Genomic DNA, 72,089 nt, shown 5'->3' with positions numbered 1-72,089 from the left:
ATGCATTGTCAATTCAAACGAAAATGCATTAGTGTGGACATTCCTGGAGGGCCAAAGTCCAACTGAGTTTAGCTCTAGCCCTAATTAAACACACCTGAAGCTGCTAATTAAAGTCTTCAAGAGTGCTTGAAGATTACAAGAAGGCATGTTAGTACAAGGCTGGGCTGTGGCCCTCCAGGAACTGAGTTTGACACCCCTGGGCTAGATGATCAGAGCATTTTCACTTTTGGTAGAATTAATCTCGGAGGATGTTAAGTTGATGTTTGACTAATGGTGTAATTGATGTTACACAATAACAGCGTATTAGCATGAGTAATATGAACACAGCGAATCATTTTTACTTTAAGATCTTTGACGTTTGGCCAGCGCTAGTGGAGCCAAATTACAATTTTGTTTTGGCAAGTCTCAACAGTTTGCGCCCTGAAAAATTACCATAAAAAAAAAAGTTGACCTCCTTGAAATTCATTGTTAATTTCACTCACTGATTGAACGCTACACCAGAGACTACTTAGCCTGAGACAGACCACTGTTATTAAAATAAATGGGATAATAAATTGGCACTCCCAAAGGATGTAGAAAAGGAAGTCTCGCCTAACGGGTTAAAGAGCCAATCGGTGTGCGGATTAGCTGAACCGGCCTGCATCTATTTATTTATTTAGTTATATATTTTTAGCATAATCTGAGCCAAAGAAGCACAATTTACTATACATTTGTTGTCAGATTTTACGGCTGATTTTAAGCATTTCCTTTGAATGTAACATTGACCTACCATTATGGAGATTTCGGTCTTTCCCCATTCAAGTGGAGGGGAGCTGTGCTTTTATGCCACTAGTTTACATTGAAAATAGCTGCCCAGTTTGCCCGGGATCGTTCCAAAGATGGCAGAGGGATAGAGTGAAGATAGAGTGAACTGACTTGCCTTGAGGGGTACTTTGGCTACACCCAATAGCCACCACATTCTCCAGCTTTAATTCTGCAATATATATTCAGTTCACTTCATTCAATTAAATGAATTGCTCTGAAGTTTTCTGCATGCTGTAATGATGACCTGTTAATGATGGGGTGTGTCTGTCTGGATGGAAAAGATGCCAGACATTAGTTTTCATAACCCTTGTGTAATTCTCCACCTTTCTGTGTGACACCCGGTTTTGTGACTCTACTCCTATGGGCATCCTTGGGTCTTCCATTGGAAACTCAAGATGTATTTGACTCCCATTGTGGCAGATACCAAATGTCAGTCTTCTAGTCAAACAGTCAATATCATATGACATTGATGGCACCTACATTTCCTGTTTTATCACACACAGCCACTGTTTTAGCATAACGAAGGGGGTGAATCAATGTTTCCACTTCAGATATCCTCGATCCTTATCATAGCGCCATGTTTCAGTAGACCTACTTTTACACTTATCACAATATTGTGGTGGAGGAAATTTTTAGAAAAATAATTTCCCGCTCTCTCTCTCATTTTCTCTTTTCCATTCAGAACATGAATGCGGTTGGCAAAAGCCAAAATGTTTGTAGAACTGAGTCTTAAGTGTCAAATCAGGACATCCACTAGCTATGTCACTGCACTACAAAATGTTTCAATACTTCTTTGCCTACCTTGATATAGAGTAAACAATCGGCAGGATCAAATCTGTGCAAAAACAACATTTGTGAGTTTTTTTGGCTTCTAGATTTGATCTTTTGTTTGATCGTCATCTCCAGGCAAAAACTGTCATATAGCGTGAAGAGACTGGTTATTGCACATGCACAAGTTAACAATGAGACATTCAGGTAATCACAAGCGATTCTGTCAGGTTAAGATATTTGATCCTTATCTGTTGCCTTTATCTAAACATTAGCAGCTATTGGGAATTAACCTGAATAAACAAATGTCCTGTGTTCACATTCATGTGTCAAGGAAATATTCAAAGCATGGAAACCTCGGACTAACCAACTATTGGGAGTGAAAATGAATAACAAACTGAAACTATACGCCCATGCATACAGGCTGGGACAAAACTGTTGTTTATGTACCAAGAACTTATTTTAGAAAGATTCTTGTACAACATTTCAAGAGAGTTATTCACCCTAGTTTGGATGCAGCCCTTTTCTTTACCAGACTGACCTTAGCCTGTGTGTCCTCATTGATTTTAAATGCATTGTAAAACAGTTCAATGGAAAGGAGGAGGCGAGAACCAGCTTGACAATATAAATAATAGTTTAATGAAGAAATAAACCAAAAGACACAAACACACAAAGGTGTCGGACAGCTGCCCGTAAACGCTCTCTCTCTGACGCACCACCGTCCGCAGTCGGCCTTTATTCCTCTCGGAGGCTTGATTAGCCTGATTAGGGGCCGGGTGTGTAGGATCACAACCCGAACCCGCCCTCCGCCCTCCACCCTGCCACATTCCTCCCTCGTTCTCTCAGGAAATCCCCCCCCCTTTCCCTGGGGGAGGGCGTGCCTTATGCCCCGTCTGCCGATAGGTCATCCCCACTTTCCTGTATCTGGGAGGGGACAGGGGGAGGGAAACAATAATGAAAAATAGGGGGAGAGAGAGAGGAGAGAGAAAAAAAAAAAAAAACACTTACTCGCCGGTTCTCTGATATGCCGTAGCTTGGTCCTCGGCCACTCCTCTGCTCTCTAACGGACGACAGCCACGCCTCCCCGGGCGGATCGGAGGCAGTCCTCCAGCCCCTGGCGGACGGAATGCTCCGCCGCGTTCTCAGGGAACAGAAGGGGTCTCCCCACCCCTGGCAGTGGTTCTCCCGCTCCAGGCGGTCGGTTAGGAGCCCCTTCTCCCCTCGCAGTTCACGGCCGTTCCTCCGCTTCCAGGCGGCCGGTCTCTTCCGTCCCCCGCGGATGGCCGCGGCTGATCCTTTGGGGTGGATGGTAGCGACGAGAACTCCACTACGGCGTATCCCTCCTCCTTCCTGGGTTTCGACACCAGTGTAAAGCAGTTCAATGGAAAGGAGGAAAAGGAGATCCTGCTTGACAATATAAATAATAGTTTAATGATGAAATAAACCAAAAGACACAAACACACAAAGGTGTCGGACAGCTGCCCGTAAACGCTCTCTCTCTGACACACCACCGTCCGCAGTCGGCCTTTATTCCTCTCGGAGGCTTGATTAGCCTGATTAGGGGCCGGGTGTGTAGGATCATGACCCGGCCACGCCCTCTGCCCTGCCACATTCCTCCCTCGTTCTCTCAGGCCAGGGAGCCCCCGGCATGACATAACCCCCCCCCCCTTTCCCTGGGGGAGGGCATGCCTTATGCCCCGTCTGCCGACAGGTCATCCCCACCTTCCTGTATCTGGGAGGGGACAGGGGGAGGGAAACAATAATGAAAAATAGGGGGAGAGAGAGAGGATAACTGCATTATGAATGTTATTCAATATGTTAGATATCTAATCATTCATTTATTGATTTAATTATAATTTACTCAGTTTAATAATCAAAGTGCAAATCAATGGATAAATGCAGCTTGAGGGAGAATTAAAACCTTTTTGTGTTAAACTCTGTATGACTCTAAAGGAGATGTGTGTGGGGATACTAAAAGGATGATGTAATGTTTTAATAACAGCAGAGCTGGTGTACTAAAAAGGCAGATGATATATGTGCACTAACTCTCCATTAAGAATGTGTGTAACCAATGACTGTAATAAGAGAAATCATTTAATATACTAATCAAATGAATGCAGGAAGTAATGATAGTTAGTCAATATAAAATATGTAACCATATGAAATGATTACAGTGTGTTTTATACATAGAAAATAAAATAGTCATGCTGTTGACATCATTGTAGCAAGTTGGGGTCAAGGGTGACAAACTAGAAGGAAGAGGCATAAGACGATTTCATTGGATGAAGAGGCTGTCACTCAAAGAGATAAGGGGGAACTGAAACTGTATTAAACAGGCATGATTCTGAAGTGTAGTTTTAGATGCTCTATGCAACACCTCGGCTTTGTTACTCTGTAATAAAAGTCTATTTTTGGAGTATTTGTGCCAATAATAATAATAGTAGGCCTAATAAGTCTAAATCCATATGGGCTGCACTAAGGGTACGGATAACAATAACCACTTAAAAGAAAACACCACAACAACTAAAACTCCTCCACTGCTGGTGTGTCCCATATCTACAGGCGTTTCACAGGTGACAGTTTCACTCATTTTGAGTAAATGGCCTCCTCTGCTGGACACTTCTGAAAATTGCATAAAATCTTCATACTGTACTGTAACTAGGACAAAAATATTGTGATCATGCAAGAGTGATTAGCATATTAAAATGTTTGAACCGTACAGTTTGTTTCTTTAGGCTTTATTTTGGTTTCAAGTTATTGCTTGTTACAGCTAATGAGCCAAGAGAAGTGTGTGATTCATCATTAAATCAGGAAAAAGTTGATTTAGGACTTTATTAGTAATAATAATATATATATATATATATATATATATATATATATATATGAATGCTTATTCAAAATAACCACTTATTAAAAGTTATTACAATGATTGATGCCTAGATGTTTTTACCCTGGTTAAATAAAGGTTACTTGGTTACTTCCTAAATTATCCCTAAAGTATGTGTGTGTGTGTGTGTGTGTGTGTGTGTGCACGAGAGAGAGAGAGAGAGAGAGAGAGAGAGAGAGAGAGAGAGATAGAGATGTATTGCGTTTAGATGGCCAGCTTTCTATATGTTACATTTTGTAATTATTTAGTATACTTTAGTATTTTATACTGATCAATCAAATTAAGCTCATAATTTACCCTTCGCTAAGCTCCGCCCCCTTGGTTATGGTCGCTCGCTCTCCCCATTGGAATGAACGTGAGACTGCCATGAGTGACGCGGTATTTGGCGAAACTTTCTCATAGACGGAATGGATAATATTTTTTTACGTGGGATGGTATGAATGTGACGTAATGTTTATTTTTTATTTATTTATTTATTTATTTTTTGATAAATTGTTAAATTACACAATTTGTTTTTTACAATTTTTTTTTTGGTTGAGGTGGTGAACCTCCGTGAAGTTGGCAACCCATATAATTAAATAATTACCAGATCTAGAGCATTCATTTGTGCTGATTTGTACCGGGAAAAAGTGATGTTTGTGCTGGTTCAGTATTTAAGATAGGCCTATTATATTATTATTATTATTATTATTATTATTATTATTGGCTGTGTGATGTCACCTTCCACCACATGTGGTCCAGATCTCTCCAAATCGGTGCCATTCGTTTGTGCTCCATTTGTGCCAGTGTTTCTTTTAACGGCACAAACGAACATCACCGGTTCGGGCGATTTGGAACACATGGGTGGAATGTGACGTCACACCGCCAACAAAACAATGTCTAATAGCCGAACCAGCACACACAGTAATTGTTTGCGGCACAAATCAGCACTAACGAACGCTATAGATCCGGTAATGATGTAATTATATGGGTGCCAAGCCAACTTCACGGAGGTTTTTGATGTGGCAAGGCGCTTATTTTAGGTTGTTCTGATTGTGTCCCATCCCATGTAGTCCAGCTCGCTTGTTCCTCATATGAAATCTGCCAACGTGTTCAGTGAAACCGAAACTTAAGTGAAACTGTGTTCCTTTTGCACGCCTAAAGTTGGATTTGTTGACACTGTTAGCTTTTCTCCATTGTCTTGTGTAGTTTCTATTTCAACCCGTCACCACCAGCAGCCACAAGCGGACTTCAGCGCTCAGCATTCGCATTGGAAGCACCCCGGAGATGGCTAGCCCAAATCAGGTCCTGCTTTTAGAGCCTCGGTACGAACTGAGATTCCGAGGTCCATTTACAGAAGTGGTGACCAGCACACTAAAGCTTACTAATCCTACAGACCGAAATGTGTGCTTTAAAGTAATGACCACTGCACCGCGCAGATACTGTGTGCGGCCAAACAATGGAGTGATTGATGCCGGAGCTTCGATCAACGTCTCCATAATGCTGCAACCGTTTGATTATGACCCGAATTGTAAAGGCAAACACAAGTTCATGATAAGGTCTCTGCTGGCACCGCCTCATATGACCGACATCGAGGAAGCATGGAAAGATGCCAAGCCTGTGGATCTGATGGACTCCAAGCTGATCTGTGTCATTGAGATGCCCACTGAAGTCGAAAGCAATAAGATGTCCTCCAGTCTTGATGATAGAGAGGTGAAGAAGATCACAGAGGAGTGTAAAAGGCTGCAGATGGAGGTGCAACGACTTCGAGAGGAGAACAAGCAGATCAGGCAGGAAGATGATAGTCTGCAGATGAGGAGCACCGTAAAGGAAAACGTAAATAAATAAATAAAGTGAAACCAATACCAATTGATATCTGAATTGCATAATTGCATGTCATTTGATTGAATGTGAGGTTAAAGTTTGGGATGCATTGTCATTAGGTCACATGACTTGAAACGGATAGTGTTTGATAGACTGAATGCTGCCTCAAGCACTTATTGAGTCTAACTTAATTTCAGTAGTACACCCAAATGACAATAGTTATATCCAGGGACGGATTACCGACCGGGCCAATGGGGCCAGTGCCCAGGGGCCCTTGACTGCCCGGGGGTGCCCTGGGCTTTAAGGCTGCGTGTTCCAGTTTGGTGACACCACCCCGTTTGAAAACCCTTTTGGGCATGAACAATTAACCCCCACCCCACTCAACAACTTTGGGTGGAGGGGGGCCCTTGAAGATAACTGGCCAAGTCATAATCCGTCCTTGGTCATATCATACATTTCACGTGTTACACTCGCTATAGTTTACTTCCACGTTGCTTCTTCATCAAACAGCAATATAAAATGTAAATCAAGTCAATCACTGAAACATCAGCACCACCTTTATTAAGAAATAGCATGTATAATACTGGATGTATGTGTCATTTATCCATTGTTGCATAGAAAATCAACATGATCTAATATTTATTTGTATGAGTACTAGCACTTATTTCTCTTGTAATAAGCAAAGAAATGTATATCATGTGACAGTAAACTTAAATAGATATGAAATTATAATAAAAATAGAGACTCTTACATACCTATAGTCTCTAATGACCCTATTCATTTTGGTACTTAAACCATTATATACTGTATATATATATATATATATATATATATATATATATATATATATATACATACATACAATTACATTTATGCATTTGGCAGATGCTTTTATCCAAAGCGACTTACAGTGCACTTATTACAGGGACAATCCCCCAGAGCAACCTGGAGTTAAGTGTCTTGCTCAAGGACACAATTGTGGTGGCTGTGGGGAGCAAACCAGCAACCTTCTGATTACCAGTTATGTGCTTTAGCCCACTATGCCACCGCCACTCCATATATATATATATATATATATATATATATATATATATATATATATATATATATATATATATGTGTGTGTGTGTGTGTGTGTGTGTGTGTGTGTGTTACATTACTTATAAAAGAGACAATAAGGAATACTAAAGAGGTGTGTGCACAGCTCCAAAAAATGTACCTACAGGGGTGGAATGAGGTCCCAGGTCAATAAAGATATGATGTATGCGATTAGGGTTAAATGTGCTCTTTTAAATGAGTGGATGTTAAATAATGGCGTGAAGAATAAGGAAACACATGCACAGTGGAAACATTTATTATTCTTTCTTTTTTTATTTTTTCAATGGGCTTTAAGACTGAAAGTGCAATTGCAGCATCATCACCAATATCACCGAAGGGAGGAGAGACCAGGAGTAAAGATAAACTCCCATGTAAGTCACTCACCCAGAAAAAAAACAATTTGAAAGTGCATAACAGACTAATTCAATCTCCTCATATGATACGTCTAATTATAAAACTGCGGTTTAGGAATGTTAGGGTATATACTCATCATGTCTCTTTCAGTAATGTCATCCTCTGGTGGTCCCTTGACTGAGGAGCTTCAGTGTGCAATCTGTCTGGACGTGTTCACTGATCCAGTCAGCACTCCATGTGGACACAACTTCTGCAAGACCTGCCTGGATAAGTGCTGGGACAACAGTCAGGACTGCATCTGCCCATACTGTAAAGAACAATTCAACCAAAGACCTAATCTGAAGATTAACACAACACTCAGAGAGCTGGTTGATCACTACGAAAAGAAAAATCACCCAGGTAAACCTGCTGTTCTGTGTGACATCTGCGTAGAAAGAAAGCTGAAAGCTGTGAGGTCGTGTCTGATGTGTCAGAGCTCTTACTGTGAAACTCACCTGGAGCCTCATTTGAGAGTGGCAGGATTAAAAAAAGCACAAACTGACCGATCCTCTATATAATCTGGAAGAGTGTATGTGTCTGAAACATGAGAGACCTCTGGAGCTGTTCTGTAGAGATGATCAGACGTGTGTGTGTTTGATCTGCTCTGTGACAGACCACAAGACTCACAACACTGTTCCTTTGGAGGAGGAGATTGCAGAGAAGAAGGTAGGAGAATAATTAGCTGAATAATAACATTTTCTCACTCATGTTGGTCCAATCCTGTATAACGTTCATCATTGGAACACAAAAGGAGATAAGTCTTTTTACAAGGGTCTGTCAGCCTCCTAAAAGGACAATAGACACCATGAAACAATGCATGGTATCATATGGCTTCAGAAGACTTAGCCAGGGCTGGACTGGGAAGAGAAATCGGCAATGTCAACTGGCACAAAACTTGTTGAGTGGAGGCGTGGAGGGGGCGGGTGTTCGCTGTCCTTTTCTGCATATCGCGGCAACGTTTTGTGGTCCGTTCTGCATAACGCAACGGCTCATTTTAGCTTATGACGGCCCATTCAGCACATTTCGCAGCCGACCCACCAGCCCACTCGGTACTCCCAATGGCCATTCCGCCCCTGATCGGCCACAAAGTGCTTCGGCCCACCGGGAAAATGCCGTTATGACAGATTACCCGTCCAGCCCTGAATATAGCACACAGACTACTTTACACAGACTTTCTCATGGTGCTGTTTTCCCTTTTTGAGTTTGGCACCCCCTGGTTTCAGTGTATGTAAAAAAGGCAGTGTGTGTGAACATCCTTCATAACATTGTATTTTGTTTAAACGGAGAAAGAAAGTCAACATGGGGTTTGGAAAGACATGAGTGTGAATAAATGGTGACAGTATTGTAATGTTTGTGTGAACTATTAATTAAAAATATTCTTTATACGGCTTTAAAATACTCAAACAAGACATTTTTCTTGGAATATTATAAATCAATGTACTGTTAAAATGTGTCTGTGCTGTTTTCTTTCTATAGACTCGTCGGCCTTTATCCCTCTCGGAGGCTTGATTAGCCTGATAAGGGAGCGGGTGTGTATGATCACAACCCGACCCCGCCCTCCGCCCTGCCACATGCATTTACAAAAATATCCTTGTAAATAACCTTGTCATTTTCCACTACATCAAACAAAGCAAATCTTTGTTAAATGGATGGCCTACATGGAATATGGAATATTTCAATTTAATAATTCAGTTCATTCATTTTTGATAATTGAATTAACATGTATGCAGTATGCAATGATCTAAAATGTATAATGTGTAATCGGTGTACTACGAATAACTGCATTATGAATGTTATTCAATATGATAGATATATAATCATTCATTTATTGATTTAATTATAATTTACTCAGTTTAATAATCAAAGTGCAAATCAATGGATAAATGCAGCTTGAGGGAGAATTACAGCCTTTTTGTGTTAAACGCTGTATGACTCTAAAGGGATACTAAAATGATGATCTAATGTTTTAATAACAGCATGTTGTTAAATTATGTTTTACATATATGAAAGTGTAATATTTTGAAATATGTAAATGAATGAATTGTACACTTACATAGTGCTTTTCTGGCAATATACTCAAAGTACTGCAGACATGTTGCATATACTGTATGTACAGTACAGATAGCTTTTTATATGGGTGAAAACCATTAACATGCATGTTGTGTTATACATACACTCACCTAAAGGATTATTAGGAACACCTGTTCAATTTCTCATTAATGCAATTATCTAATCAACCAATCACATGGCAGTTGCTTCAATGCATTTAGGGGTGTGGTCCTGGTCAAGACAATCTCCTGAACTCCAAACTGAATGTCAGAATGGGAAAGAAAGGTGATTTAAGCAATTTTGAGCGTGGCATGGTTGTTGGTGCCAGACGGGCCGGTCTGAGTATTTCACAATCTGCTCAGTTACTGGGATTTTCACGCACAACCATTTCTAGGGTTTACAAAGAATGGTGTGAAAAGGGAAAAACATCCAGTATGCGGCAGTCCTGTGGGCTGAAAATGCCTTGTTGATGCTAGAGGTCAGAGGAGAATGGGCCGACTGATTCAAGCTGATAGAAGAGCAACTTTGCCTGAAATAACCACTCGTTACAACCGAGGTATGCAGCAAAGCATTTGTGAAGCCACAACATGCACAACCTTGAGGCGGATGGGCTACAACAGCAGAAGACCCCACCGGGTACCACTCATCTCCACTACAAATAGGAAAAAGAGGCTACAATTTGCAAGAGCTCACCAAAATTGGACAGTTGAAGACTGGAAAAATGTTGCCTGGTCTGATGAGTCTCGATTTCTGTTGAGACATTCAGATGGTAGAGTCAGAATTTGGCGTAAACAGAATGAGAACATGGATCCATCATGCCTTGTTACCACTGTGCAGGCTGGTGGTGGTGGTGTAATGGTGTGGGGGATGTTTTCTTGGCACACTTTAGGCCCCTTAGTGCCAATTGGGCATCGTTTAAATGCCACGGCCTACCTGAGCATTGTTTCTGACCATGTCCATCCCTTTATGGCCACCATGTACCCATCCTCTGATGGCTACTTCCAGCAGGATAATGCACCATGTCACAAAGCTCGAATCATTTCAAATTGGTTTCTTGAACATGACAGTGAGTTCACTGTACTAAAATGGCCCCCACAGTCACCAGATCTCAACCCAATAGAGCATCTTTGGGATGTGGTGGAACGGGAGCTTCGTGCCCTGGCTGTGCATCCCACAAATCTCCATCAACTGCAAGATGCTATCCTATCAATATGGGCCAACATTTCTAAAGAATGCTTTCAGCACCTTGTTGAATCAATGCCACGTAGAATTAAGGCAGTTCTTAAGGCGAAAGGGGGTCAAACACAGTATTAGTATGGTGTTCCTAATAATCCTTTAGGTGAGTGTATATAGCATACGTGAAATTGCTCTTTGGAAAATTCTGTAACCAGGATATTCGCTTGTAAATAAAAAATAACTCACCCTTTCTGCATGAAAACGAAGCCAATCCTACATTCCAAATGGCATAAATAATGACTTCGAAGGGAGAACAATTGTGACAGTCATGCTGGAAGATCGTTTCAAACTGCAGCACCACAACTTCAAGTCTTTCAAAGCTCTCAGAGTTGATTGTGAGGTCTTTGAAAGCAATAGGGCATAGAGGTGAATACTCTGAATAGATCACACCCCAGCTGCTGCGAAATCAATGACGTCGACACCACAAACTAACAAAGAACTATGCTTGTAACCACAGGTGGAGAACGGTTTCGGGAAATGGCAAATAGTTTCAATATACTGGTAATGATGAAACTTGTGACCATAGTTGGCTAGCGTAGCTTTTGGAAAACGCACTTCAGAACAGCACGGAAATTGGAAGTGGTGGAAAATGACCAGCATATTTTCACTGCACACATCTCATCAACCGCCCTGAGTCTTGCAGATTCACGCTTTACAACATCAGGAATATCAGACCTTTCCTATCTGAATATGCTACACAGCTCCTGGTCCAAGCCTGGTCATTTCAAGACTGCACTATTGCAATGCTCCATTGGCTGGCCTTCCAGCTAACACAATGGAGCCACTACAGATGATCCAGAATGCAGCAGCACGTCTGGTCTTCAATCAGCAAAAATGGGCTCATGTACCCTACTCTTAATTTCACTCCACTGACTACCAGTAGCTGCCCACATCAAATTTAAGGCTTTGACTCTGGCTTTCAGGACAGCCAATGGAACTTCCTCAGGTCTATGCTCCAACTCGCTCTCTTTCGGTCTGTGAATGAGTGATGCCTGGTGGTCCCATCACAAAGAGGCTCAAAGTCTATTTCATGATCATTCACTTTCTCTGCTCCTCTGCTCTGTGGTGGAATGAACTTACAACCTCCACACGATCTGCTGTTACCTTCTCAACATTCAAGAACCAGCTGAAAACACATCTGTTTGGCGAGCACTTAACCAACCCACCCTAATTGCATGTATCACTGCACAATCCTTGACTGCCTCTTTCTTCTGTGCTAGCATCTTTACTACTCCAGCCACTGTGAGATCTTGGCAGTCTTATACTGCAGATGTTGTTAAACTTTGTATGACAGATTGCTTGCTATGTGTCTCACTTGTAAGTCGCTTAGTGTCTGCTAAATGACTACATGCAAATGTAAAATGTAGTTGAGTTATTAATGCCTTATACGTCAAGTTTATCATTCTCGTGCAGCTTTGTAACGATGGGAAATGTAGTTTTATTGCACAAGACTGTCACCTCAGAAACCAGCTAAATGAGTCTTATTTGATGGCATACTTTATCTTTATTTTCGAATAACAGTAGAAAAAATGCTTTCAGACTGAACTGCACCGTCAAAATACACAAGCAAAACGAAATTATTACCAGTAACAAATTCTTAAATTGTCACGCCCCAACTCGGAATGTCTGGGGTAATACGAAATTCCAGAGTCTCCCACTCGTAATAACAACTTTGTGGTGGTGATCATGTGCACAGAACTCGTAAATACGATCATTACGATATGACTTGAAAGCATCAAAGTCTAAAGTAATACAAGCAGGGTTGATAATTAACAGTTTGGCTCACCAGCCACTGTGGATAATAGTTTTCCACGGTCAATCAGCATTTTCACTAGCCAAAATCCCCCACCTTGCAAAAAGCGGTAAAGGTAACTGGAGACTGTAACTGCATGAGTTTGTTTGGACATTGTATTTAAGCAAGGATGATGTGAGTTCAGCAGGACATGCCTATTGTTTTAAGTAACCTGTCAAATATCCAAAGGCAAACTCCAGTTAGAACAGGAGGAAACGTTGTCAATAACTTGTCCATAAGTCATGGAAGTTTCAAGCGCTTCAAACTGTAAATGCCTATGAAAGTTTACCTTTGTTCTAGCTTTGTTTAACAGTGGCATTTGCGATGACAAGGCCATTATGTAAGACTATGGGTGGCTTCACATTACTGTGGTTAGATTGATGTTGATAGTCTTTTCTAAAATAAAAAAGAAAAAACTGGTATTTGTTATGAAAAAGCTAATATCCTAAACATGCAAACGTTTGGAATAATGCACCGATTTTGATCTTTCGGAAGGAAATTGGTACTTTCGTTCACCAACGTGGCATTCAGCTGATCACAATGTGTAGTCAGGACATTAATTATAACTATTACAATTAGATTATTATATTGTTCATAGATGTGACTGTCTTGTCGGGCACGTCTCACGCACCTTAGAGTCTAGCTCAGGGGTGCCCACACTTTTTTGTGTGATGATCTACTTTTAAATGACCAACTCAATAAGTTCTATCAACTAAATAAACACAGTTTCATTTAAAATAAGAAAATGCTTGTTGGGACTACGGCATATATCCCTACATGGAATTCATCTTCTAATTAATAAAAAAAATATATAATAATGTTCAATGTTGATATCATTCAGTTTTAACACTAAACCCAAAACACCTACAGCACAATAGATTACAATAGCCAGGGCATTTACCTTATTCTGATGACGAGTAAATATTGACCAGGCAAGGTTTTGTTTATTCAGTTGCCATGACAACTAGGTTTGCGTATACGCGCCTTCCAAGGACTTCTAAAAACAGAGCGCGAAATTGCGACGCTACTGGCCGGATTAGGCAAAACCAGGGGCGAAAATTTCATCAACATGTTGGGGGGGACAATAAACATAACAATTCTCAAGAGCAATTTTTGAAGGGGACACCAAGGGGTTTTTTGTTGTTGCCCCATTTGGATTTGTATCATTTTATTTCTTAAACAATTATTTTAAGAATATATCATTATATTATTTACATTACACATATTTTAATGATATTTTAGGGGGGGACAACCCTCAGATGGGGGTCAAAACTGTATAGAATCAGACAGTTTTGCCTAATCCGGGCAGTAGCATCGCAATTTCACGCTCTGTTCTTAGAAGTCCTTGGAAGGCGCGTATGTGCAAACCTAGTTGTCATGGCAACTGAATAAACAAAACCTCGCCTGGTCGATATTTACTCCTCAAGTGCAAGTCAGACAGAAACTAAAAGAAGGAAAGACATTATATTTATTTTTATTAAAATTTAACGAAAGTAGCCTACATTTAAATTTTGTGCGATCTACCAGCATTGCCTTTGCGATCGACGTATTGGGCACCCCTGTTCTAGCTGATCCCACTAAAGCTCAATGGGGTTCAGATCCGTAACACTCTTTTCCAATTATCTGTTGTCCAATGTCTGTGTTTCTTTGCCCACTCAAACCTTTTCTTTTTGTTTTTCTGTTTCAAAAGTGTCTTTTTCTTTGTAATTCTTCCCATAAGTCCTCCTGAGTCTTCTCTTTACTGTTGTACATGAAACTGGTGTTGAGCGGGTAGAATTCAATGAAGCTGTCAGCGGAGGACATGTGAGGCGTCTATTTCTCAAACTAGAGACTCTGATGTACTTATCCTCTTGTTTAGTTGCACATCTGGTCTTCCACATCTCTTTCTGTCCTTGTTAGAGACAGTTGTGCTTTGTCTTTGAAGACTGTAGTTACACCTTTGTATGAAATCGTCTGTTTTTTGGCAATTTCAAGCATTTTATGGCCTTCATTCCTCAAAACAATGATTGTCTGATGAGTTTCTAAAGCGGTTTCTTTTTTTGCCATTTTCTTTTAACCTAATATTGACCTTAAGACATGTCAGTCTTTTGCATACTGTGACAACTCAAAAACAAACACAAAGACAATGTTCAGCTTCATTTACCGATGCAAATATCTTTCAGCTGTGTTAGATATAATGACAAGTGATTTTCTAGTATCAAATGATCAATTTAGCACGATTACTCAAGGATAAAATGTTGGAGTGATGGCCGATGGTCTAGATTTGATCAAAACTGATTTTTTAAAATAGTCATGGTGCTGTTTTTTACATCAGTAATGTCCTGACTATACCATGTGATCAGTTTAATGGCACTTTGTTGAATTAAAGTACCAATTTCCTTCAGAAACAGCTAAACCTGAACATTATTCCAAACTTTTGGCTGCTAGTGTGTGTATCTCTCTCTCTCTCTCTCTCTCTCTCTCTCTCTCTCTCTCTCTCTCTCTCTCTCTCTCTCTCTCATATATATATATATATATATTGGGATATATTGAAAATAATAAAAAAGTCTCATTACCATCCGAAATATAATACATAAGTAAATAAATAAAATGAAAAAAGTCGACGTCTTTGAGTAGTCAAGACATATAAAGTAAACTACAATCCCCACAATTCCAAGCTCCGCGTTACACGAAGAAGCACATCCGGGTCAGAGTCAGATTGAGCGTGTTGTTGACAGGAGCTCGCTGATTTCTCTTTAATTTTCTTTCTCCTTAAGTGTCGCAATGATGTAGATAAGGAGGATATTTGTGATCCCTCCATGACACGCGTGACCGGCCTCCGTCCCCGCGGGATTCGGCGTGAAGACGTGATCAACTGTGAGTGTCCGTGTGACAAGAACGACATAATAATAATAATAAACGGTTTCATAATGTGTGTTAGATATCAACATCAAACCACTGTGTTTGTGTTAGTGCTATCCTGATATCTGACATGAAAAATAAAATGAATGGTTTGATATTATATGATTAATACCATTTAAATGAAATGCTTACCCCTTTTTTTTTAAAAAGTACTTTACCGTGGTACAGTGATGGTAATACCATGCTTACATGGTACTCCAGAGTAATTAAATATATATATTACTTAGTTTTTTTTTTATTATTTTATAGTTATAACATTTGTTTGGATTTAGATATAAAATAATTATTTGATTCCAACAATGACATTTTTTTTTTCATATGTTATTTTTATGGATTATGGATTAAAACCATATTATGACTTAATCCTGAAATCAAACATGCAATAAAATGCAAGTGATATTATCTAATGCAATTCACACAATCTTATCTAATACAGGTATATGTGTACCCTTACCAAAAAATACAGTATTCTACCTGCATGGGACAGTCATGTTATGAAATGGTAATACTGTAGTACTTTTGTTTTTTTGATATTGTGATGATATATGCAATATTTACATGTCATTTCTTTATTAATACCATGTAATAACATGTAACATTAATTTGAAAAAATAACATTTATTTAATATTAATTGATATTTATTACTTATATGGTATATCACCATATATTGTGGCTTGATTCTGAAATCACATATGCTAAAAGAAATATGGCCTATATGATATCAGACAAAATCATACCTATCCCTTGTGTATTAGACATGCCAAACTGAGTGTAGGGCATCCACATGTGTAATTGAGATCATGCCCAGCCTATAGAGCACACATGTGTAAAGGGGCTTTGGTTTGATTCTCAGGAAAGAAGGGGGAAGGATGTGGCAGAGTGTTGGATTGACCGTGTTGGTGATTGTGGCCACGCTGATATGTGTCCTCCTCTTCATGCTCTTCGGTAAGTGACCCCCCAAACCCTGCAACATGTGCTCCAATGCCTTTGAAATGTATTTGAACACTAAAAAAATGTGTGAATGTCACTGCAATAGATACAAGATCTCAAAGCAAGTGACATTTATTTTGAGGAGAAAGAGAGCACAAACACCCTTTTTTAACCCTTGTGCATCAATAAAAAATAAGTTACTCAGAGGTCCTTCGAGGACAAAAATGTCCACATCAAAAACGGCCATAATAATAATAATATATATTATTTTCCACTTTTAATTAGTTAATTTTTTTAACCAACATCAGTCCTGATCATAACGACCAAATATTAATTCATTTTCAGGATTTTAACCCTTTTATTTCCCGTTTGTTTACATAATGCCACTGTTGTTTTTTTATACACACACACACATTTCTCAATGCACACATACAAATCACACACTGACATCCATACCAACACACCCACATAAGTGTAGCTCCATCATTTATTCAATTGCCCTGCAGTGCTCTATAATACAGCAAACAGAAAATAGGGGAAAAGCTTGTACTTGCTCCATAGGCTAAACATGAGGAAAATGGCGCCATCTGGTGGAAAATATAAATGTTTTAATTTTAAAGCGAGGGCTCCAGAATGAAAGCATAATAGCATATAATTAATGATTTTGTGCTTTAATGGCACTGGGATCAAATATTGTGGTTTTAATGGGTTTCAATGGGGAAATTTTTTGTCCTGAAGGTCCTGAGTGTAACTCTTTTGTGTAGTATAGGAACTGAGGTTGAAATATCAAAAATCCCCCCCAAAATACCAACACCTTTGGCAAAATGTATGCCATTGGCATTAACAGCCAAAATGATAGAAAAAACAAAAACTGAAGGTTTATGTCCAGAAGGTCGCACAAGGGGTTAAGGAAAAATATTTCAATACTTGCAATATACTGTATATATACTATTCAAAACGAAGGCCTTGAGGAGAACCGACTTCAAACAGCCACTAAAAATCACCTCAAGTTGCTTAAAACTCATTGCAAAAATCAATCAGAAAAGTGAAGGACAGAAAAGGTCTAGCATAATGTGTTTGCAGATGCCACTTGGTTTAATGTTTAGTTTAATACTATGACATTTATGCATTTTTAAGTGTGACTTAAGTGTTCAAAAGTACATCTTGGGGCCTCTGTATATAGTAGCAGCCTTAAACGGTCTTAATATGTAAACATGTAAGGAATTGCACGATTTTTTGCAGTGCTGGCTTGCAACACGAGACGATCCAATGGTCATGAACTTTATCACATTTCTGAGAAACAGTCACACCTATTGCTGCAGGTCTTTCTCTGTCTACGGCGAGTTCACAGCCTTGAATTTTGGCCCCATGTAAGAACACTATCAGTACAGTCAATCACTGCAAAAATAGAGCAGGTTTGTTCACTGTCAGCAGGCTTGATTACAACACGGACGTCTCATTTTTGCAGCTGTCTGAGAGCTGAGTGTTACCTTCAGGTGTTCAGAGCGCAGTAGCAGTAAAGACTGCGTTTGTACTGTGGGAACCTGCTACATTAGTGAGGAATGTCCAGTCTGTCATTTGAGAAGTTGTGCTGCACTGTCACCATCTCAAAGGCCCAGATCAGATCTACGCAGGTTCTCAACACACTTCTCAATCTGTAATATTTTGCACTGTGAGATCTTTGACGATTTTATCCAGAATTCTCATTACTGTAATGCAAAAATGGGATATATTATTTAAATTAAATTGAATGAAATAATTTATTGTATTACATTTGTTGTATTTATTTGTAGCACTATATTATTATTATTATTATTAAAATATGAATAAATTAGTAACATGTTTTTTGTGGACCGGATGATTTTCAGTAATGAGAATCGTCATTGGCAATCGTGAAAATGTGCTCAGTTGTCAAGAAAGTAATGTTTCAATGGCAAAAAATCTTACTGTCCTAAAAATAGGCTTTGTTTTCTTTATGCAAAATATAGTTCTTATTTTTCCTCAAAATTTTTGGGGTGAAATATTACCCGGACATGTCCTTCGTTAGCTTCATGTTAACTTTGACTCAAAGCATTTGCGTGTCCCTGTACGGTTTTACATTTTAATCGTAAATATTAGTCACTTTCACACAAACAGACTTTTCTAGAATATTAACACATTTATTCCAACTTGGCAAATACTGTTAAATCAGCTCTGGCAATTTCCCAGAATGTGAAGTTGTAACAGGTGCAATTTTCACACAGTTATTTATTTATTTATTTATTTTCAAACAGTATGAAAATGTCCTTTAAATGTTGTCAATATTTCAACATGCCATGTTCATTAAAGTGAGTAAATGTTACTCTGACGAAAATGGCTAAAACTAACATATTTTAGTCGATGATGATGTGCAAAATAACAAAAAACATGTATTAAACTGTAATGGACCGAATATTCAAATATTTCGAAAAATGTAAAAACTCCTTTATCAAACAGATAAGTAAGATTGTAAATAAAGATGAATACAGTATGTTTAACACGTACGATTAAACTGTCCTAAAAACCCTGAGCACCTGAAATAATAGCATATAATTAATTTACTCCAGTATTAGCTACTTTTTAGTAGTGACTGTTGTGAATTTCTCATGTTCCGACAGTTTATTGTTATTTATTGCGCTGCATGTGGCATGTTTTTAGGGAAAAGGCGTATTCACAACACAAGTTATGCATTCTGTCTAGCGTGTAAATGAGTCCTCCGGTTAATTGTTGTAATAAAGTAAGTTGTAATCGTACTTTTCTATTGTGGATTTAGGTGATTAATATCATATATCGGTTGTGTTTGACTGGGGTAAATAACCCATCAGTAATGCTCATTATACAGATGTTCGCCTCTGTCAAGTGGAGAAATCCCCAAACACACTATAACTGAATTATTAAAAAAATTAATAAAATATGATTTTATTAAAAACATTTGATTATCATAATGATGCGTCTTTTCGTCTCGTCTTTGACAAAAAAAATTTTTTTTTTTTTTAAAATGTGAGTTTAACACTGGTAACATTACCAGGAAAGTTCAGTTTTCATGCTATGTGTGAACAAAGCCATTAGATAACCGGTGCATGTACGAGGTCAGGACTCGCTGACGTAAGAAGTCTGCTTTGGGCCAATCACAAAGTTCTGACAACTGTAATTACTCCCTGATCCTTCTCTAATCTTTTACTCACCCTCATGGTGTCCCAGATGTGTTTGACTTTCTTTATTCAACAGAAAACCTTTGAAGAAAATTTGAAAAATATCTCAGCTCAGTAGGTCCTTAAAAAGCAAGTGGATGGAGATTTCTCTTTTGAAGCTCCAAAATCACAGACAATCGTCATAAACGTCACCTGTACGACTCCAGCGGTTCAATTAGTGTCTTCTAAAGCGTCATGATCCTTTTTAACTATAATCCAGCACTTCCTGCAAGCTTCATGAGAGCTCTGAGTTCACGTGGTCCTCGTGGACGTATTTGCGTTGGCATGTTACGGACTTAATCTTACATTCTTCTCTCGGTTGAAACATCCAGGATGAGCACACAAACGCACCCTTGTGAGTAAACAAACTGATACAAATACAGATATTAACCAAAATCAATGAGGCTTCTGTACAGTGTTCCTGCTACTCACTTGTAAACAGAGCTCCTCTTCCGGCTGTGTCGCACATGACCGGAACTGATGGTTTGTAGTTAAAAAGTACTTAAAAATTTATATTTTTTCGCACCAAATGCGAACGTGTCGCTTTAAAAAACATTGATTTAACCACTGGAGTCATATGGAGGACGTTTATGCCGACTGTCTGTGATTTTTGGAGCTTCAAATGTCTGATCACCATCCACTTGCATTTTAAGGACCTACTGAGCTGAGATATTTGTCTATTTTTCTTCAAATATATTCTGGTGAAGATAGAAAGTCAAACACACCTGGGATACCATGAGGGTGAGTCAATAATGAGAGGATTTTCTTTTTGGGTGAACAACCCCTTAAACGCCTGTGTGTTTTTATCAAATTGGACAGTTAGTGAAATTAAAGCGGTTCTCTTTATATTAGCAAATTAAGAACTTTGTAAAACATTTCCAGGAACAGGAATTGATTCATTTACTTGTGATAAAATAACTATTCTTCTTCGGAAACAAGATGTACACCGGACCGAAACCCTTTCTGGCAAATAATGTCACAGTGTTCAATGGCATTTGATGCTGATGTATGCGTAATAGCAAAACAGATTAAAGATGGAAAGCTGTTGCACATTTACCAGAAAACTCGATCTGGCAATTTTACTGCAATTTGACAGGTTTTATGTGTGAAAGTAGCTATTCGTTGCTTGCAAATTTCTTGACAAAATCTAAATGTAATTCATCAGGTACCCACATGTTTATTTTTATTTATTTATTTTTGTGATTTTGTCCCCTTTTTCTCCCCAATCTGGAATGGCCAATTCCCAATGCGCTCTAAGACCTTGTGGTGGTGAAGTGACTCGCCTCAATCAGGGTGGCAGAGGACGAATCTCAGTTGCCTCCGCGTCTGAGACCGTCAATCCGTGCATCTTATCACGTGGCTTTTTGAGCACGTTACCACGGCTTGTGTGGAGGCTTCACGCTATTCTCCGCGGCATCCGCGCACAACTCACCACGCGCCCTACTAAGAGCGAGAACCACATTATAGCGACCACAAGGAGGTTACCCCATGTGACTCTACCCTCCCTAGCAACCGGGCCAATTTGGTTGCTAAGGAGACCTGTCTGGAGTCACTCAGCACACCCTGGATTCAAACTCGCGACTCCAGGAGTGGTAGTCAGCGTCAACTCGCTGAGCTACCCAGGCCCCCCCCCCATTAATCCACAATTTATTTGAGCAAATGCCAGTTGAATCTGTACAATATCATCATGTGCATGCAAATGTTTTACTATTAGCCAGAATCAAATTCATTCAATGGTTATAAAGATAAACATGCATATTTGAGATTACCTCTCTTGAAGTTCAACTGTAAAACTGAAAGGCAAACATGGTGTATTAAATGTAACTTATCTTTTCGTCCTGTTTATAGGGTGGTATGTGGTGTGGCAGCTCTTCCTATCGAAGTTCAAGTTCCTACGGGAGTTGGTGGGTGACCCCGGTTCCCCTCAGGCTGAAACCGTTCCTTCCGAATCTGAGAGCGAACGCAGCACGCCTCTGACTCCCCGCCACCGACCCAAGACCGCTCGCCAAAGGACCGTCCCTCCAGACAGCACTACATAGAGCCCCGAAACAAGATTGTCTCATTTCTATGTCTCTCAATAACCGTTTTCCTTATTTAGACTATGGATATGAGGACGTTTCCTGTGACCTGTGCCCCACCCATCTGTAACAGACCTGCATTAATAGCTGTGCTCCACATCCACTCAGTTGTCATGGTTACACTGGTTCTCCTCGCCCCCTCTCGCCCCTTTTTATCGGGAAACCCGATAAAAAGTCTCTTCAAGATAAAGTCAAGTTTTGGGGTGTGAACTGAACAAAACATGTAAATTCCAGCGCAGCAACACGTTTACGTCCCAAATAACACGCTGCTACCCTTAGCCTGTGCAACAGCGTGGATGTGTAAATATATTTGCGTGAGAGCGTATCGTTTTTGTATGTGTTAATGTTAACTTTTAAGCGATCTATTAATATCTAATGAATCAAGTTAACAAAAATCTGATTTACAGCTGACAACCAAACATCCAGCATTTCCGTGGGCTATTTACACTGACCTTTGTCCTATAAGTGCAATAAAAACTTCTTTATTTTTCTTCCGAGTGGAAATGTCAGAGAGCAAACAAACATTTTAACAGGCCGCACACCCTAAAGACATTAAAAATCGCCCCACAAGGAGGAGGAGAGTGTTGTTATACATTTCTGTGTGCTTTGATGGCCGTCATTAGTTGCCTCCCTCCCTTGTGCCTCTGGCTGGGGTCGCTTTATAAAAGCGATAGTGCTAGAAACGCCACTGCCCGACCCTGCCTGTGTTGTAAAAGTGTATTCACAGTTATATATTAGTTTGTCAAATGCAGTTGTCACATCTGTAGACGGTCAGATTTACATGTTACGTTAAATGTATTCTTTCGTCCTTTATGACAGTAGATGTTTTTCCTTCATAATAAATACATTTCATCAACGACATTTATGTGATGAATTTTGCTTTTAAAGGAATATTCCAGGTTCAATACAAGTTAAGCTCAATCAACAGCTTTTGTGGCATAATAATAAAGCACAAATTAACGTTACAGTGAGGCACTGACAATGGATGTATGTGGCATTTTTTGGAAGGTTTAAAGGCAGAAATTGAAAGCTTATAATTGTATAAAAGCACTTTAATTCTTTATTAAAACTCGTGTGTTATTTGCAGTGTTGAGTGTAATGCATTACTAATGCATACATGTAATGAAATTACTTTTTCCTTGAAAAAAGTAAGGGATTACTCTTAGTTTTTCAGTAATTTAATTACAGTTACTTCTGATGTAATTGTGTTAAATACTGTAAAGTCTATAGAGCAATTCTATATAAATCAATAGTGAATTTAAAATCGAAATTTAACGTGTTATGTTAAAATCTATGTTTTCTAATTTAACGCTGGCCCTTTAAATTCTTTGGCCAGTTCATGAATAATTTATTTGAAAGAATTAAAAGAACAGTTTCATGTTTATCCTTGTATTTTTCAATCTGGTCGAGGTTGATCAAGGTTTTAGAAAGTAATTAGTAATAAGTAATGCAATTACTTTTCAGACTGAGTAATTAGTACAGTAATCTAATTACATTGTAGAAGATGTCATTAGTAGTTAGCAATAATAACATTTTTTTATAGAGTAACTTGCCCAACACTGGTTATTTGAGCGGTTGTTTAAATTGTCCTTTTTACAGTAATATTTAGCATTTTTTTACATCGTCATGGCAACAAAGTTGAACAAGTGGCTATAACTTTCCAAATAAAAGGCTCATAAGTGGTTTTATCACGCTAAAATTATTTTTACATGCATATAGTTTATGTCTTGTGGCTCTGCTTTTGAAAAAGTGAGTTTTTTTTAATGTGAACAAATCTGGCCACATTCGCTTCCAATGTAAGTGCCTCACTGCAACCTCGATTTTTGCTTTTTTTTTATGAAAAGGGGCAAGTCAAAATAATTTTTTTGTGGTGGTCAGTATTATGCCACAAATGCTGTTGATTGAGCTTAACGTCAAAACACCCGGAATATTCCTTTAAGTTGCATTCCCGCCACAACTGTGTTTGCTGCATTCTCACTTCTGTTAGCAGGTTAAACAGGTAAGTTGACTTTTAACACGTGACATAAAATGCAGTCATATGTTTTAATGCTGTTTTAATTGTTCCTATAAAACTGATGGGTCCAACTCCGCTGTAAAAACGCAAACGTGACGGCACATTCAGTATTAATGATATCAATGATCAGCGTTCAGTTGGGCTAATATTACTTTGTCGGAAGAACAGTTTATTCAGATTATTATTATTAGGCCTGCAAATAAATGTAACTGTTTATTGAACATATGTCTTATCATTGATGTTTGCAGCGTTTTGTAAAAGCAAAACTTGAGGCGATCTGACTGCGGCTGGCGGGACATCTTGTCTCTCGCTGTTTACCAAGACGAGGCTGTTACAGAGACAGGTGCATTATTTCATGGCACCTATTTCGGTGATCTCTGAACAGTAACAGGGATGTTTTTTGCATGTAGTAATAATAATAATAATAATAATAATAAAAATAGTCACTGCGCCTTTAATTTGGAAGTCAGTTCCTTTCCCGGGTATTATTTTGCACATGAATAATTAACGCACGAGTTTACTCATCAACTTGACATGATTTTGATTCATAATCAGTTTAGTGGCTAAATAAACATTAAAGTTTCACTATAAAGATAAGGAGATTTTACTGCACTACTAAAAACTTTCCCAGGGTGGCAGCATTATACTTAAAATAGCAGCCTATGTATGAAGTTGCATTTGCTTCTACATTTAAATTTAAAATTGACTGGCTTTACTAAATGTATATGTATATATTATAAAAACATTTGCTGAAAGTTAGGTTTATGGTATTTAATCAACTAGGGCCAACACATTTCAAAAGATAAGGCAAGATGTTACAGTTTGGGACCCAAAAACATGCTAGCTCAGGAGACACATCATCACATGGTACGTGTTACTTTTCTCATCGCTGGTTACGATGGACCAATCACATTCGTTTATGTTCACTGGCTAAGGCGTTTCATTTAATCATCATATAATGTAAATATTAAGTATAAATTAATTTTAAATATACTTCTCAGTGCTCAAATGTCTCCAATAAGACACGAAACGTTCAGAAATGTTAATGTGGCTGATTGGAGCATTTACCCTCTGGGCCATCAAGCGCCCCCTTGAGGAAAAATGGAAAACTCTCATAGGAAACGGTTGTTAATCAACAACATTTGCCGCCTTTAGTGCGTGCAGCTGCATTGATCAGTAGCAGAAGCTCTTTTCTCCATATATTTTATGCACACAGGCTACAATATAAAGTATATGCTGGTTAAAGCCAATAAAGGAAACTTAAACATTAGCATGCATTACAAAGATTTATGCACCTTTGCATAAATTGTCAGTAAATATTTTTAAAGAGAGGGTTGCCTGGCAAAACTTGAAGACATGCAGCTTCTATAAAATGAAAGAGGAAGGCGAGTCAGTGGCATGCACAGAAGCTGTAATTTTGAGGCCTTAGAATACTTAGCAGGAAATGGTTGTGGTAAACCACGGAAATAACATTGCCAGAACTGCTCTTCTCACCCCTGTGTTCACAGGTCAGATCCTCCATTTATCATTTTTCTATTTCTCCACCTGACTGTCACTTTTCTGTAGCAGGGTTGCAACATAAGTGCTACAAACTTCAGCTGTTATTGTTTGTGACACTGCCGAGGATGCTTACCGCAATATTGGCCTTCTCACAACATTTGGCAATGCATTCTGCTGTTCCATGTCAACTTCAGAGTTCAGTACAAGTGTTTGAAAGTATTTGGGAATGTTTTAAGCATTGACGATGTACTCGGTAATTTATTCTTCAGTAAAGAAAAGAGAAAAAAAGGTTTTCTCCTGAAGAATCGAATGGTAATTTTGAAACGTATGTTTTATCTCTCTCGAACTGGCGTCTCCTTTATCTCGCTCTCCCGCTGATCAGTGCCAGCTGTGCACCCTCATGGCCTGGCCACGCCCTCCTCCTCGTCACACTCGTCCCCCGCCAGATTCAAACTGGGGCACCACTAGACTGTACACCCCCCCCCCATTTGCCCTTCCAGCCATTCTGTCAGACAGTGGTCCTCCTGTGAACCTGGGGGAGAGACGAGGGGAGGTGTGGGGGAGAGGGAAAGGGCGAGCAAGAGACAAAGAGAGAGAGAGTGAGGAGAGAGAGAGAAAACTTGGCTTCTCCCCTTCTCGGCGGACAGCAGCGGTTCCTCCGGCTCTCAGCGGCCGGCAGCGACTTCTCCGTCCCCTGGCAGGTGGCTGCGGCTGCTCCTTTGGGCGGACGGCAGCGACGAGGACTCTGCAACAGCCCATCCCTCCTACCTCCTGGGTTTCGGCGCCACTGTAAAAGGTAAATGATGGGCAAGGAGGACACGGGAACCGGCTGAACAATAAACGGAATGTTTAATGATATAAAGGAACTTAAAACAACATAAATCATAAAGGAACACAGACACACATGCAGCGCGGCCGCGTGCGTCTCTCTCTCGAACTGTCATCTCCGGCTCCCCTTTATCTCACTCTTATCTGTAACTCTCCCACTGATCAGTTGATTTAGCGCCGGCCGTGCACCCTAATGACCCAGCCACGCCCTCCTTATCACAGTATGATACTGTAAGTTTCAGAACTAAACAGAACCAAACTGCCAAAACGACTCATTCTCTACTTCCTCCACATTGTGATGTCACACTGTGGTAGACATTTGCATCTGACCGCCTCCACAACAACACATCAATGACTACTTAACCTTATTACTTCTGTAGCCCCGCCCAGTTGCGGTGAGAGCTGGGGCCTTGTATATAAAACTTGGTGTAGATTTCATCCTAAAAATGCACGTACAGACATTATACATATTTTGTGTGCACACAAAAGTTTTCAGATTTATAAAATTGTACGTTCGCTAGAACCAGCACAACATTCACATGATAAATCCCAGTTAGTGGAAGATTGTGCGTACATGCACATAATTTATTCCCCATATATATAACCATATATGAAGTGTGTAATGGGTGTTCACTGTCCTTTTCTGCATATCGCGGTGCCATTTTGTGGTCCGTTATGCATAACGCGGTGGCTCGTTTTTGCTTATCGCGGCCCATTCGGCGCATTTCGCAGCCGACCCACCGGCCCGCTCTGTTCTACCGATGGCCATTCCGCCCCTGATAGGTCCTAAAAAATGCCCGGTAAGCCAGATTACCAGTCCAGCCCTGGTCAAGAGCAGTGAGCCAATCATAACAGCGTGCATTAACTGTCAAGTCTTAAAGGAGAAGCAGCTCTAAATCCGAGCTATTCTGACAGAGGGTCAGAATGAGGTTGCAAAATGATCATATTTTACAAATATTTGACTATTATTTTGTGCAAAAAAACATTACTATCATTACAAGTACATCTCAAGGAACATATTCAAATGATAAAAAAAATGCATGTCATGACCCCTTTAAGCAGAGAGCACAAGCTTTGGGTGCATCTCAGTTCGCATGCTTTTATACTAAGAATACTCAATTATTTTTTAAACGTGCACACTGTTGAGTATGTAGTAAACAGGACAGTACCCTAGAATTGGATCAAACGTCATAAAATTTTATCTTGATACTGCAGACGTTTTTGCAACGTCATGTAATTATTAACACCAAAAGTAAATTAATTGCTTATTACTTTATTACTTAAAATGTTCATAAAATCAAAATGAACCCTATTTACTAAATTCACCTTCTACGCATTCTAAGGTGTGTGTTTACTTCAGTTTACTTTGTTTTAAACTTTATTCAGAAATGTGGAGTGGTGGTGTAGTGGTCTAAGCACATTACTGGTAATCTGGTAATCTGAAGGACAGTGGTTCGAGCCCCACAGCCACCAACATTGTGTCCTTGAGCAAGGCACTTAACTCCAGGTTGCTCCGGGGGGATTGTCCCTGTAATAAGTGCACTGTAAGTCACTTTGGATAAAAGCGTCTGCCAAATGCATAAATGTAAATGTAAATGCATCAAATTACGGATATAGGAAGTGGGTTGCGAATGGTGTTTTATGTTGACTTTTAACTTTTAGGCACATGCAACAGCTTTGGCTTGCATTTTTCGCTATTTTTCGACAACTAAAAGTCAAAAGAGAACCATCACAAACTTCTACTTTGGCGCTTGTGGGCAGTATTAACTCAAAAATGATGAATGGATTCTCACTCTTTCGGGATTTCAGATCTATTGTGTATTAACTGGGATGCGGCAATCATGTCCTAATTTCAAGGTGCTATATTTGCACCTATATACAGTACATATATATATTTACTTATAGAAGGATTTATGAGCCTTTAGTATTCTGAATACTGCACAATTAATGTGAAATGTGTTGTTTGAGTTCACTTGCACTCCTGTCTGTGGTAGCGACTATCTGGTTGTTCAGAAATAGTACTTTGACTTATTTAGTGTTAGCTGTGAAGCATCAATTGTTTAACTCACCCCTCCCACCACAGTCTTTTTAATTCAGCACAGACCCAACTCAAGACAAGTCCAACACCACAGAACTCGCCCGAATGCCATTATAGGAGGAAGATAAATCACTAGGAAATGGTTTAGAGAGAGTTATGGAAAGAAGAATTTACCGCTCTCTCTCTCTCCATGTTTACTGAAACGTTTTCAAAAGGATTTCTCCTCTTTTTCCCCCTGAGGAGCAACTAAGTCGTAAATGCGGAATAAGTATAAATAGTTAATTACGTGTAAGTTCCAGTCAGTGGATACTGAGGCGTTTTTCAATTTGATGGTTGAAAGCGGTTGGCATTCTTTTCATTCCCCATGAGATTGTGAACATCCATTACCCATCCTGACAGGCCAGACTTTCTTTAGAGGAAAAAAGTTACAAAAGTGCAAAGGAATGACAAACAAAACTTGACAATTCATTATTACGCAATAAAGTACAAGAGGTTGGACTATGTTGTGAATATAGTCATGATGGCTAAATGTTGTTGTTAGCAGGGTCGGATAATGAGTGAAAGGTGGGAATGTTTCTGAGGGCCCACAGCAATGCCAGTAGTGTTGATTTAAGGGGCCCATAATGCCTAGCTATGGCCCTGGTTGTTTGGTACAACGTGCAATGCCTTCACTTTCAAAAAAGTACCATAATATTCTTGGATGCAGGGCCGCAGCTGTCCAAATTGACGCCCTATCGATTCACGTGAAGCGAGCGTCTATGTTCCACAACTGCTTTCAGGTCCTAAGGGCAAGTAAGGGCAGCCGGTGTACTTTCCGGTGCCCTCCTAGGGTAAGATGGTGCCCCCCTAGGGAGTTGGTGCCCTACGCAGACTGCGTAGTATGCGTATAGGGAGCGGCGGTAGTGCTTGGCTGAACCTTGGCGTAACATGTAAATACCATGGTGTATATCAAAGTACCATGGTATTACCATGTGAGAGTATATCATAGTACTGCCAAAGCACTTTTTTGTATGAATCATTGCTTTTACAAACAAGAAATGGCATAATAAAATTAAGAAAACATTTTCAGTGAGTGTGTTTACATGCACGATCATACACCGATTATGCTTAAAGGGACAGTTCACTCAAAAATGTAAAATTCTCTCATCATTTACTTGCCCTCATGACACCCCAGATGTGTATGAATTGCTTTCTTCTACAGAACACAAACAAAGATTTAGAAGAATATCTCCGCTCTGTAGGTCCATACAATGTAAGTGAATGGTGGTCAGACCTTTTGTAGCATACAGGAAACATAGGAGTAATCCATATGCCTCCAGTGTTTAAATCCATATCTTCAATAGCAATTTAATAGGTGTGGGTGAGAAACAGAACAATATTGATGTCCTTTTTACTCTAAATCTCAACTTTAGCGTTCACTTTCAGATGTGAAAGTGAAACTAAACTGACACTACATGTGACTTTCAGATGTAAAAGTGGATATTTAGAGTAAAAAGGGACTTAAAGGGGACCTATTATGCAAAATTCACTTTTACATGGTGTTTGTACATAAATGTGAGTCGGCAGTGTGTGTAAACATCCACCCTACAGTGTTAAAAGTCCACTCACTCCTATTTCTTACATTTCTATTAATCAAAAACAGTGTTTCAAAATGAACGGTTTTCATTTCTGCTCTAAAGTGACATCATGTTAGAGCAGGCCCCGCCCACAACTGGTGACGGACTCCACCCTATTATCATAGATCCTCCCCTGAGTGATGGACACACAGTCTGACATTTTTTCCACGCTGGAGCAGATACAGTGAGAAGAATAATGTCTCAGCTTCGTAAGTTTCATAAGTGTTCTGTTGTTGGCTGTTAAAGTGAACATAAGAGCCTTCATCAGAGCCGCTGAAGACGCAGTGGACAAGTTTTGTTTTTGAAGGAAATGTGCCCCAAAACATACAAAAATGTGCGTATGTTTGTGCAAATCATTTTACAACGGACTGCTTTGTGAATGAGTGTCAATATAAAGCAGGATTTTCAAAACACGTGATCCTCAAGCATGGATCAGTACCAACAGTTCGTGATCCAGCTTTATATCCTGAAGATGTATCACACTTTATATTTTGTGAATGTTTGCAAATCGCCTTAACGAATGTGCACACAGACACATTCTGGGGACACCTGAGACGTATATTACATCTTATAAAAAGGGGCATAATAGATCTCCTTTAAAAGTGCTGTAAACAGTCTTAGCATTCTGAAGCTTTTACATGACTAAGCCGTTGAATTAGCCACAACCCCTCATTCCAAAACTCCACCCTCCAAAGATAATTTTGAGCCAAAACCGTGCAAAAGAGCAGCATTATTTGTTCCTTTGGCTGTCAAATTCAACAGTGGACCAATAGCGCCCTCAACTGATAAACATTAGGAATCATACCTCATTGATCGCTTCAAATGAGAAAGCGCAAAATGATTGACAGGTGAAAAGCGCCAATATCCATGGTCCGTGGACACACGGCGGCATATACCAAACGCAAGACAGACAGGAAACGATGATATCACGGTACTGTCAGACAAAAACCCCAACCTGACAGAGTGACAGGACAGTACCGAAAAGCACACGGGGTAACTCACACCTGGACCCGTGTGCTCAACACAAAGACAGGACACGAAACACAAGACAGAACATGGGGTGATGATGTCACGCTCCCGTCAGACAAAAACCCCGACCTGAAAGAGTGACAGGACCGTGACAGTACTGAAGGGCGCATGGCGGTAACTCGAAACTTGGACCTGTGTGCTCAACACAAAGACAGGACACGAAACACAAGACAGAACATGGGGTGATGATGTCACGGTCGCGTCAGACAAAAACCCAACCTGACAGAGAGACAGGACAGTGACCGTACCGAAGAGCACACGGGGTAACTCACACCTGGACCCGTGTGCTCAACACAAAGACAGGACACGAAACACAAGACAGAATATGGGGTGATGATGTCACGGTCCGTCAGACAAAAACCCAACCAGACAGAGCGACAGGACCGTGACCATACTGAAGAGCGCATGGCGGTAACCCACACCTGGACCCATGTGCTCAACACAAAGACAGGACACGAAACACAAAGCAGAACATGGGGTGATGATGTCACGGTCCTGTCAGACAAAAAACCCAACCAGACAGAGCGACAGGACCGTGACCGTACTGAAGAGCGCATGGCGGTAACCCACACCTGGACCCGTGTGCTCAACACAGACAGGACACGAAACACAAGACAGAACATGGGGTGATGATGTCATGGTCCCGTCAGACAAAAACCCAACCTGACAAAGTGACAGGACCTTGACATACAGAGCTGAGATATTATGCAAGTTTATTTAATGGCATCCTTCTTATCAGCATTTGCCCTTTATGGGTGCTGTGTGCAGTGATACACACACTAGCAAGGTAAGCGGGTGTTTTGTGTCATATATCGCACAATATATATATATAATATACAAGTCGCACAATGGTCTACATTCATTATGAAAGTCAATGTTGTTATGTGAAATATAGTCGTTTCAACTCGACCAATTTCTTGTTTGAAGAAGTTGCACCACTCATTTAAGTGTCTTTGGTAATTCTTCAGTAGAAAGGTTTATGCGAGCTGTACATTTGTCTGAATAGTCCATTTGAGTTGGGCCAACATTTTGCGAACATCAGGTTTCGCGTTACCAACGTTATTCATGTGGGTGGACTTTGAGTGATTGAAATTTGCAATATATTAATAGTGCTGCCCTATGGAATAAATATATCTTCCATCAGACTGCAGTGTCCATTGAATGATCCATCAAACATTAACAGCTGTAATGTTTGGTGAAACTGGTTGCACTGCTGCAAAAAGCCGCAGAGCACCTGCTACATGAGCTAATGCCCTTCAAGAAGCAATGTTCTCATCTAACCACATGCTACGCTGCAACATGTCTGGGAGATTTATACGTCTGTTAAAGACAGTTAAAAGAATAGTAACTTACTCTTAAAGGGCTCTTAGATGAGACAGCTCAATACAAATTCTACCGAATTAGATTGTGCAGACATGTGATATTTTTACCATGCGTCTGACAATGGTCCAGCAGGTTAATGCTAATGCTAATCTGGTGTGGCACTCCTCTGCAGGCCCTGCTCGACCTACCCTTCAATCCCCTTAGCAAGGCCTCTCATCATCTCCTCTAGCCCACAAGAGCAATGATAAATTCTTATTTCATTACCACGTGGAATGGAAAGTATTAGTCACCAAGGCCAAAGAGGTGGTTTGGGAAGCTTTGCATCCATCTAAGGTTTTTTATCAGATTATCTCTGTCCAATTGGATCATCTGATAATACTTTGGGAATTATATATCGGTGGGATATTCAGTTATGTGAATAGCTGGGCAAAGTCTCCTGGGAAAGTGTCTTCCTTGCAGCAGTCAGATTACACGTTCATTTAACTTCGTTTTCCTTCATATAATATATATATAAAATACATTAATTTAATATTGTCACAATGCAAAAAATCTGGATGGTCCTAAAATAGGCTTCATTTTCCTTAAGCAAAATATAATTTATTCCTTTTTATTTGAGGGTGAAATATTAGTTTTGTAAGCATGTTTTTGTAATCTGATTTTTTGTGAGATTTACCCACCAAGATACAAAAAAAAAACAAGTGAAACAATTCATAGAAATAAGCGAAATACAATTTTATTTTACTTTGTTCAGACTGTACTTTTGGCAGTAAACGTACAAAACAACAACAACTACTTTCATTTTGTAAAGTACTGGCATTCAAGGATAAGCAATAATTAAAAATAAGCCATAAAAAGCAGTTAATGACAATTTATAAGGTGCCTAATACACAAAATATCAGGAATGTTAAGTTTTCACTTTACAAACGCAAGTCTCAAAATCATGTCTATTCATACAGTTAATAATATATTATAATATAAAACAAATCTACATGAAAATATAGAGCCAAATATTTACAGAGAAGAAGAGAGCATAACTATTTACAGTGTATGCATCTACAGGAGGATGTATATAAATATGCACGTTACAAGACAGTCCTTGTTCGAATGTTGGTGACGTCATGATGACATCACAATCCAGCCATCTGTGAGAGCTGCACTTTAAATTGTTGCGCTAAGTGCGAGAGGTCCGTCACGCGGTCGACCATTTCCTGCACGGCAGCTGTGTTGGGATAGTGAAGGGCGGCCATCTTGGTGGCACCCACGACCGTCTTCAGCATCTCACACAGAACGTTACTTGAGTTCATGACGCGATTCGCAACTTCTGGCGAAGCCTGTCTCGACAGTGTGTCCCCGATAAATACAAGCTTGTGGGCGCTAAGAATGACAAATTTTCCATGAGCAACGAACATTCGTGGAGGTTGTCCGGCTTTTACACAGCCGAAAAAAGCATCCACTGCATTTAGAAGAGTCACAAAGTGCTGTTCGCATTGGTCTGTGTAGAAGCCCAACAGCTGTCGATCACGCAAACAAGCTGGAGCTCCACCCCCTGTGGAGAAATTGGAGGAGGAGTCTGAAGAGGAGGAGCCTGTTGAATGCTGGTGGGTGATCCACTTGTTGATGTCATTCTCAACCGGTTTGATCACTTCCTGTTCAAGCTGTTTAAACTGGTTCAGCTGTTAGGGAAGATGGAGATTTAGAGTTAGAACTATTACGAAGATAATTAAAAATAAAGAATCAAAACTGAATAAAAATGGTTCATGTCATATCTGAGTTGGACACCATCCACATGAGATGAACAGAATGGTCCCAAAGTCTGAGACCACTATTACCATTTTTTCATTACATACTATCAGCATAATAATGTGTGTGAAAAGTTTAATTGAAAAACCAACATGATCCAAAATGATCTTATTGTGCTTCGACAGAAGGAAGGAGATCTGATCTGTTAAGGAGTTAACATGGCCAATGAAACAAATGTGCTTATTCGATTAGTGACCTATAAATGGTGCAGAATCTTAGGGGGAATTCGGGTAAATTGGGCCACTTTTTACAGTCATTTTATGTTTCAGAATTCCAAAATTAATTTCCAGATGTAGATGGAAAAAACAAAACATATTTTCAATATGGTCAAAGACTTTTGTGGGGCTTTTCCACTGCACGGTACAACTCGACTCTGCTCACTTTTTGGGGGGTTTTCCACTGTGGATAGTACCTGGTACTTTTTTTAGTACCACCTCGGTCGAGGTTCCTAGCGAGCCGAGCCGATACTATATGTGACGTCAAAATCCTGCAGATCACTGATTGTTCAGGGAGATCTGGATTTCCATCACGGGACATCAACCCGCTAGTTTTAAAGTTAGCAACAGCGATAGCAGAATCGTTTAATCACGCAAATTTCGAATCGTGAAAAAAGAAATGGCTGTGCACAAAACCACGCCGTGGTCAACAAACGAGGTGCAGACGGTCCTCTCGTTAGTGATGAGCGAAACGATAAAGTCTCTCAGGAAGTGTCTCTGCACACGGCTACCACCAGACCTACCAACAGTTCAGGGAAAAGTTAAAAAAACACTTAAAAGTGACTACAGAAACATCAAGGAAAAGTGGAAGTGGTTTGACCAAATGGAAACTGTCTAAACTGGCGAGCAATGGGAGGGAGAGTGTCCTGGACTGGCGTTGATCCACGATGGAGGATGGTATGCTGTATATTTTTGCTGTCAAAAATAATGTTGATTGATTGAATAATTCGGTATACACAAAATATAGATGTTACTTTTTATTCTAGGCCTTTAAAGAATAGTTTGTATAAGACTACTAGTTTTTTCTGTATATAAGAAAGTCCTAAAGAATGAGGCTTAATGTGAAACTGAAGTTGAACTGATGACCCATTTGTGTAATTCAATTTAAAGCGAAAATATTGGTTAGTTTGTCACCATTTCATTTAATAATTTGTATTCATTGTTTTATTATATTTAATTTAGCAATGCACTATATTATAGTAACTAAATATTTGATATAGATTTATTATATGTATGTTCCTTCCTTTTCATTTTGTTGTATGTTGGTGATATTAGTTCCGCTTTCACTTGTTTTCGTGGGGAGTGTAATAAGTGTGACACGCTCTCTCGTGAGAGAAACAAATGGCATTAGACTGGAGGAAGATATGTTTCTGGACTCTACAGGTGTTTATACACAATCTTGTATTCTGCGTTATTATTATGATACCTGTGCATGGCGGAGACTGAGATGCTGCTGCCGCAGATAATAATAAAAAACGCTTCACGCAGGACGTGCCAGTTTAGTGTAAATAAAGCATTTAGCGCACGTAAGCAAATGGAACCCAACTCTGAGCACTTCTGTTACTCGAAGCATGAGAGGGAGTTGTGGAGCACAGAACCTCTCTGAAAACACTGTAACAATGCTCTGACTTAATATAGACTGGACAGAGCTGCGCAAATAAACTTTGAAGGGAGCAGACTATTTATTTAATTAAATTCGATTTTATTTCAATTAATTGTGAAGCCCTAAGTTGACCAGCTACTGGAAAGCTTCTAAAACAACCAGGCCAATTTAACTGTTACACTTGTGTAAAATCACCATGCAACAATTGCTTTATGCAGCACAATGAGCTAGTAACTAACAGCTAGCGCTCTTGGTATTGTTTTGGTCAGTTTCTGCTGTGTTTAAGATGATAAGAAGAGGAGGCGCAACTATGACGATCGGCCTATAATCCCACCCACGTTGAGGCGGCACTAAACTGCAGTGGAAATGCAAGCTCAGAAAAGTAAAGCGAGTCGAGTCGAACCGTAACATGCAGTGGAAAAGTGTCATTGGACCTCACTGTATGTACTGTACAACCACAGAATAAACTGCTTAATGTTTTTAGTTTACATGCCACAGGAACCATCTGCCATGCAAGTTATCGTAGAAGAAATGTCCAGATCTTGTGCAGTTTTTATAGCTTTTATATGCTGAACATATGGCAACCCCAAGAGATCCTGGGCCACATGAAGATATTTTGACTTGATCAACAAAACCCTTTACTTTTGTGATGATTAACGTATGTCGGATGGGTGAAGCTGTATAAAGAGTTTGGCCATCTTTTTGCCAGCCTGATCTCACAGTGAAATCGTAAGGAGTAGGTCGACTTTTCTTTAGCAAAAATTGGTATATTTTTTGCCCCAGTGGACAAAGCGGTAAGTGGTGTAGGGCGTATAGGCACGTGTGAGCTCCATTTATGTCCAGGAGAAGTCTCCAAAAGCGGGCTGTGAATCGAGTTCCTTTCAGCTGTACAGGATGTAATATAGTGAAGAGGAATGCAAATTTTATGGACTCTACCCCCCAACCCAAACCTAAACCAAACCGTCAATGGAGTAAAAATTAAATGTTGGGGCGAAATGTGCAACCTCCAAATCACGCTTGTCACTGATTAGGTGAATGCGATTACTTCCTGGTTTCTCTCATGGGAAATGCTGCATGTCAGTGAGTCGGCACACTGTTACTGATACTAGGGTACTGGAACTTTCGGAAACAGCATGCCGACTTACTGTGTGATCATGTTGCTTTTTGCATACAATGTGACAACCTCTCGATTCAGATGTGGTGTGCTTGTATAAGCAAAAATCTAGTGGAGTAGTATATTTCACTTTATTGTAAGCTACTTCCCAGATTCTTAATGACTGAAGTTTGATGACACACACCCTTGGTGTATTAGTCGTATTCTGCGTGTATATATTGCGTACCTGTTCTTGGCCAAGTTGGACTTTCTGTTTCATAATGTTCTCCTTCTCCAAAAGTTCCTTCTGTTGCCGTTCAAATTCATCTTTTCCCTGCAATGATAATTAGTGAATTAGCACCTCTAAATATTCAACAAATCCCTTAAATAATGCTTTTGATTAGCTTCATTAACTCTGTTAGTGAATGTTAACAAATGTTAGTTTGAGAGGGCCTGGGTAGCTAAGCGAGTATTGCCGCTGACTACCAACCCTGGAGTCACGAGTTCGAATCCAGGGTGTGCTGAGTGACTCAAGCCAGGTCTCCTAGGCAATCAATTTGGCCCATTTGCTAGGGAGGGTAGAGTCACATGGGGTAACCTCCTTGTGGTCGCGATTACTGGTTCTTGCTCTCAATGGGGCACATGGTAAGTTGTGCGTGGATCGTGGAGAATAGCACTAGCATCCACATGCTGGGAATCTCTGTGGTGTCATGCACAACGAGCCACATGATAAGATGCGTGGACTGAATGTCTCAGAAGTGGAGGCAACTAAGACTTGTCCTCCGCCACCCAGATTGAGGTAACCGCGCCACCATGTGGACCTACTAAGTAGCTGGAATTGGGAATTCCAAATTGGTGAGAAAAGGGGATAAAAAATAATATAGATGCTTGGTTTTAATCCCAATAGCATGTAATGATAACATGCTCATATGTTATTCACAGCTGATCTTGAAAGTATATATTGCATACATTGTGTTTGCAATGATTTCATCAGTGGGTTTCCTGGTGTATTCTTTGGTAATTTATAGCTGGTTTCATAAGAGACAGACCTATTTCAATTTTCTTGGTACATTTGCCTTAATATTGAAGTCAAAATCAAAAACGCTGCCAAGATGTTGCTTTATATTTGCTATATGATTGCTAGAGTATTCTAAGTGGTTTTCATAGTTTGTTAAGCGAACGTCGTGAGTCCAAAGGTTTAGAAATGTAATAGCACAAGCCTTCCGATTTGAGATATCATTCATGTCTGTGGCACAAATGGTGCACGATAGATACAACTCAAAAGGGTTTGTTCAGATTGCCTTAGCAAACTCTGCTAATAAATATTTTTAGTTTAATTTGTTCAAAGAACAATCTTTCTGGCATTGAAATTAAACTTTAGTGTGATTCTCACCTGCAGATGGACATAATCGTAATCTTCCATCCAGCTTTTAACACATTTCTCGCTGTTCATGTTTGCCTTGTGTGGTACAGGGAAAGGTTTGGTCTGGCCGCCGTAACTGTCCTCCTCTGTAGGAGTGCAGGTGAAAGGGTGAACAATACCCTCAATTGGCGCTCTTCGGAAAAGAAGCTCTGCACTGCCACCAATTGTTGACGCCAGCTGCTTGGCATCGTCAGGCACTGTTCGCGACACCATTACAAAACGTTCTAGCTCATCAGTCTTGCTATGTTGCTTGGTGCCAGTTGCCAGGATATTCGGCGCCCAGCCATTTTTTTCTAGAGTCTGGTGTGTTTGATGAAGAATCTGCTGGGAATCTTCTAAACGCTGCAAGTGGCGTCGCAACTTGGAATGCAGTCCTGGATCGGACAACGCATTGGCGTTTGCCGCCGTCCCACGTCCAAATACGAGAAATTCAGCAAGTGTACCCTTGACCCGCTCCAATAAAACGCGAAATTCATTGGCGTGTCGCTCCATGAAGCTGTATGTTCGCCAGTGTGGTGAAGCTGCAAGAGTTTGTAGTGCACAAACGGAAGACTCCAGACCTTGTTGGAGGCGAACCAACCTTTGTACCGCAGAGTCTAGATCCAATGCCAGACGACCCTCAGCGGGGGAACTGGCTAAAGAAGAGGAAGTTGACATGCTGCTGCGAGTGCTTCCATTACTGGAAAACGACAAGCGGCTGACTCCTTCGGTCACATCGCCAAGCAACCGAGCCTCTGTTGGAGGAACATCGTAGACACACTTATTCCTGTCCCTCTCAGCAGAAGTGAGTCTGTTGTGAGACTGTGGCTTTCCACGTGGGATATCGTACAAGTCCTGAGATCCACCCGTGGCGAGCTGACTTGCAGGAATGTCATAGATGCCATTGCTGTTGTCGATCATGCCCATTCGTGAGACGGGCTCGGAGCTGGGTGGGAAGTCGTAGTTGGAGCATGTGGAAGCTTTAGAGAGGGATGTTGGTGGAACATCGTATATACCCTCTTGCTTGTGCTTCACAGGCTGTGGAAAGTCATAATTCCCTTCATCTTGTGCAATGTTGCTCCTTGGAGATGTGGAGTTCCTCTGAAAGAACAAGAATGCTGTTAAAATCCAAGCAAAGGAAAAGCATACAGGCACTGGACATGGAAATAGACACTTTCGCCATTGACTACTTCAATGTAATTGTGTTGGGCTTGACGGGTCGCTTAAACAAACGTAGATATTTGAATAGCGCCACAAAGACTGTGTTTACAGTTTTTTATGAAATTAACCCACAATTGGCTTACTTATACAGTAGTTGTCAATGCATATTAAGCTGGCACTGGCAAAATGTAAACACTGAAAAGTTACTCCTCATCTTTAACACATGCTATATACTCGTGTTGCATTATTTGTTGTCTGACCTCCTTCAGAACGCAATGTCACTGCAAATGTATCTTATTTTAGGCATTTGCGCTCATGTATTCTAACAGAGTATGTTTCAGGCCTAAAAGCAAGGGTATATACTGCGTTTTTCCATGTGTCTCTCGCAAGGTGAAGCGTTCAGCCTTTCAAAGTATACTCTTTTGGCCATACAAACGGTTCGAAGCAGATGCACTATGATTTGCTTTGCGATACTATTTTAGCATGGCATCTTCAGGCACGCGCAGACGACATACATAGATTCGGACTGTCCTCGTGTCTGGAAAAACTTGTCTGCACGCTGACATTCCGGCATACTGTTCCCAGGAGTCTTTTCAACAATTTTGACCGTTAGCACTGATAAATATAATACTTTAATCCAACTGTAATTGTCTTAGCAAACACCTCTAATTATCAAGATAACAATAGATTTTAAAGAGTTTAAAATTAAAAGCATACCCCTTGTGCCAGTGGTGGTATATCATAGAGTCCTTTTGATCGCAGGTCTTTGGAAGGGGGTGTGTCGTAGAGGCCTTGGGATCTTGGAGTGCTCTGCTGTCCTGTCTGTTTGCTTGGGGGAATATCGTACACCTGTGCAGGTGTTGACAATGTAAATACATGTATACATAAACCTGTGTGGGTATGTATAGTATGTTTCGTAAGGATTTAAAATAGACACCCACCCCCTGCGGACGAATTGGAGGAATATCGTAGAGGTCATGAGATGTATCTGAAGCAGGACTGTAGGCGTACGTTTGCCCCACACGTATCGGGGTCACCACCTAAAACAAGAGCAGAACAGTTAAGGGCACATTAGGAGCCCAGTTTGAGCCAAAGGTGAAATATACTATAAATACACCAAAATGTTGTCATGGGAGCCTTTCTGAAAGACCCCATGAAATCAAAGTTGTTGCTTTGTAGCTTATATTTCATGCCTGATAGCTTTGAAGCCATCTATATTCTAGTAGTGTCCTCCTAATCATTGACAAAGTTGTCTTTTAGCAGATATATGTATTTAAAATGTACTTTCCCTTCCTAGAAAATGGGCCAAATATATTTCTGACATCTTGCACTCAATGGAATATTCACATTTGTGTCATTGTTTATGGCTGGAGCGTAAAATAAAGGCAATTGGCTATTTAAAGAAGCAAAAGAGACAAGCCCTTTGACATGTCCCACCCCAGCTTCCTGTTTTAACAGGGAATACATCAACAAATGGCACTCATCACAAAATTTCCTTGGGGCTTTTAGATTCACAGACATGTAGGGGAAATGATTGGTAACGCCACCAACCATTTTAGGTTGAAACGGTACCAAATGCACCAAGCCATCACACAAAGATCTACAAACTCTCAAAATGCTTTACACCCATTACAAGCACAAGCCACAATGTTGATTAAACTGCTCCAGGCCTCGTGTGACACAACACCACCTGTTAAGTCAACCAATGCATGCTTCGATGACCTGTTTAGTTCTTGTCTGGAGCCAAGTGATGCGCTTTGGGTTGGTGGAAGAGTATTTGATGGGGATCAGAGGAGGCAGAGATGACCGAGGGACAATCTGAAAAATTCTATACACTGCTTTCAATGTGTGTAAGAGTCTAAAAGAGACATGAGAAATCTGAAGGGAATCTATGGGAATGTGTTTTTGTGCTGATTGCTAAGGATGCCCTATTGTATAAAAATACCATTTTGTTTGAGAATGAGTATGAGTACTTATTTTGTATATCTCACCCATCAATAATACAATAATTCAAGTTTTTCACTCACAACGAATGACTGAACCTCAGTTAATGCTTTAGCAGCTCTTTGTTGGTTAGCCACAAACAACATATTGCGGCCAAATGCAAAACAGCTCCAGTGAGAATGTGTTGCATTATGTACATGACTAGATTAATGCTCCTTTAGAGAGCGAGAGAGAGAGAGAGAGAGACACACTAATGGAGTGATCTGTCTTTTATACCGTCACCTCCTCTTCAAACATTAATCTTATAGTCATCTTGTGTTTTCTAATCTATCACTGGTTCTTGCTACTTCTCTCTGTGAGTTCCTGCAGTGATCTCTCCAGCTCTCTTAGCATTCACACATTCCAGATCCATCTTCTGCGTCAGACAAACAGAAGAATTCTTGGAATGTATTTGGTCTCCATTACCACTTCTCCCAAATCAGCCCCCCCCCACCTTGACCCAAACACTCCGCTAACATGCCACACATGCCACTGTCACCACAAAGCAACACTCGTGGTTCACTGATGGGTGACGGAAATGTAAACCATACGCATCCTGTCTAACAGACTGTTCCAAAACCTTGCTCTTTCTCTCTGCATAGGCAGCTGCCTTCCTAACTGACATGCATAAGTGACTTATATGGAACGCGGGAATGGCAGCAACTCCGTACGTTGTACTACTAGACTCAACTCATCAAAATGAATTGATTTCAATAAGAGTTTGGCGTTTTCATGTTGCTTAGCTAATGCTGCGATACACTATTAAGCATACAAATACACCAAGCACACACAAGAACTCTTAAAACCCACTATCCATTTATCCAAACTGTGTTAAATTGGAAAAAAACAAAAAACTAAACTTTTTACATAGACTCATGCACATATAAACTACCTCTTGACGACACATGAAGTTCCAGAGATGGGAAGTCCAGATGGTTTTCATAAGCAGGACCATCACACTCATTTTTACTCAGTGAGTTTAGGTGCACATCAATGGCATTCCTGTCTATAAATCTGCACTTTGGAATGGCAGGTTCAACAAAGTTCACCAATTACCCACATCGTTCCCATCAGTCTTAAATCATCACCTTGACTTCCTGGGAAATCCTGGGAAAATTTTATTGGAATAAATGGAGAACGGGACACATTCAAACAACTGTATTCATGGAAGTATTAATAAAAAATATAGAAATTTGTGGTCCGCCAACAGGGCTATGGGATATTCAATTAACCGATTCTGATAACTAATTTCCATGACTTTTCCAGGCCTGGAAATCACTATTTTAAACTTTTCCAGGTTTTCTATAACTGTGGGAACTTTGTAAATATGACAATTTAACATCAGCAAATTAGATGCACGCTTAAAATAAATCATCATTAATTATTTAATATTTTATTATTACTGCTTGAATAATGATTAAACTATTGTTTTTAATTTGGGGGGGGACCAAACAAACAAACAAACAGAACTAGTGCCAACAATCTCAAATGTACCAAATATTAGCAGATATGTCCACTAATGAAAACCACTTATGCTTCATCACTGTTTTAAAGTGACGTGCACACAGTTTTTCCACCATCCAATAAAACCCAAATCACCTCACCACTTGGTGCGGCTAATCAAAAGTGAGTAAATAGAGTTGATGGGTCCTTTAACATGGTAGTGTGAGGTGTGAACTGTGACCCCTGGGCAAACATTGTGTCCCACTCAGGTGACTAATCCCTGGATTCCATTACGCCCCCGCTGGGTGTGTGTGACATAAGACTGAATAAGATTTAAACCAGAGAACGACCTAATTGCTGCAGGACCACTTCTTTCTTTCTTTCTTTTTTCATTGAGTATTGAATATAAGCGCTAAAAAAGCAGCATGATGCAAGAATGCTTTCTCGCCTGCCTTATTTTTCAGTACGCAGCATTTAGGCTAAAGCCGTTTGGGCAAACAGTGACTTCACAGTGATGTTTGACAAGTCAATAGAGCTGGAAAAACTATTTGGTTGACGTAAATCCTAAAATAGATTGAATGAAAACATCTCGGTCATAACTTGAGAACTTGGATGGTAAATAATGGCTCTTTGATTTTTTTAACATTAACCTTGAACTTAGTGACAACTTCGTTTGCTGACAAGATTAGTCATATTTTGTGCTTTCAGGAATATTCCGGTCAATACAAGTTGAGCTCAATCAACAGCATTAGTGGCATAATGCAGATTATCATTATTTCAACTCATCCCTCCTTTTCTTTGGAGGGTTTAAATACAGAAATGTGAAGCTAATAATTTTATAAAAGCACTTGCATTAATTCTCCTGTTAAAACTTTTGTATTATTTGAGCTGTAAAGTTTTTAAATCATCATTTATACAGTTGTTTTAGGGTTTGTTGACATTACATCGTCATGGAAATTAAGTTGGCTATAACTATACACAGAAAATGTTAGTAAGTGATTACACTAAAATTATGTTTACATTTACATTATATTGTTTATGTCTTGTGGTTATACTTTTGAAACCGTGAGTATTTTAACGTTCAAAAATGGGCCCAATTCACTTCCATTGTAGGTGCCTCACTGCAACACAGATTTGTGCTTTTTTTTTTAAAGAAATGGCGGGACGAGTCAAAATACATTTCTGATGTCATCAATAATATGCCACAAATGCTGTCGATTGAGCTTAACTTGTGTTGAACATGTAATGTCAAAATCTCAGTGGTATAAAAAATAGGCTTCAGTTTCTTTAGTAAAAATATAACTTCTTAACTTTTGATTTTCAGGCGAAATATGACCCGGGCATGACTCGACAGTTTTTTGGTAGGTTGTTAAGGCGAAATAAAAGCAGTTGGCATGACGTTTCCTGGGGAGGAAGCAATCATTTCACACCTTTCTATCATTAGAAGTCTGTTCTTCCTATCTCATCCATTTCCTTCTCGACGAACTGATGATGATGATGTTGACAGCTCAAGCCAACAAGCAAATCAATCTACCGATTCTGTGCAATAGTTAGTATCTATCAATACATCTCTTTCTCCTCGCTCTGTTTGAGCTCTTAACTTTAGACTTACCTTTTAATGGACCCGTTGGTTAGCTTTATTTTACCCTTGTTACTGCAAGCAGCCACTCTGATACATTTGCAAACTTTTTGGTAGCTTTACAGAAGCAACAGTTTATGGATATCAGCCATCAGCCACCCTACCCTCTGGAGGGGCATTAAAGAAACATATCGGTCAAATAATTCAGACAGCAGTGACTAACACGAGATAAAAAGAGCAAACCTTGAACCTTTATTAGTATAGTGAGGTTATTCACAACTCAGATCTTCATTTATATTAACGGCAAACAATTACGTGTTAGATTCTTGAAGCTTCTGGAATCTTCCATCTTGTTCTGCGGTGTCTCTCTTGTGCCTTTTAAATCCGTTCTATTCCACCAGCGACAGAAAAGCGCTGTCCTATTAATAAGTCGAACTCATCAGCACAGGCAATTAAATGCCAAACCCCTGGGGATCTCCCACATGCTGCCTATAAAACTGAAAAGCACAAAGACTCCCTGCTAATTTAGGAGCATTAACCTAATGCAAGGAAACCATAATTAATTTAACACCACATGGAAGCCTTCAAACTCAACCTTGTGATTTATAGATCTGCATTGAGATGATTTGGGGGGGGGGTAGTGATTATGTAAATTAATGCATCAATGATGCAATGACCCTGATTTCAGCAGTTCACCTTTGATTAATAATAATAAGTGGGCAATGTAGGAGGTAAACAAGAGTGAATTTTGCCAACAGGTTCAAGTGGGAACAAGGATGTTTGTTAGCCCTCCGCCAAGCATTTCCTGTTAACTTTGCTGGAGAGATAACATAACTATGTGTCTAATGCTAAAGGGGTCGTGACATCTTTTCTGGTCAAATCACGGGGGCTAGTGATACATTTAAACGGAGAACCGTCTACACATTTTTTACATTTATTCATGCATATAATTAGACCTGGGTCATATATCAAATATTTAATCACATATTTGCAATGATTTTGCATGATTTTATATGGGGTAGTGGTGGCTCAGCAATTGAGGCTCAGGGTTACTGACCATAAGGTTGTGGGTTTCAAGTCCCAGCACCGCCAAGATGCCACTGTTGGGACCTTGAGCAAGGCCCTTGACCCTATCTGCACCAGGGGTGCCATATCATGGCTGACCCTGCACTCTGACCCCAGCTTAGCTGGGATATGTGAAAACAAATACATTTCACTGTATATATGCAAACATGTATGTACAATGTGTGACCAAATTAAAGGCCTCTATTCTATATTTGGCCATTTCGTTTAATTAAAGTAGTTCCACGATGCTTTCACATCTCATGACTCAAGAGCATGAGAGCGCTAAGACTCAAGTAGCAAAGTAGCAAAAATGGTGTTAGAGCCGGTAAGTTTGATTAATGTCACATACAGTAGCAACATTGGCTGTGAGTTTGGGACTAATGGCATATGGGGGAATGTGTGCGGAAACCTGTTTGAAAACAATTATGTTGGATTGAAAAAAAAAAAAAAAACAACAACATACTGTTCTACAGGGGTTTTCCCTAAATTAAGATCACAAAAAACAGACCTTCAGACTGTTCTGGAATACTGTCATTTCTGATGAATTACGTTTTTCTCACAGCAGACGATCAAAATGCAGAAAAAGGCCACATCTAGACATCTGTTTTTGTTTGAAAACACAATGACATTGCTATAGCTGCAATCACGTCATGTCAAGTCAAGTCAGGTTCTAGTCAAAGCCATTCACATCCTCAGAATCTCCTCAACCACCACCACCAGTGTGCAGCATCCACCTGGATGATGCGACGGCAGCCATAGTGCGCCAGAACACCCACCACACACTGGCTATTAATGGAGAGGAGATGGTAGAGTGATGTAGCCAATTCAGGGATGGAGATTATTAGGAGGCCATGATAGATAGGGGCCAATGGGGGGAATTTTGGCTGGGACACCAGGGTTACACCCCCCTACTCTTTACAAGAAGTGCCTTAGGGATTTTTAATGACCACAGAGAGTCAGGACTCAGTTTAACGTCCCATCCGAAAGACAGTGCTTTTTTTTTACAGCATAGTGTCCACATCACTATACTGGGGCATTAGGACCCACACAGACCGTAGGGTGAGCACCCCCTGCTGGCCTCCCTAATACCACTTCCAGCAGCAACCTTGGTTTTCCCCAGGAGGTCTCCCATCCAGATTCTGGCCAGGCTCAACCCTGATTAGCTTTAGTGGGCAACCAGGCAAGAGCTGCAGGGTGATATGGCTGCCAGTAATTGGATGTTTGGTCAAAAAGATGGTTCCTCTGATTGAACAAATCACCCTTTTTAGCTATTTCAAAACAAATACATAAATACTGAAATATAAACAAATCTCACGAAGCGGTTAAAAATAGCGAGTTGTATTTTCTCACCCAGCCCTACACCTTGAAACATTTTGAAGCATTTGAAACAGCAAACACAGAATTTATAATTGATGGCACATAACGCATCAAGGAAACTAGGAAAACGAATCTAGTTGCTAATAAACTAGCAAACACTTGAGTCATAGAACTAATGTTTTACTTTTTAGCAGCTACTACACATTTCCTAAGAAGGGTGCGGTGGTTTGTGACCTGCCTACACTTCCAACAAATCTTTAGGATATCTCCTAGAGACAGAGTTTGGAGACAAAAAGGTTTGGCTTAGCCGTCTCAGACAAGACGTAAGGTGAACAAACCGTGGTCAGTGATGATAACAGACAGTATATTATGATTTATGATATGACTCATAAAGAAATGTTAATCCTAAAAAACACCTTAAAAAACAGCTCAGAAAGTGGAAGAAATCAGACGCACATGTGAATTAAAGACTTAGCTTACTGAAAAATGAGTTGTTGAAAAAGTTCTGTTGTCATTTGCTTGCATGATATAATATACAAAATATCACATTTTGTGTTCCACGGACGAAATACACAATTTTGGAATAACATGAAGAGTAAATCTTTAAGTGACTCTTTCTAGTTCATGTTTTTAAGCTGGAATGTTGTGCATAAAGTCACAACATTCAACTTGATGAATGCTATATTATTCATTAGAATAGTGGTTTACTTCACAAGCTGTCAATATCTGATGTCAGCCAAACTCTAGGCACTGACGGGACAAATATCTCATCTCTTCCCATAAGGACCAGCTCTGTGAAGGACATTGTGTGGTTGTGTAAATCTTTGAGACAGCCTTTGCTTGGGCCAGGCTTTGGCTGGCATGAATAGGGCATCTGTGGGCAGCTTTAGATCACTGTACCCTGCGGGTCAAGCAGGGACAGAACTGCCCTAAACAACAGAGCCAGACTTTAGCAAACCAAACCTTACAGTGTGTCATTATGCACCCAAATACTGCCCAGAGCCAGCACTAAAAACATCATACGCAAGCTATGGGCCTTAAGGGGTTCGAAACAACTGTTTTCAATGACGGTACGCACACGGCTGCCACTCGGCGTCTGTTGGCGATGCCCAGCTAGGACTCCGGAGGCTGCCGTGCCACAGAGCGCAACTCGCATATTTACCATTAAATTTAACCCAAATCATTATCAAAGGACAGATCATTTACTTTAGCTTCCACCATTCTTGAAGAAGGGAAAAACATTGGTAACTTTTGTGTGTACTGTCGTCAACCTGATCCGCATCGACGTGCCCCGTGTTTGATACCAGTGCCATGACCTAGCCACGACTCAGTGTAGCGTTTCTCATCCATGTGCGAACGCCTTCATTTTAACTGTACGACAATACAGCTAGACTGTGTTCTGGAATCAAATGAAACATTCTAGAACTTAAAAATGCAAGAATTAGAATATGGAATTCACATTTTCAGAAGGTTGTGCTTGACCATGCAAAACTCACAGTCATGATGCTACTATGGCCGGTTGTCTGGGCATTACAATGCATTTGCAAAGATGATTTAAGTGGTTTTTTGATGTTGAGATTACTTTGAAATGTAACCTAGCAAGCACGTCTAATAATACAAATTTGTTTAATGTCCAGATAAGAACGAAATTGCATGTATTATTCTTCAGAAACCAAAGATCTCAACTGCACTCATCTTCATTTTCATTTTCAATAGATCAGAGAAGGTGATTATTGTGATCGTACAGCACAGGAAATCAGAGCAGGAGAGAAACAGGAAACTGTTATTTTTGTTGCACTTTCTGCTATGCCACACCTTTGTAAAACACTTTAAGGATCACTCATATTGGATGAACATCAGCTGAACACTGTATTTACAGATGTGGGCACACCCTTTTATGTCATGCCTAGATCTGACCAACTGTAATGCCAAACCCATTGCAAAACAACAAACAAGGTGTGGCATTCCTCTGTATGCCAACTAACAAAACAGCAAGCCAAACCTAACTTTGCCCAAGGTATGCCAACAAAACCCTGATTTAATGCAAACAAAACTGCTTTTAAAGAGTGATCTCAAGATCATCTGTGGTGGACGGGCAGTAACCTTGACCATTAACACTCCCGAACTCCAAACCTAGTTATTCAAAATGCTTAAAGGATATATATATATATATATATATATATATATATATATATATATATATATATCATTTAAAAAGTAAAGAAATACTTTCATTGTGCAGCCCTACACTGTCTCTTGAAGTGGGACGAGAAGCACTATAGATGTGGTATGTGCATATTAATTATATGGGTGAGATATTCAGAGGAACATTCACAAACAACTTTGGTTAAATTGGCACCTTTGACTGTTGCAAGAAAATGAGGTGACACAGTTTTTAATGAAACACAAAATGCCCTTCCTCTCTCTTAAACACACACACACACACGCTCCATTTAGCGAGCGTCAGAGCAGTCCAATGCATCGTCAGGATGTTACAAAACAGCTCAATTTAAAGTGCGCAGCATTTCAGTTCCAGAATGGCCTCTGACAGGACACAAAGACACTTGTAAGCTGGACTTTAATCTAGACTAAATATTTAAGATTCTGCACTATTTCTAGGTCTCTAATCAAATTATGTTAACATCTTGGCAGCGACTATTTGCACTAAGTGCAACAAAAAGCATCTTCTTTGGTACATGCATAGTGTAGATGCTATATGCACCCGGTGCAAATACTGGCAGATACCATTTCCACTCAATTCAATAATAACATACAATATAGGGGCATCACTGCAGTGTATTATATTGTGTTTATTTAGAGTCCCACAGACACCCTACACCAACCCCTAACCTTACCTTACCTCCCAAAAATAAACCATGGATTTACTACAGTAGCAATTATATCACCATGATATTTGTAGTACAATCATAGTAACCACAAAGTTAAAACATGGTTACTATATTAACACCATATTACAGTAGTAACACCATAGTTAATTACATAAAAACTATGGCTTATGCTAAAAATCTAAAATGTTAGATTGATAATATAATTTTTAACGGCAGGTTGATACAGATTTTCTGATTCGACCTTGATTCTATGAATTTGGGTACATTTCAATCACAATATCCATTTTGAATATATTTAAAAGAATTTTGACGATATTTGATGACTAATTTAGACACCACAACGAAATACTAACTAATTTTAATAAACATTGTTGCAAGATATCAAGTAATTAATCAAGACTAGTAAACACAAAATTAAAAAGTAAGAACAAAGAAACAAATTAAGAAAATAATGCTTTGATTTTAACTGCAGAATCAAGTATTTAGAAACGTTTTAGAAACTTAAAAACGTAAAGTTTAATTAAACTTTATTACTCAAATTACTATTCTTCACAGTATGACTTTATGGTAGATCACAATCAACAAAATGAGAATCCCTACCATAGCATTTCAATTTCATTACACAAAATTCAATTTGATAGAATTTTGTTATGTTTAAATTAAATAAAAAACCTTATATATATATATATATATATATATATATATATAATATTTACCTAGCCCTATAATTTGTACCAGTGGTACCAGTATATCAAAGTACAGCATTACCAGTAGAGATGCACTTATCTGATACCTGCATCGGTATCGGCTCCGATACTGAAGCATTTAGACGGATCGGGTATCAATCCGACGAGCCCGATCCAAATCCAATACTGTGTGTTAGTCATGTTCGTTGTCAAGCTCGAAAAATTACATAAAAGCACAATTAAAGTAGATCATATGACTCGAGCACTTTATTCAAAGCCACTTGAAGACGTGTGATAGCTCTGTAAATCACAAAAGGCTGTTTAATAAGTAAATATATAGTATGCGCACCTCCAGCGTGTCAGTGAAAGGCGCTGCTCTGTATACACACACATGCGGCTATTTTTAGCCTTCAAGCGGTGCGCGATATTTGAGCGCTACTCACGAACAACCTCTCAGATTGTAGATGTTCAATAGTTCGGTTCACTTATTATATGCAGTTAGAACGGCACCGGAGGTGCATTTGACCAGATTTTGAATAAGAAGTGAATTAAACTAATGTGAACTTGCCTACAAACAGACACACACAGGACGTCCTGGAGAGTTCAGAATGTCAAAATAAAAGCGTGAGGGTTTAAAAGTTAAAGGTGCACGATTGAGATATACTATATATTACTATTATATTATTATTTGTTTACAAATTATAATAATATTTAAGTTGAATGAGTTCCAAAAAATAACTGTGAGAATGAAAAGTTGAATGGAAAATGTAATAATATTAGTGTTAATAATAAAGTGTTTCTTAATCAGCTATACATTTATATTGAAATAATGTGTAGTTGGAGGTTTGTGTTTCTTTACATATTAAAGAGTTCTCCCAATTAGTTCCACACAATAATGTGAAGATATTCAGAACAGATTATGCCAAAAAACATCACTGGTATCGGATCGGTATCGGCCGATACTGAGATTTCAAATATTGGAATCGGATTGGAAGAGAAATAGTAGTATTGTTGCATCCCTAATTACCAGTAGATACCTCCACAGAACAATTTTGTAATTGCAACACATTCATATGAATTTGAAAGCACCCTACACCAAAAATCACATACCTTGTCAACATATGCCACATGTTCACCACAAGTGCCAATGTAATTGTTAAGTGAGAGGTGAATGTCTCCGTCTTTCTATTTTCAGAACATATACACCCATACATGTTCGATGCACTAAGACTGCGTGTTTTAGCACAGTCATGCGCATGCACTAACGATGAATAATGCAAAGAGTGCATAATGTACTGATGATGAAATTTGAGTCAAACACTTTGTGCCTAAGACGTACCGGCACACGGAAAACCAAAGTATACTTTGGCCTTAAGTTTCCTACCTTGGAAGGAGTTCCATCCACAGTTGGTGCGCTTCTCTGTGGCACCTTATGCACGTCGTTTGACTGGGGGATCTGGTAGATGCCTTGTCCTTGAGGGCTCTGGTGGGAAGGGGGCACTTGGTATATACCCTGAGCGGTAAGTGTTCTCTGCTGAAGGGCGTAACCCTGTGGAGGGGAGGGGGAGGAAGATGTCTGTCCATCAAACATGGGTCCAATAAGCAGTTTGAGGCGGTTGCCAGGGGCGATGCCCTGGCGACCATGGAGCGAGCAGAGCCACCATCCCTCCAGGCCGCCAGTGTTCTGCTCGATGACAGTCAGGATGTCACCCTTGCGGAATGCCAGCTCTTCCGGGGATTCTGGGACGTTGTCGTACAACGCCTTAGCCATCAGATTCTGTTAAGAGAAGAAATAATCTTTCATTCAATGTCCAAAATAATGATTATCAGTTTAAGTGTCAGAGTGCAACCGCCAGTCAACGGCTCCATCTGAGTATTGAATCATTTGTTTAATGTTTTCACAGTCAGTGATGCATGCGCTTGGCATATTACACGATTACACATGGTGATTTTGGACATATTTAGTGGATTCTTATGGTCTGAGATTTAAAGTAACCTCCCTGTAATACCACAATTTCATGGCTAAAATACATCCCAGTAACTCTAACCATGTAGTATAGCAGTCTGCTGGGAGTTTCCTTCAAAAGCAGCCGTTTCATCCACAGTGCTTCAATAATAACTCAACGGCTGTCCGAGTCGACCCAGATCAAACTAGGAAAATAATCATAAAATCTGCTCAACCACTCGGTAGCCAAAATATTTCTCCAAGGGCCATGCTGTAAAACCATTTGTCAGTCAGTCATTTAAAACCGCTTGGAGATAAAAAGTTAATGTTGTGCCAGGACACAGAATAAGATCATTTCAGATCATGTCTTCAAATATGTATGAGGTAAAGATTTAATAGACATTCTACAGTGTGTTTTAATTTTAGTGAATTGCTGACTACAATTTCGGAAAGAGGGAATTACAACCATATTAACCATAAGCTTGTGATTCAATTCAGTTCAGATAAATTGAAATTCAATCCATTTTCAATTCAAATTTAAAGGAATATTCTGGGTTTTAGCAAGTCAGTCCACTTGGCGGCCATCTTTGAAATGCTCCCTGGCAGCTATTTTTCATTGTAAAGTGCAGCTCCTATCTACTTGAATGGGAAAAGACAGGGATTTCGATCAAAGAACATACTTCAAATCAGCAGTAAAATCTGACATCACTGGTATCAAAAATTGTGCTTCTTTACCTCAGATTACGGTAAAAAACGAAAATGTCCCAGCTTGTATAGCTAATGCGCATGCACATTCTCGAGTTGATTGACAGGCAATATCTGCATCTAGAAGCTGATATTTTTTTTTTTTACTTAATAAGGCGGGACTTCCTTTCTACATCTGTTGACCGTGGGACGTTCCTATTTCTCCCATTCATTTTAATAGAAGTGGCCCGTTTCTGCTAAACAAAAGGCACAATGGTGAAACAGTTATCAGGCGATGACTATAATCTCTAAACTGCCCAAAATCGTCCAACTATTGTATCGTCTATCCAGCATATATTGTCTAGCACATGTGTAAATATTCCAACTCTCCCCAAACCAAAAACTACCAGTGCTACAGACACTATCTTCACTCTGAACAGTGTGTCTATCAGCTTTTCCTTCAGTTCTATCTTAGTAGAGCATGTGTGTGCCTTCGTGAGCTTTTCCCACAATGCTAAGTAAACTGGTTCCCATGTGAACCTTCCTGTTTGAGCAACATCATTATCTCTGATTGTGCGTCTGGTCGCATGGCTATTGTCTCACATTCATGGCCTCGGTTACCCGCATTAGGGCATGATAACATCCCCTACCGGGAGAACCATAGCGGGCTAATACAGTGAACTTAAGAACGTGACCTCTAGAGTCACTATTGTCTATTAGGAGCATTTTGTGTTTGTGTCTTCCATTCAGCTAGTTGAAGGCTTATTTGCTCAGAAATAATACAAAGAAGCACAGAATGCATTGAACAGGAAGCAGCTCTAGTAGGACGTTTAAAGGAGTGATGGTGGTGTAGTGGTCTAAGCACATAACTGGTAATCTGGTAATCAGAAGGATGCTGGTTCGAGCCCCACAGCCGCCACCGTTGTGTCCTTGAGCAAGGCACTTAACTCCAGGTTGCTCTGGGGGGATTGTCCCTGTAATAAGTGCACTGTAAGTCGCTTTGGATAAAAGCGTCTGCCAAATGCATAAATATATAATATAAATATAATATATAAATATTAAAGAAAGTGTGAGTGTGAAAAACTCATCAACAAGGTGTTAGGATGCTCTGGTTGGTTGCCAGGGGTTTGATATGTGGTTGTTAATGCATTGATAGGTGGTTACTTACTGGCCTAATAAGTCTATTGCTGTTTCTCAATGTGCATTCTTTTGTGTTCTTACGTTTTCCTGGACTCGTTCTACATCATCATACACTGCCGAAGTTCGATTCCAATCCTCGTGAACGCAAGTACAGAGAACGCAGGAAATTACCCGGATGTGCCCTTGATTTCGAGAATGCATCGGATGGTGAATTGTGGGTAAGAACTCATACTACGGTGGCAGACAAAGGACATTTAGTGCTTTGTTTTTTTCTGAAGAGTTTCCCGCTGTAAGCTCGCTAATGTCTGACGGCTCGTGAGAGTCGTTATACTCCGTCAACATTTGTTGATTTTTTTAGGCATCATTTTAATACAGTAATAAACATGGAGGAAATAATTGTTTACAGACTTTCTTTTAACGTGTCACTAGTTCTGCAAAAACTCACTGGTGTGATGATCTTAATGCTGTCACTGGTGTGATAATGCCAGTAGATCTCTCACTAGATTCAAACAGGAAGATCACAATGGATGCATACTACATCTTCCTGTCCTTCCGAGATTGTTCTTCCAAGGTAGTGTGTCATACTGGTCTCCATAAGAACACAAGTCCATTCTCTACATTCTTAGGATTGAGAAACACCCTATATGTTTGTCTGATACAGTATATGGCTCCTTCATAGTAAGTCTATGGGATGTTTTGCCCATTTTATCATCAGCCAGGTGAAAATAGTATGTCTGATTGCTTAGACAAGTAATAGCACACCTCTTCTCAACAAGCCACACAATTTGAGGTATCATACCCATCACTAAAACTTGCAAAAGTTAAAGTTAAAATGGACTGCAGTGTTGAAGTGCAACAGTGATGGTGTAAAGATAACAAGCCAGATCAATCATGCAAACTGTCCTCGCTGTTGTCACCTCTATACACAGTCAAAATATGTAAGCAGGAGTGACATCAAAATATTCCATTCATAGCGTTTACTACATTTATCGCTATCATACACATTTCCTCTTTTGCAACGTTTCCGTGCAAAAAAATGGATTTACTAGCGCTACCAATGCAACACTTTAGTTCTGAAGAAGTGCATGTACAAAACAACTGACTTGCATCTTTCAGCTCATGTTTCAAGCACTGTAACAAACTCGCAGATCGACTCTGTAAAGACCTGTAAGACCTCTCTAAACTAGCTTTAAGCTAGCTTCAACAGTTTAGACTCCAACCGTGACAGAAACTCTGCGTTATCTGCATCAAAATTACATGCTAATCTTTCATGATTGTGATAACTCTACCGGTATAAATCTAACGGTATAGCAACAGACATCAACAAACAAGCGGAGTGGTGGTGGCGTAGTGGGCTAAAGCACAGAACTGGTAATCAGAAGGTTGCTGGTTTGATCCCCACAGCCACCACCATTGTGTCCATGAGCAAGGCACTTAACTCCAGGTTGCTCTGGGGGGATTGTCCCTGTAATAAGTGCACTGTAAGTCACTTTGGATAAAAGCGTCTGCCAAATGCATAAATGTAATTGTAAATAAAATGTTATTGTCCAGGTAGTTCGGACTGTGGGAGAAATGATACTGCAGGAAGGGGTGTACGATTTGTATGACTGTTTCAAATAGAAGTACATATGATACTCACTTCAAATATGTCATATTGCCATTTATGATCAATTATTGATCCAGAGTGATTTCTATATTTTGTAGTGATTTCTATATCCTTTTCTTTAAAAGAGCAAAAATCTGGGTTCCAGTGAGGCACTTAAAATGGGATTGAATGGGAGCCATTTTTCATGTCCAAATCTCACTTTTTCAAAGGTATAGCCACAAAACATAAACAATATGCATGTAAAAATGATTTTAGTGTGATAAAATCACTTACTAACCTTTTCTGGGTAAAGTTACAGCCAATTGTATTGACGATGTAATGTAAATAAACCCTAAAACGACTGTAAAAATGAATAAGTTTTCATCAGCCTGCATTTTAGTTGAGTTGCACTTGCAATCTGCATCTGGAGCACCTTGATGCAATGCCTTTTTCATCACGTTTCTGCTCTGAGACTTTTGGGAAACTCATGACTCATCCAGTCTAAATAAAGATGTTTTGTTTTGTGGTGAGACAGTTTGTGTTTGTATAATCAACACTGGAGTTTGCCTATAGGCCTATGAGAAGGAATACGTGCCTACTGATCCAAAACCTGAAGCTATTACACAACCAAATTGCTACCGTAACAGAGTCCCCACCTTCTACTGAAATGCACTCTCATTGGGTGGTTTTGGCTTCACCCCAGAAAAAGCATTGTGGTTGATTAAGTAATTGCGTACACTAAAGTGTACAAGGGAAAAATCCCCACAACGTTACTGCCAGACACCGACAGGCTGCAAGATTCTGTACCCTCAGGGTGTAAAAAGCACTATGCAAACAAACCTATGGTTTTGCCCAATGAATAACCCCCCCACCTTGCCAAAAGTGGTTTGTTCCACTGGTGAAATGAAGCGGTGTGAAATTAAGGCCAGCTCATTTCAACGTTCCCTTGAGGGGAGGGCGGTCTGAGCAGGTCGAGTGAAACAGCACCTTCTTTTACTCCAATTTCACTTGCGTAAATATAGAAGATAATTATGATAATGACTCTAAAAACGACCTGATGATACGTGCGGGGGACCAGGTTGGATAAACGTTCTTTTGGATAGCCAAACACTCCCAGTAGGCTACAGCAGTTCTCTGTTTACGTTGGATAATTTCTTGCACTAATTCACAGCTTACAGTAACTTGATTTCACTTATTATGAGGCAAAACAGAATTTAAGGGTGAATGACACTAAATAAGTCGTGATTAGGGGAAAGATAATAGTTGCATGCAAGTTTGTTTGCTTTTAGCAAGCAGTGAATGTAATGGCAGCAATATGGGATCAATATTTTCATGCCCCAAGCCAAATCACAATAGAGTGCTCAATCAATGCACTTTGACGTACAGTAAAGTTACACGTGAACACCAGGGCTAGAACACGCATCAACACGAGAGAGGATATTGTGGATGGAAAGATATTACATAACACAATGTGAATTGAAAAGACTCTGTGTTTCAGAAGGTCATCTTTTATTAACTCTTTTTCCTCATATGTATTTGATATCTTGGCAAGTACATTGGAATTCAGTCTCTGCAAACACTGACGGGGAGAATCTCATGAAAACATGTCAAATTTCACCCTCATATCCAAAGATTTTCATGAAGAAAATGAAGCATATTTTTAGAACAATTAAGATTTTAGTGATGACAGTTTCATGACAATAATTGATTTACTGTATTACAGTAATTATGACTTTATTACTGTATTAATATTACCGTTATACAACTATATTAATTGATCATTTTTATTTAAATCTTCATAAAGTAAAAGCAGTACAACAAATGCTTTTTTGCATTACAGTAATAATCAATTGTCATTAAATTAATATAATAATGCAAAAAAAAAAATAGGTTGAATTTTTTTTCTGCAAATGATTATTTGCTATTTCAGATTTTTAAAATTTTTTTTATTTTGGTGGTGAAATATGAGCGTGACAATTTCTTGACAGGTTTTGTAAGATAAGATAATTGACAATAAACAACTGATGACTTAAACGAAGAACATTGACAAAAATAGGGCTAGTATTGATGCAGATTTCCCAATTCGATTCGGATTCAAGAAATGCTCTCTCTACTAAGGCTGTTAATTATACAGGGGAACTTCTAACTTCTACTAAAATATAAATTCTACACATGTATTTCATCATTGGCTTTAATCATTGGTCACATTTTAGCAATACACAAATTCTGTGTATTCCATCAATACGTGTGGAAATTGCGTATATTATATTGCATATATAAATATTTTTCTACTTGTTTGTTGTTTACATGCATAATATTTACTATTCACGTGTATTTACGTTAATTCATAGAACACGTGGTAAAACATTACTGTCCCTTTAAGAATAGCGGCAGTTCAGCGAATGTCTCACAGAAATGGAAGCGCAGCATAGTTCTAGCGGGAAGACTAGCAGCTGTACATCATCACATCATTAGCGGGGTAACTCCTAGCCATGCAAGCCGTTGCTTTATATGTCTGCTCACAATCTATCACATTGCTGTTTCAGTGTGCAAACACGGCAACCTCCCCCACCCCACCACCACCAGTTGAGTCACGTCCTGCACAGGGGTAGGCTCCTCGCCCCTGCCTCCTATCTCCGGCAGGATATGATGGTTCCGAGTACAACTCCCTCGGACCGCCAGACGGGGCCTACGCCACAGAGTGAGACATTACTTTTCTGTTTTACATTCTATCAAATAAATGGCATCTTAAACCTCACTCAAGCCTGCGTGTCTTCCCGATAGAAGTGTTTTGGTTGAGCACATATTAAACAGAGCAGAGTTGAATGGCTTCTTTACCACATCCCTGCTATTTGATCAACTACTGATTGTAAAAACCAAGAAGGACATTAAAAGTGACCTTATTCAATGACAAATGGATTGTGAGGATCACTTCTTTGGACAAACATAATTACACGTAACGATCTCGGTGCTGTACTTCTCCACTAAACTACTCAATCGTTAGTAAGTACTAGTAAGTTAGTAACCGGCCAGTGGCTAATCATAGATTTTTAGACACATAGTGTGAAAGTTGGACGCTTATGCGCATGATTTGCTCGTATTGTAGTATAAAAAACAGATCTTGGGGTTTAAGTTTCATAAGATCATGATGAATTGAAAAATGCATGTTTTTACCCAACACTACATACTTCAGTTCGAATTCTGCACTATATTTAGCAAACAGCTGCCTATAACAATGAAATGTTCTGCAGTGTATTACACAAACCCAACAAATTGATCCATCTGTAACCGCAGAATGATCATTCAAAGTGAAGGTTGTGACACAGACAGCTGTTAACTAGAAATAACACACTGCATGAGGTTTTAAATCTGGTGTATTGAACGTTACCTTCCTGGAAACTCCCACCCAACCAAAGAGGGCAGATTACATCGTGACACATTTTTGACTACGTCACAGTGGTTGGTTGTGCCAAGTTCCACAAGTTTGCATTTTGACCTATCAGTATAAGGCTTTAAGGGGCATCAAAAGAAAGAGTTGTATGATTGTATGATGTCTGTATTAGTTATCCCTCTTGTTTCTCTGTGCAGTGAATCAGCGATCGCCCACACTAAAGCCAGTGACGACACTTACAACACTAGCGAAAATCCCCACCCACCTGCCCACCAACCAACTAACAAACACCCCAAACATAGCCCAGCCAACATAACAACTTCAAAGGCTTTCACCAGACAGAGGATGCTTTTCCTTGAACACATTTAAACCACACTAGCATTTCTTTAAACCACCTAAGCAGAAGTCTACGGTTAGTTTTGTTGTGAATGTGCCATAGACCTGAACAATATAGCACTTATTAGGGGTGGGCAGTATGACTAAAATCGTAATTCATGCCACTTTAACTCCGCTTTACGTTGTGCCTAACAACACATAACAATTTCATGCACTAATATGAATCTCTATTTTAACGCTAAAGTAAATCTCTACTATTTGACACATTCCTATAAATACACGATATGCACCAGCCTATGGCCTAGCCGTAACACTTAGTAACCATAAACTGGCAAACTTTCAGCATAGTTACTGAAAACAAGACCCATATTGTTGTAGGAGTGGAGAAATAACATGTTCTTCAAAACTCATCTCTCTAATCCAAAAGATCAGTTTTACCACTTATCTGCTTATTTAAACATCCACAGCCTTGTTTCATGTACTTTTCTGCTGTTATGTCTTTATTTACAGCACTGACAACCTCATTAACTTGTCTAGAACCTTTGTACCACCCTTTAGCCTGAAGCTAGCATCGTAGCATCCCCAACACTACTGCTAGTTTGTTCACATACTGCAGATCAAGAAACATTAGACAGATGCCACTGTATGAATGTCGACTTGACCCCTATCAAGTGTCTTGTTTGAACGTTACCTAATCACTAGCTAGCTGTAAACGCGAAATATTGCATAATGCCGTTTTTGTGGGCAGTGTTTGCTTTAACACCATCAGGCCTGCATCTACTGAAGGAGGCTTTTGCTACACCGTGTAAATGGAGTGAGCTGGGTTCATTCATTCAGTGGAAGATAGTTTAAGACATAATCTCGCCAAAGCGAGCGCTTTGGATGTGTGATAGATTTATGATGTCACAGCAGGGGCAGCACTTCAAGGGCGGGAAATTCACCCCTAAATGTCATCTTAATTTCACACTTCTCGAGAAAGCCTGTAGTGGTCTGTCACTGATAAGCAGTACATGAGCTTGCTGTAAATTACTTTCAGAAGGATTTTGGGTCAATGGGGCAGCCATGTTTCGCTCTGACAAGTCTAAATGGAGGAACAAGAAAAAACACGTCATCAAAAATCAGTGTGCCGCAAGAAAAACAACAAAACCAGCACCTGTAATTTATTTATTTATTTAAAAAGGCCTGCAAGTCTAAAAATATATATAGAGTGTATAGAGTAAATATATATACATAAGTGTATTATTTCACTTGTTCATACTTCTGCCAGTGAAGTAAAGAAAACATATACTCATATTCAAGGTATTTGCTCTAAAAGCAAGTCGAAATATCTTACATGTGTCTTCTCAGGTAAATGTATCTGGTTTTAAGGATTTTCCGATATTTTAAAATATTTATATTTATATAATATTATATTCAAAATTCTCCGTTAACAATTTTTTCTTCTGCAGTATAGCTGCTAAAGTAAATATACATAAGGAGATTTAGATATTTATATTGGAAAACAAACCAAAAAAAAAATCAAAATGTATTTTTTTTGCATTGTATAACGGGCTAAGACTTACACGCTCTCACCTTTTTTTCACTTGATTTTGATCCATCTTTAACTCACAAAAAACAAACTCTTTCTTCTTTATAGAGCTGCGTATTGACGATTTTCTTCAGCATAAGATACACACCGTGACACTCCTATTATAACTCACTATGTCGTGAGCAATCATGTTATAATCTAGCTGCAGCGAGCGTGTGCCAGTGATGAGCGTCTCCGCACGGGACAGTGTATCAGCCGGGAGAAGTTTGAAACTCTCTCGCGCTGTTTTTCACGTGACTCTGACCGCACAGACAAATGGCAGATTTGGAGTTTGTGCTTATTTATACAGCCCGCTTCCTTATTATTTGAACTTTAATGAAGGCTGCATTGAATACAGGATATAACGGCGCAGTGTTTCCTTTTTAGACGCTCTGACAGGCAAGTTTTGCTCAAGCGGAACACCACGTACGGCTCCGCTTTACTTCACGACGACACTGCTTCTGTATTTACTTATTTTGCATTTATGTACTATAATTCTCTACATCACCTTAATATGTTTGGAAAGTTTGGAGTGCATCTGGACTGTGAGCTGTTCTTCCTCTCCTCAATCAAGTGTGAGCTGAAGTGCTGCTCTCCTGCGTCATCGTTAGCGTTTCAAAAGATCTCATGCTGTGTTAAATGAAATCAGGTGACTATTCGACAACAAAAATGTTGTCAACAATTTTTTATTGGCGATAATGTCGACTAACCGTTTCAGCCCTACTTGTGTTTTTCAAGGCTGTTCCAAGTATCGTGGAGAACTTGCCACAGTTTTATGTATTTACTTTAGGCTTTCTCGGTTGCTTCTGTCTCTTCATGTAATCCCAGACTGACTCAATGATGTTGAGATCTGAGATATTTCCTGTAATATATTTCCTGTAGACACACTAAAGTAGAAGACATCAAATAACCATCTTCAGACAAATCTTTTTGTAAAACATCTAAGACTTCTGCACAGTGCTAAACAAATGCTAATATAGTATATATGCTCTGGAAATGCTTTGATGGAGTGTGCTCTTGTCTATTTATGACTAGAAAATAAATATCTTTCTCAAAAGACTAATCGTAAAGAGAATGTTTTTAGGGTCAAACACAAATTTATGCATTTGAGTAAACAACATTTTTGGACGAATTATCCCTCTAAGAATCAACCTTTGAAAACATGTATCGGTCAACTACTAATCTTAATAATGGGTGATGTATCCCCCACAAAATCTCTATGGTGGTTCTGACCATTAATTTTTGTTAAAGGTTCACAGTTCCTTATTTGATGCATCATTGCAACCCCCGTGTTCATGTATGCAGCAAAGCTCTGGGTTCCTTCAGAAGCTTTTCTTTGTCCGTGTATTTTAAAACAGGGCAGAACTGTGTTGTGGAGCGCTGGTTGAGACCTGCTCCGTGAATAGCCCTTGTTCTTACCCTGGGGAATGTGGATTGCCTGCTGAGAAGTGTCCTTTATGCACAATAACACCCCGATACGGCCTACGCACACACACAGACCAACACATGCATGTATAGACACACGGTCACTCACACAAAAGACTTCATACTCCAACGTTTTCCAACACAAGCAACCTCAGGAATGGGAATGTAGTTTAATTGGAAAGTTCTTTGAGTGAACTTGTTCCTTATACCTTAAATAATTTAGCACCCACCCAAAATAAAGTTTATTGCTCAGATGTTGCTTTTCAAAGCTCAGAAGCCTTAACTGACTTCCCAGTTATGTTTCATATAAGTATAAACTTTATCTCCAATGTTTCTCCTAAAATTCTTATAATTCTTATAATAATACAAATGACAAACAAGACCATTTCTGACTTACAGTTCTTTACAGTTTTCACAAAAGTATAGAGGTATAAATATTAAAGGAATATTCCAGGTTCAATGCAATTGAGCTCAATTGACAGCATTTGTGGCATTATGTTGATTACCACAAAGAAAGTAACTTCCTTGCCCCTCATTTTCTTAAAAAAAAAGCTAAATCTGGGTTCCAGTAAGGCACTTACAATGAAAGTGAATGGGGTCTTTCCGTAAACATTACAATACTCACTGTTTCAAAGGTAATCAAGTCAAATCTAGTCACGAACACACTACAAACTATACTCTGTTGACCCAACCTCTACCTCATGTTTCCCTTTTCTTTTCATTTCTATGGGGCAACCCCTACGTTTTCCCCTCAGACAGTATGAGAACAATGTCAATTTCCAAACAAAACCCTCGACTTGGACAGCAGCTTGGAGAGAGAGAGAGAGGCGCAAAGAACCCCAGAACGTTTACTTAAGCTAATCACTTCTTTGTGCCTGTCAAGCTATTTGTGCCACAGTTACATAAGACTGAAAAGAGACTCCAAAGAAAGCATAAAAGCAGGGTACAGACGTTTCACTGTGTCTGAAAGGGGTCGGCTCTCGTTTCGGAGTACTCCTGAAGGGGAAATCTATGGTGTAACTGTCTCAAACTGTTCCCAGATCCAGAACAGGGGCTCTGAAACCCAATCAGTGGCCATACAGGTCTGCTTGTTTGCCACGTTATGGGGATTATTTATGACTCCGTAGAACATCCTAGATAATCAACTGCACACCTGTTGGAAAACATAACTGACGTTGGCAGGGCCTGGGTTCTGGCTGACCTTTGCATTCTGTGACGTCAAGATATCTGATTTGAAGTCTGATTTGTGTCTTCACCGTTCCAAAGGTGGAAAAGCAGCTCTTGCATGAACTTATTATTTAACTAGCACCAGCACTTCACCTCATGACTGCGTGAGTGGCTTCTTTCACAATGGCGAGATTTTATCATTTATTTTGAACTTAATCGCTGATACAGTTTTCATATTTTGTTTCCACTTCATCACAACCCAGAGTCAAAGGTTCATGGTCAACAAGAGCAAGGTCATGTTTTGTTTTCTCTAGTCTGGCCACTAATCTAGAGCCAATTTACTGTACATAATTCGATTTCAACAAACCCCTAGACACGTCCACCACTGTTTGTGCTACAGACATGAATGATACCGCAAAATGTGTGGCTTTTTGAGGAGAGATGTGCTTTTACTTTTCTAAGCAAAACTTTTCAAATAGGACAGAAAAAAGGGCCAGTGGTGGATCAGCGGTTAAGGCTCTGGGTTACTGACCGAAAGGTTGGGGGTTCAAGCCCCAGCACCATCAAGATACCATGGTTGGGCCCTTGAGCAAGGCCATTGACCCTATCTGCTCATGGGGCGCTGTTTCATGGCTGACCCTGCGCTCTGATTGACCCCAGCTCAATTGGGATATGCGTTTCATTGGCTCTGTACCTGTACTCTGCACAATGACAATAAAGTTGAATCTTAATCTTAAATAAAAAGAGTGAAAACCAACACGTTATTCAGAACGACTGCAAAACGCTACTTTGACAAGAAGAGGGTTTTTTGAGGAACGTAAAGAGGTTCACACACTGGACGCATCTGATGGATGACACATTGCATCCTAAAATTCTATAAAACATTGTTTTGTTTGAATGTACCCAAACCGGCATCAATACTGGCTACATATAGAGAAATCACTTAATAATCGTCGCCTGTTGAAATATTTCAGTTTGTAAATGGTCTGCACTTATATAGCGCCTTTTTTAACCTTAGAGGTTACCAAAGCGCTTTACACTGTGTCCCAATCACCCATTCACTCACACACACACCAATGGTGGCAGAGCCGCCATGCAAGGTGCTAGCCTGCCATTGGGAGCAACTTGGTGTTCAGTGTCTTGCCCAAGGATACTTCGGCATGTGGAGTCATGTGGGCCGGGAATCGGCCACCAACCGATCGAACCGATTGGCGGCCGACCCGCTCTACCACATGAGCCACAGTTGCACCGATTTTGTTTTATTTCACACACCAACCTACAAACTATCAATGCCACTTTTCTTCATTCTTGAAATGAAGAAATTTTGTAATTTTGTCTGTACAGTGATTACAGTTGATTCAGTGTTTTGGATTGTCACCTCCATTCAACGTACAAAGAACCAATGAAAACGCTTTTTGCTTTGGTTAGGTTAACGTAATCAAGTCTAACTGGAGGTGGTATTGTCTGTTCACTCAATTGAGTTCGACACATTAGTTATCAGGCCATGAGCTGACAACAGCCTGTGTGTCACCAGGGGTGCTGGTCATCAGTTGTTCTGTGTCAAAAACAACAACAGGGTGAACAGTTTGTCCCCATGGTGCTGACCCCCAAACACACTGAAAAGACTTGCTTTGACAACCCTGTCTCATAAAATCATGTTACTTCCTGCTCTTTTGCAAAACGATTTTTATGTCTATACACTTTTAATATTGTGAATGATTTGTAAGCTGATTTACAAGCTTGTTTCAAACCGATGAACATTGCACAGTAGCTCAACTAATAAAGCATTTAACTTGCAAAACATAGGACTGTGGTACAAGTCTTGAAGAGCATTGAGTCGACACGTAAACCGAAAGTGTCATAGAAACACAAGTAAATGACGGGGTTGCTTCATCAATTGTTTTTCATCACACATTTGCTTTTATGAGACTATCAGGTAGGTTTAGATTTAAGGTTTAGGATTGGGAGGTTGGTTCTGTTGGTTTAAAACTCAATAGAGTATTAATCTTCAAACCTCATCTGTCTGGGAGAACATTATCTTTTAGCACCAAACTGTGGCCGTTTCACCTCGGAACTGTCACGAAACGCGTAAGAAACCACATAATATCATTTCGCAAACATTTTGCTACAGTCACGTCATTTTCCGGAGATCAGACTGAGATTAGACTAGCATGAATTCTCATACTGGTCAGTGCTGGTTTGATGCTGGACCTGCTAGTTCACCATCCAACTACAGTTTATGAAGTTGGTCAACCAGGCTGATTAAGCTAGTTACGTAAGCCAAAACACAGCACTGGAAAGTCCTGCGTTATAGTTACTCCACAATGGCCCAAAATAGATCAAAATAAGCTCCCTTATTTACCCAAGTCCTCAAGTACTCGTGCACATCCCTAGTTTCAAGAAAACGCGGGCAAACCAAAAGATCTCTGTATCGGTGGGCTATGTTTTGATGTGCAATTCCTCAAATCACCACCCATGGGAGTGGTGGTGGTGTAGTGGGCTAAAGCACATATCTTTTAATCAGAAGGTCACTAGGTTCGATCCCCACAGTCACCACCATTGTGTCCTTGAGCAAGACACTTCACTCCAGGATGCTCCAGGGGGATTGTTCCTGTAATAAGTGCACTGTAAGTCGCTTTGGATAAAAGCATCTGCCAAATGCATAAATGTAAATGTTTTACCAGCAAAATCAAAGGTTTCTTATATTTCTAAAAATATACATACAGTATGTTGAGATTACATTATGCCTATGGTGTCATGACCCAAAGCTTCAAGCCTGAAGAAATCAAATCTAATGAGCAAAAGAGAGATTCATTGGCATACTGTAGAGGAATCCAAGCAGTCTGCAATGCACTAACAGCCAAGTACTCCACATTCCCCAGATAGTGTGAAGCAGACAAAAGCATTCCATTCAGGAACAGCAGCTCCAACCTCCTACCAAAGTAGGAAGCAAATCTTCCCAAAGGGCTGGAAGCCTCAAAGATATGCAAATGGAGAGGGAATTGCACACAAGAGCCAAGATTCTCTTCAATGAAAAGCTGCCCCCACACTGTGTATACTTGAGTTGAAGCACACAGACTTGGCCAAAGTTTAGTCCTGTACTCTGAGTGCACCCAGATCAGCTGGGAAAACTGGGAATGACAGCTAAAGTTACAGCCTGGTTTTATGTTTGCTTCCATGAGGGGCTAGCTTTATTAGTCTTAAAGGAACAGTTCAACTCTGAATCAACCCTGTCAACATTTATTTACCTGACCTGATGTTGTTCCAAACCTATACGACTTTTTTTTCCAAGTGGAATACAACGGGCGATTTTTAGGCAGAATGTTAGGCACGGACCACCTCAGTCACCATTCACTTTCATTGTATCTTTTAAAATGAAAGTGAATGGTGACTGAGGCCAACATTCTGCCAAACATCTCCTTTTGTGTTCCACAGAAGAGAAAAAGTCATATGGGTTAAAAAACAACAACTTATTTTAAACGAATGATGACAGAACATTAGTTTTTAACTTTCAATGTGAATATTAAACTAAACACTATAAACTATAGCAGGTAAAACATTGTTAATGTAGCACTTTTGTTTAAACAGTGCTTTACAGAAGACATTTAAATGTATTTAAACTAGATAAATGAATATAAACTGGATACACCGTTCAATAAGGAGTCTATTCATCCTTTCTGCGTGACGTCTTTGAAACAGACCCTTGAGTTTAAACTGCAATCTCTGCACAAATCACACATTGACATGCAAATAAAATCCTGGAGTGAGTTTATTTTCTTTCTCCACAAGGAATACACAATAACAGCTACCCTGTTACTCTGAACAGAATGCATGCTGTTTGCTATATGGCATCACATTAAGACTCAAATTGGAAAAGAGGCTGGAGACTTGGCTAATGAATGAATGGCACCATATATCCAAAAGTGGCTCCAAGTAACTCGAGTTTAAAAATGCAGAGTGTAAATCACATCATTAATAACAAGGCATGCTCCAAAAGAGCTCAAAGAATGCTTTTGTATTAAGCGTGTAATAAATGGTGTGATTTACACTTTGCTTTTGGATCATATCCATCATCCAATAATTGCATGGTTGGTTAGACACAGAAATCACTGCTGTTTAGAGCTGGAGCAAGTCGGTTGTTAGGCTAAAGAGTATTTAACCAAAGAAACAGCATCCTGAGAGGGAACCTATCCTCCACTGAATTGATTTAAGGTATGCCAGAGTGCATGAATAATATGCCCTTAAATAATGAACATTCAGATAATAATGATAGCCTATTAATAAGGCATATTCAAAGAGTTTGTTCCCTTATTTCATTTACACATCTGTGAAATTAATGTATATCAATTAAATTCTACATTTGAGCTATATATACATTTATGTAGTATATTGTGTATTCTATTTATTATCTATCTATCTATCTATAAAACATTTGCACATTCATTTTAGAATAAAAACTAATGTATTCTTAGGCATGATGCACATATGAATTATACTTGCTCTTAATAAACAGAACCCATATTGATGTAGTTTACGGAAATAGCGCGCGTGAATGGAGAGATGTCACTTACTTTGTACTTCATGTTGCGCGTCCTCCACTCTTCAATAACTCCAGTAAGAAAACAAGTCCGAATTTAGTTCAGAAGAAACTCTCCTCTTATCTTTGAAACGAGACTAAACGCGCAGTCCCATCGTTGAGGCAGGTTCGAGGGTCTGTAGCTTCTCTGAGTGCATGCGGGAGGAGCACTCGTCCATTACTCAGTTACGTGTGCTCATTTGCATAACGCGCACTCATTGGTCAGCGATGGTGGGGCTGGCTCCGCCTATTCTCACAGGGCATTGTGATGTCAAGCGAGAGCGGTATAAAAACATTACGCTATAAAAGGAGCGCCGACGTTTCTAGGAAATTACGTAGTACGTCTCTGCTAGTCATAAATGTTAGGTCATGCTAACATTGTAGTATGAGCTCACTGTCCTATAGTGAGTTGATTTTTGGTCTCTTTGATAAACACTTGAGCAGTATGTCACCTGGTTAGTGATTTATTTTATTTTTTTCAGGATCACGAGGTTTCCTTGCTTCCCAAACCATTTGACCAAAGCATTCCCATGACTTGAGATTGCACTCACAAAGAGCATTTTCTATATATGCTAAGGAATATTCTAGATTTGAGCTTTATACACAGAGCCAGGGACGATATCCTCAACCACCTTCACTATTTTTCTTGCTCATCGATGGCACCAAATCTAATCTCTGCGCATTTATTCAACTGCTAATATTTTGTCATTGGAATTAATGATGTGTGAATTTTTTATGTTGGATATTAAAAGCTGGTAACACTGTACAATAAGGTTCCTTTAATTCATGCATTTAGTCATGAACAAACAATGAATAATATATATAAATATATATACACTGTAAAACAAAATCCTGTGGTTTTTACCAAAAAAGCTGTGGTTGCCAGAATAATTATGTAAAAAAATACAGTTTAAATGTTAAGCTTTTTACAGAACAATCTGTACATTTTACAGTTTAAAATGGTTGTAATTTACACGCTGGCACTCACTGTAAAGAAATAAATAAAATTCAGTTAAATTTACTGTAAATAAATTTCATAAATATGCTTCTGAAACTGTAAAAATATGTTGTTTACTTTATAAGGTATTTGTTAATCACCATAGTAACTATAGAAGGTCACATGATGACATGAGGTTCATCAGTAGTGGCTCAAGACACTCACACAAACACTAAACACCATCATGGTAACACATGTGAGATTTAAATAATGCAGTTAAAATTAAATTACATCAAATATAACACAGAACACCCCAGTGTACATAACTGATATTCTGATTGCTGTTTTTTACCGTAATTTTAACAATAATTTACTTTTAAAAAAGTACATGTACTCTCTTGTTCTTTTTACCATTAATTATACAGGAACATCGTACTTTTTACATTTAATATTAATAAAATAATTTAATTTTAACATCATTTTATTGTAAAAACTACTGTATTGTCTTTTAAAACATATTAAAACATTTTACTGTATATTTTACAGTTAATATTTGTTAATCAATTAACATTTTATTTCTGTAGCATTTTTACAGTATTTTACTGTTAAAATTACTGACATTTTTTACAGTGTGTATATATATATATATATATATATATGGTCATATGGTAAATGGTCTGCACTTATATAGTGCTTTTTTTAACCTTAGAGGTTACCAAAGCACTTTACACTGTGTCCCATTCACACACACATTCACATTCATACACCAATGGTGGCAGAGCTGCCATGCAAGGCGCTATCCTGCCATTGGGAGCAACTTGGGGTTCAGTGTCTTGCCCAAGGACACTTCGGTGAGTCATGTGGGCCGGGAATCGAACCGCCAACCCTGCGATTAGCAGCCGACCCGCTATTTATATAAACAAGTGCTACATTAACAATGTTTTACCTGCTATAGTTTATAGCGTTTAGTTTAATATTCACATTGAAATTAAAAACTAATATTCTGACATCATTCATTTAAAATAAGTTTTTTTTTTTTAACCCATATGACTTTTTTCTCTTCTGTGGAACACAAAATATGTCTATATATGTGTGTGTGTATATATATATATATAATTTTTTTTACTTTTTTTTATTAGAATTATTATAAATTTTTTTAACAGCATTTGTCAATATTAGTAAGTTAATAAAAAAAATACAATTGTTCATTGTTAGTTCAGGTTAGTTCATAGTGCATTAACTAATGAGAAATGTATTAGGATATGTTGAAATTAACATTAACCAAGATTAATAAATACAGTAAAAGTATTGTTCATGGTTAGTTCATGTAAACTGATGTTGTTAACTAATGATAACAAATGGAGGCTAATGAGGTATATGTGGTAAAATAAATAAATTATGTTTGTTCCCTCCACCTGTAGCTTCAAAACAAGTTAAGTTCGATCAACAGCATTTGTGGCATAATGTTGGTTTCAACAGAAAATAATTCAGACAGGTTTAAAAAGAAGAGAGAGAAAAAAGCCATGATTGAGGTTACAGTGATGTACTTACAATGGAGGTGAATGGGGCCCATTTTTGGAGGGTTTAAAGGCAGAAACGTGAAGCTTAAAAGTTTGTAAAAGCACTTACATTAATTCCTCTGTTGTGTCATTTGAGCTTTAAAGATGATTAAAAAAAATCTTCGTTTTTGCAGGATAACAGGGTTTTACTGCATTATGGCAAAGAAGTTGTACAATTAGTTGTAAATACTGAACACAGAAAAGGTTAGTAAGCAATTAAAATCATGTTTACATGCGTATTGTTAAAGTCTTGTGGCTCTACTTTTGAAACGGAGAGTATTTTTGGTCCCATTCACTTCCATTGTAAGTGTCTCGCTGTTATCCAGAGTTGTACTTTATTTTTAAATATCATTTTTGTGGTCTGAACTCATAGTCTATTGCTATTATGACATCCTTCAATTAAAAAGATGCATCTATACACACACACACACACACACACACACACACACACACACATGTTGTGTTTCCATGTTTTGTGGGGACTTTCCATAGACATAATGGTTTTTATACTGTACAAACTTTATATTCTATCCCCTAAACCTAACCCTACCCCTAAACCTAACCCTCACAGAAAACTTTCTGCATTTTTACATTTTCAAAAAACATAATTTAGTATGATTTATAAGCTGTTTTCCTCATGGGGACCGACAAAATGTCCCCACAAGGTCAAAAATTTGGGGTTTTACTATCCTTATGGGGACATTTGGTCCCCACAAAGTGATAAATACACGCTCACACACACACACACACACACACACACACACACACACACACACACACACACACACACACACACACACACACACACACAAACATACACTGTAAATAGCTGTCAATTTACAACCAAATTCTTACAGCAATCTACTGTTACTATGATCTCTTAAATCAAGCCCTCTCTGCATCAGACATCTTTGTGTTTATTTTATCCAGTCATACTTGAAGATGATCACATTCCTATACAAACATAACAAGCTATGTTTTGTGTTGATGGGATTACTTAAATTCTCTCTTGAGAACAGTTAGTTTTTTGGATACAAGTTATAAAGTCCCCACATGTCGTTTACCGCGTGCATTGAGCATTGGACTAAGAACTTGTGTTGATCATTCATTGTGGTTTCCTTTCATGAAATGCACAGAGAAGTAGACCATAAGCCGCGAGCAGTGTGGCTTGCTCATCTGTCAGTTGATATGTCAACAACATGTCTTAAAACATATGATAAGAACTTTGAGCTAATATCTTGTTGACATGGTGGGTTCACATACTTTGTGGGGGGTTTTGATCAAAGACAAATGTTTGCTGGCTGAAAACGTCTTTGACCCTGCTGCTTAAAAAGACCAGCATAGAATTGGCATGCCTGGTTTAAACTGGTTTGTGCTGGTTTTGATGCTGGTGGATCAGCAGAGCCATACTGTTCACTAGCAAAACCTAGCAGGTGACGCTGGTCAACTATTGTGGCTTATCTGGTGATATTGGTTCACCAAGTAAGTCTTGCTTGGTTAGGA

General features: G+C 39.3%; 3 protein-coding genes across 3 annotated transcripts in view; 2 read left to right on the top strand and 1 right to left on the bottom strand.

Moving 5' to 3' along the window:
- LOC127650201 (vesicle-associated membrane protein-associated protein B/C-like) overlaps positions 1-6,482 on the top strand; it is a 7,704-nt gene extending 1,222 nt beyond the window's left edge. The window contains exon 2 of the mRNA XM_052135467.1: positions 5,648-6,482. Coding sequence (XP_051991427.1) covers positions 5,648-6,286 — 639 coding nt within the window. The 3' untranslated portion in view covers positions 6,287-6,482. The remainder of the gene's footprint in view (positions 1-5,647) is intronic.
- A 9,024-nt stretch (positions 6,483-15,506) lies between these two features.
- Positions 15,507-22,805, top strand: LOC127650207 (small integral membrane protein 13). Its single transcript, XM_052135474.1, has 3 exons — positions 15,507-15,686; positions 16,586-16,677; positions 21,720-22,805. Exons 2-3 carry the CDS (start codon positions 16,602-16,604, stop codon positions 21,908-21,910), a joined length of 267 nt encoding a protein of 88 aa, XP_051991434.1. The 5' UTR covers positions 15,507-15,686; positions 16,586-16,601; the 3' UTR covers positions 21,911-22,805.
- Positions 22,806-33,033: 10,228 nt separating this feature from the next.
- LOC127650187 (enhancer of filamentation 1-like) lies at positions 33,034-68,230 on the bottom strand. The gene is made up of 7 exons (XM_052135440.1): positions 68,086-68,230; positions 51,659-52,051; positions 40,294-40,392; positions 40,070-40,201; positions 38,183-39,292; positions 37,037-37,123; positions 33,034-33,970 (listed from the first exon to the last, which is right to left on the bottom strand). The coding sequence occupies exons 1-7, from the start codon at positions 68,095-68,097 to the stop codon at positions 33,425-33,427; spliced, it is 2,379 nt and encodes a 792-aa protein (XP_051991400.1). The 5' UTR covers positions 68,098-68,230; the 3' UTR covers positions 33,034-33,424.
- Between the last annotated feature and the right edge of the window lie 3,859 nt (positions 68,231-72,089).

The sequence above is a fragment of the Xyrauchen texanus genome, chromosome 10, assembly GCF_025860055.1.
Source record: "Xyrauchen texanus isolate HMW12.3.18 chromosome 10, RBS_HiC_50CHRs, whole genome shotgun sequence".
Classification (NCBI taxonomy): Eukaryota; Metazoa; Chordata; class Actinopteri; order Cypriniformes; family Catostomidae; genus Xyrauchen; species Xyrauchen texanus.
The sequence above is the reverse complement of the archived record's forward strand: the minus strand, read 5'-3'. Positions and strand labels throughout refer to the sequence as shown.

Bases quoted from the DNA above. Each gene is read 5' to 3' on its own strand.
- LOC127650207 (XM_052135474.1), top strand. From the start codon at position 16,602: ATGTGGCAGAGTGTTGGATTGACCGTGTTGGTGATTGTGGCCACGCTG. The intron at 16,678-21,719 runs GTAAGTGACCCC...TCCTGTTTATAG, and splicing joins CCTCCTCTTCATGCTCTTCG to GGTGGTATGTGGTGTGGCAG.
- LOC127650187 (XM_052135440.1), bottom strand. The intron at 39,293-40,069 runs GTATGCTTTTAA...TTGTTCTTTCAG, and splicing joins TACCACCACTGGCACAAGGG to AGGAACTCCACATCTCCAAG. The intron at 37,124-38,182 runs GTGAGAATCACA...TTATCATTGCAG, and splicing joins ACGATTATGTCCATCTGCAG to GGAAAAGATGAATTTGAACG.